Source organism: Myotis myotis, unplaced genomic scaffold, assembly GCF_014108235.1.
Source record: "Myotis myotis isolate mMyoMyo1 unplaced genomic scaffold, mMyoMyo1.p scaffold_m19_p_8, whole genome shotgun sequence".
In the NCBI taxonomy this organism is placed as follows: Eukaryota; Metazoa; Chordata; class Mammalia; order Chiroptera; family Vespertilionidae; genus Myotis; species Myotis myotis.
The window spans coordinates 55,946,081-56,018,169 of NW_023416390.1; the positions used below are offsets into that span (position 1 = coordinate 55,946,081).

Sequence of the window (72,089 nt, forward strand, 5' to 3'; positions counted from 1 at the left end):
TTTGTTGCAGAAGATATTCAGAAAAGAATTGTTGAGGAAATGGGCAGCTTTGTGTTTAATTTTCTTTATAAAGTAATGAAGATATTATTAAAGAATTGTCATTTAATTATTTAAAAAATTGAAATCATATATTTATTTCACTAATAACTTTTTTTGATAGTTCCAACTGTCAAACTGTGGTACTAAAATGGTCATTCTTTTGGTGCTTATGCTCTATTTTTTCTGATTATTTGCTGCCTTTTTCTTCTTGGTGGGAGAAGAGATATGAAGAAGGAAAGAGGAAAAACAGTGATAACCCCAACAGGAAAAAAAATGAACTTTTCTGCAAGAAGACTTTAGGATGATAAGTTTAAAGATATAATGTAGTTTATTACTGTTAAGAGATTTTTCTAGTCCTAATATTTATTGACTTTTAATTTTTAAATCTTTAAATACATTATACATTTAAACAGATTTTCAGAGCATAAAATTTATATTTCAGATAAAATAGTTTGCTTTTAAAATACTTAAAGTGTAAAATTGATGATTAGAATATATAATTTGCTGAGTTAAATCCCATTAAAAGACTTACTATACAATATAAATACATTTTAAACACTTATCATACACTGTTGAGTGATTCCAGGATTATAGTTTCCTGAAATCGTAAGTTTATAGATCATACATTACTGAGACTAAAGTTAAGATTTATATTGAGGTAATATGCTTTCTCCGCTCTTCTATATAACAGCCACATAGTTTCTTAAAAAGAAAATCATTACCTTAGCCTGTGATAAAATTTTTAAGAAATACATTTACTCATAACATATTTGTGTCAATGAAGATAGTCTCAAGTTAAATTGTGTGAAATTGAGTTATATAGTAAATGAAAAAATTTTTAAAGAAATCTGAATGCTTAGCTTACTTTTAGTATCCCATAATTTAAGTAGGAATTTTTCTTCATTGGGTTTCTTAAAGGAGGGCAGTTCTAATCACAAGAGTCAAAAAAAGCTTAAAACTTTAATTTATAAGTATTTTAATTTATATTAACTTTGACATTTTGGGCAATAAATATATTTAATTAATTTACAGTTACATATGGAGTTATAAAATATTGACATCTTTGCTGAAAGAAAAATAAAATGAATTTTCATGACTTTTAAATCAATTTTGAATGCTATATGATTTGTGACAAATCAATATAGTTTGAGTTATAAAATATTTAATAGTCCTTATATTTGTAAGTTAAACATTGAGTTTTCAAAATGAATAGGCTTTTTAAAGAATCTGAGACATATTTCAAAAATTACTGTACAAGATAGGGAGTTTTCAACTTGTTTTTTAAAATAGTTATGTGTAGACCTAGCAGGTTTTCCTCAGTGGTTAGAGTATTGGCCCAAGGACTGAAAGCTCCCGGGTTCGGTTCCCATCAAGGGAAGTACTTCCATTATAGCAGCGGTTCTCAACTCTTTGGGGGTCGAACGACCCTTTCACAGGGGGTCGCCTAAGACCATCGGAAAACACATATATAATTACATATTGTTTTTGTGATTAATCACTATGCTTTAATTATGTTCAGTTTGTAACAATGAAATTGGAGGTCACCACAACATGAGGAACTGTATTAAAGGGACGCGGAATTAGGAAGGTTGAGATCCACTGCGTTACAGGCTTCGATCCATGCCCTAGTTGTGCTAGTGCAGGATGTCTCTCTCTCCCGCTCTCCCTCCCTCCCATCCTCTGAAAAATCAATGGAAAAAAAAAATCCTTGGGTGAGGTTTAACAGTAGTTATTTTTATAATATATGAAATTTGACCTGTACTTAGCTTTTGAATGCTTTTCATTCAAAATGAAAATTGTGTTAGAAATGATACTAATAATGAAGGTGATATATAGATAAGAACCCTTACTAATTTGGTTTGTTCACATGTATGCATGTGTACATAAGGAAAAAGGAGCATTTGTTTGGAAGGTGGTGGTTGTATTGGCACTTAAGCTATATGTGGACATAATTGTGTGTTTTTCCTCTGTTTTCTCCTCTTAACACTTTTCCACAAGCATGCACTCATTAATCAAAGACGGTGCACTCCTGCTGAGGGCAGAGAGGTTCATCAAATTGGCAGTCAGTTTGGTGTAAAGAACGGTGTACTGAAGCTCTTAACTCACTGGGACATAAATAAATCTAAGGTCTTTGTATGCAAACCCTGGAGGTTAATACTGTATAATTCAATGTCCTGTCTTTGTTTTTATGATTGATGTTTTTGAATGTTTCAAGCTTGATGCAAGTCTTCTAGTAGGTCAGGTTTGACAATCTGATTGGCTGAAGTAAGAAAGCATTAGGTTGTCAGGACTTTGAGTATGCTGCAGAGATTTTGATTTTTTTTCCTCCTACAAGATCATTGTCATATTGCCTCAGCTGTTATAGGAATGTCCCAATGATTGACATCCCCTGCTGTGATAATGGACCCAGTGCATGAAATGCCAATAGTTTGGTCCTATTTGTTCCGAAGCTTACTGCTATTTGTATCCTTAACAGAGCTAACATGTAGAACAAGCAAAACTACTGGGATTTCTCTGTAGAAATAGGGCAGGGATTTGGCTTTAACATGAAATGGTTGCATATTCATAATTTAAGAACAGCTGGTTACAGCAAGCACATAGTCATTTGCAAGCTATTATAAACCATTCCACTCACACATGGAGCCTGTGCTTGGTGGATTTTTTTTTTTATTGATCTACCTGCATTTAAAATCTGGTCACTGCTGCCACAGAAGCTCTTCATTTTAGCTGTGTTTGCAACATAGAACAGCTTCAATTTAAAATATTTAATTTAAACTAAATGCTGAATAAAATGAAGAAGCTTTGAAGGAACCAAGTGTAAAAGGTCATTAATATATTACCCATCATGTATCTGATCTTGGCTCAAACCAAACAAATCTAGATTATACAACCATTATAATTTTTGGAAAATTATGTTTTATGACTTTGATCACAGATAAATAATTGAATTATCTTTGATTTGAAAATATTATATTTTATAGTTATGTGTAGTTTTAGGAAACTGTAATTGATTAGCCTATAAAACAGTTTCATCCAATATGCAGAAAATTGACTACTTTTAGTTTATGAATACTGTAAGGCAAAATGGGAAGGAAAATCAAGACATTATAATTGGATTAGGATAATGCTAAACATAAAACTAGAAAGATAACTCTCATTTTTTAGAAGGAATCTAATGAGGTCTCTTCTGCTTTCTGGGTCATATCTGGAATATTAAGCACAACTGTGGTCTTACAGTATTTAAATGATAATGTGTAAACTAGTTGTGTTATGATAGTTTCCTGCATGTTGTGGGAGAGGAAAATACCTTCCATATTTCAAGCTTTCAGTGAGAAGAGCAGAGGGGGGGAAAAAAGTTAAATGTGATTCAGATATCCTTGAAGGAATCACAGGGAGCTCTAGCTCTGCCTTGATTTGTGTATGTTAAAAGGAATGGATACCTCAGTGATTTACAATGACGGTGATTATGCTGAGCTTTCCACACAACATAGTGTTAGGTTCACATGTGCATGCATGTGTTTGTCTCCACACCAGATGATAAAGTAGCTTTCAGCACTTCAAGGTTGAGTACCAGTCCTAAGAGTACATTTTACTCTTTCTTGGCTTCACAAATGGCTGGATATGTTAGTAATATAACAGAATATATGGCCAAATTTAATCTAGCTGATGGTAGGCTGTACTTTTTTTCTAAATAATAAATTCAAAGGTTATTAAAGGACGACATGGTACATTTTAGTTTTGAGTTGTGTAGGGTAATAACTATATATATAGTTAACTTGCCATTATTTGAGGTTAAATTAGTCATTTTGTGAATTATTCTATGCCCTTTTTTTCTCTCCCTTTGACTATTGTCCCTTCAGCTATTTCCCTGCTCTTTAGCATCTAATCACAGAATAAGCTATGGAAATAAAAGGGAGTAAAATTCAAATAAATCTAATTTCCCTCCCTTTCCCACTTGATAAATCAGATGGACAGAAGACCTTATATTTTCACCAAAATGAAGGTTTTGGGGATCAGCAGAGCCACGAGGCCTCCCACCCCCAGGATCAGCTGAGCCGCAAGGCCTCACAGCCCCGGGATCAGCGGAGCCCGGAGGCCTGATGGCTGTGGGGGGGGTTGGTGGTGGTGGTGGTGGTGGTGGTGGTGGTGGTGGTGGTGGTAGCGGTAGCGGCTCTGGCCAGAGCCCAGCCAGAGCGAAGGCCTGGGTCCTGGGTGCCAGAGGAAAACTGGTGCCAGCAGCCAAGGGAAGGAAAGGCCTATTGCACGAATCTCTTCGTGCAACAGGCCTCTAGTATTTATATAAAAAAGAAATATGAGGTAATGGATTCAATTTTAAAAATACTAGTAATCCAATAAAACAGTAGACAATTTAGCCATTACTTAAGAAATGAATCGACGAACTAAAGACAACCACAGGAGAATCACAGGTATTTGGTATACTCATTGTTTTAGTATAATAAAAGGGGAAAAGGGGGTGGGGGCAGCTACCTTCATTCGTCATGTTAAAACAATGCTGTCTTCAAACATAATCTTGGAGAGCTGTGGATTAAAATTTGTGAAAGCTCAGAATAGGGCAGAGATAACTACTGGTTGGGATCATTAGAAAGGCTCTTTGGTTTAAGTAGCATTGAATTATACCAAGAAGAATGAGTAAACTGAATATTCAGAGATCCAAAAAAGGACACCATGAGTCTCCTATATGACAAATAAAGCACTGGGCACTGGGAGTGTTTGTGGTTCTGCAACCTTTTTAAGGTCACCCTGTTCCACACTTCTCCTATAAAGAAAAGAAAATGTTATGGGAACTTCTTTTTTCTCCATAGCTTTCACAATTGATTGCGTAGCTTTCTCTAGAGAAGGTGGGTTAATCAGTTTCAATGATAGATGTTGTTTGTAAAGGCAGGTTAAAATAGACAAAACTGCCCTTTTTGGTCAAAGTTACTCAAAATATTGTGTTTCACATGGCATTAACCAGAACTATTTCCTACTTCGTTCTTTTTCTGTGCTTTTATAAATGGTTTTTCTTGAACCTGTGGTCATATCTGCTAACAACATTGAGCAGGGAGAATATCACCTTGCTTTCCTCTTTTCTCAATTTCCAAGGGGATTTGATAACTGACTCAAAAAATTCTTCTACTCTTTTTTAGTTCCTTTGGATGAATGGACAATAACTTGTAATTACATTAGTCCTGAATTTCACTAATACTAGAAATCACACTAAAAATAGTGAGTATGACAAGGAAAGATAAAAAAAATTCAAACATAAATGTACAAGGTCTTATTTTCAGTGGTTAGTCTTTACCTAACTTTATTATTGCTGTACTAAGATAATGAAATTGGTTTTACTTTCCTTATTTGCAATATTGTGATGAACATTTACTTGCAAGAAATGTTCAGAAGAAAACCTTAAAACTTTTACATAATCATTTTTTGTTATCTTGTATGATGATGAGTTTGAGGTAAGTAAAAGGTGGAAATAGAAGGCTATTTTGTGTCTGAGTTTAGAGAGAGGCCATACTTACATCTTTTCTGGTTTCTATGATGACACTAGAGGCCCGGTGCATGAAATTCATGTACTCAGGGGGGGTCCCTCAGCCTGGCCTGCGCCCTTTCGCAGTCTGGGAGCCTTCAGGGGATGTCCAACTGATGGCTTAGGCTGGCTCCCGTCAGACATCTGGCAGTTGGACATCCTTAGCACTGCCATGGAGGCAGGAGAGGCTCGCGCCACTGTGACTGCTTGCCAGCCATGAGCCCGGCTCAGGGCCTCTGGCCGAGAGGAGCACACTGACCACCAGGGGGCAGCTCCTGCATTGAGCGTCTGCCCCATAGTGGTCAGTGCGCATCATAGCGATCAGTTGTTCCATCGTTTGGTTGATCTGCATATTGGCCTTTAATTATATAGGATGGTTGAAACATACTTTGGAACTTCTTGTAAGAAAGATTATTAACATAAACCATTATGGTGACAAAAAAAAAAGCAGGGAAGCTCATTTTGAGGATCTGAAATCAGGGAGCAGTCTGTAAGTCTCAGGATGATGTGTTTCTTTTTTTTTTTTTTAGAGGTCTGAAGTGATTTTACTTTTATTTCCTTCACTTTAAGCCAATGATGAAATTTCACAGTGATTCTGGGTTAGGGGCAGAATGAACACAATGTTAAGAATCCTCAGGGCTGTGGCCACGGGGCGGAGCAGGTGCGGGCAGGGCAGGCCTCACTGGGGGAGGCGGCAGGTAGGTGATGTTCTGAGAGCGGGAGAGCTGGTAGGCGATGTCCTCCGCGGCTTCCAGCTTGCGCAGCTCGATCAGGCCATCGCCCGCAGTAGCAAGCGGGTTTGCGATCAGTGCAGCGGCTTTGGCATCGCCCTCAGCAGAGATGATGGCTGCCTTCTTCTGCTGCTCGGCCTTTTCTACTACAAATCTGGCCCTCTCCGCTTCCTGCTGGGCCACCTGTTTGGCTTCTACTGCTTCTGTGAACTCCTTCCCGAAGGTCAGATGCGTCAAGGACACGTCATCCAGGAGGAGCCCGAAGGTCGCGGCTCGCTCCGTCAGGTTGTCGCTCACCTGTGTGGAGACCAGCTCTCTCTGGGTGATGAGTTCTTCAGCGTCAAAGCGAGCCACCACTGACTGGAGGATCTCTGTGGTGATGGAGGGCAGCACGCTCTCGGCATAGCCCTCTCCGATGCTGGTGAAGATGCAGGGAAGCTGGCTAGCGACCGGACGGAAAAGGATACGCAGGGTGATGTTGACATTCTGTAAATCTTTGCTACCAGTGATGACTGGCACGTTGCGGGGTTGAGAGCGGCAGTCAAAGATAATCGGTGTCTGTACCCAAGGGATGAGAAAGTGAGTCCCTTCCCCCACCACGATGTCCTGCACTCCACGGAACCGGTCAAAGATGACAGCTCTGTGCCCAGCATCCACGTTATACACGACCGAGCTCGCCACGCCTCCCGCAATGGCTTAGGCCAGGCCAAACTTGCCAATGGATGCAAACACTTTGGCAGCCATGTCTCCTTCTGCCGGACCCACTCACACCTGCTTCTACTCTGACCTCCACAAGGCTTCCCCCAGTTTCTCCTTTTATGGCTTGTTAGTGTAGCATAGTGAAAGCAATAGGTCTGTGAGGCAACAGTAACTGACAGGTTGTGGGTCAGATCTCTATTTTAAAAGAGGGGCTACTTCAGAGCTAATGGAAGTGTTGTTAGGAGGTGGGTAGGAACAACAAAAAGGATAAACCGTTTCAAGGAAGGCTTTTAAATGAGGTTAAGTGGAGTGGAGCATTGTTATGTAATTGAGTATCAAGATATTCTCCATTGCCCTGGCAAGCATGACTCAGTTGGTTGGAACAGTGTCCACAGCGTCCAGTGCACTGGAAGGTCACTGGAAGGTCGAGGGTTTCATTCCTGGACAGGGCAGGTACCTATGTTGGGGGTTTGATGCCCAGTGGGGGCATGTAGCAGAGGCAATTGATCGACGTACCTCTCACATCCATATTTCTCTCTCTAAAATCAGTAAGAATTAAAAAAAAAAAAAGATTTCCTTCATTGTGGTCTAAGTGTCATAACATTGAATTCCTGTGCATTGCCATTAATATTTTCTGCAAGCTTGTTGAAAAAATAACTTATCTATAATCAGACCTTGGGGATTTGAAGTCGGCAGTTAAAGGGTTAGGGAAGGGCTGTGTAAACAGTAAACAGTTGGTCCAGGAAGAGAACATGTAGTAACTTTGGCAGGTTAGGTAAAAGCTCTCCTTCCCCTTCCCTCTCCAGAAAGTCTGTTCATAGTTGTACTTGCCAAAACTCATAAAAGAAAAGAATTTGTTTAAAGAATGTGTAAGTGCTTTTGTACTATGTGTGAAATGGGAGGGTAGGAGGAAGCCAGGCTCAGGAAGAAGAAAAAAAAAGCCAACTAGAAAGTGACTAGAGTTTACTGGGTTTTGTTTGTTTTTTAATGAAGTGTGCTATGACATATAGTACCTTGAATTTGACCTTTTTCATCTTAATGTGAGATACCTTTTGAACTAGGTCATTTTTTGCGACTCATTGCAAATATTTTATTCTAAGTAGGTAGCATTTGATATGTTGCAGCTGAAGTCCAGAGGTACCAACTAAATTAATTACATGTATCTGGCATGTTTGCTTCTGTATTTGTAATCTCAGCTCGTCACAAGTGAGCTAAAAATAATCCTGTAGTTACCCAGAGAAACAAATAAAAAATGCTTATTAGTTTCTCATGTTTAGGACTATTGTGATGTGCTAATAATCTTATATTAGGCAGTGGTGATTAGTTAAATAAATTGATCACTAAATTGAGAAACAAGAATCAGGTCAGCATCTATCTTAATAACTGGAAACAGTTCAGGGTGTCCAGAATAAAATGTATGGCCTGTAATATGCTCAAGGAGTTCGTAATTTATTTAGAGAGAAAGTCTGTACACAGAGTCAAGTCTTGTCTTTTGTGAGTTTAACTTACGGAAATTCAATTATTTATGTTAGGAAAATAACTGGGGGTGGGGAAGGAAAGACAATTTTAATGGCCATCATTTACTCAGTGAACTTCTGGTCTAAGTGGGATACATGAATCAGGTGCTTTCTGTTCCTCAATAGCTCTTGCAGTGTGAGTGTGTTACAGTAAATGTGGCTTTTAGGTCTTAATATAAATATTTTTTGTGTATCATAGCTCCTAATGGCAGGCCAGCTATGAGTATCTGGAGCTCAGTAAATGATACTCGTTTTAATGCTAGTGGTCAGATTGGTTGTGTTGGACTTATCTGGACTTATTGAGAAACAGTATATTCATCTCTAGTGTGGTCCATGTCAAAGTTAATATTTACTATATTTTAATACAACCTACCTACTAGATATTACCCACACTTCCCTACCCCCAGTAATATGAGTTTATACTGTATGTGAAGGTAGCATGGTTCAGGATAGTTCATATGCTTAAGTATTGCTATTGATATCTCTAAATGTAAAGGGGAAAAATGGTTGGAATTAAAGGGGTTCAATTTCAGTTGGGCTTTAAAGGAGGTTGTAGATACTTTATCTTAGAATGGCAATCTGAACAAAGAAATGGATGGAAGGAAACCTACCTAAAATTTGTTTGAAAATAATGAGAAAGTTAGAAAGGGAAATTTGGGTTAGCTAATAGATATTTAAGCAGAGTTGTGACATGATTAAAAAGTTGTTTTAGAAAGATAGAATTGGAAGAAATCTGTTAAATGGAAAGAAAGACCAGTGTTTATTGTAGAAATTGGTGTCAGTTGGTAATGACTAGACTAGTAGCAATGTGTATGGGCAGAGGGATAAATATCAGGTACATAATAATTTAAAGGAATGAGGTTGAGCTAGTTTGTGGAGGTAGGAGATTGTATTACCTTATGTTCAAATCTATTTCACATGACTATAACAATAATTTGATGTAGTTGAACACTTATTTTCTCCTTTTAAGATGATGTAAGTGAGAACTAGAGAGATGGGCTGTGGCTTACCACTTGTCAGTAGTTAGAGGTTTTTTCTAATACATCATACAACCTCATGATGAGTTTAGCTTAAGACAAACTCCCATCTGTTTTTTAAAAGCCTTTTACATGCCTCCTGGTATAAAAAATTATACATAGATGAATAATCACATCCAGCTAGCCTAATATTTTATATTTGTGTTTATTGTTCTGTGTGTGTTTGTACCACTGGAAAACATCAGTTTCTGAAAACCATTGGGAGATAGGAAGCAGCATGTTCTAAACATATTACAGATATGCCATACTTGAATATAGAATTTCATGATGCCATGATTTTGCACCCGATGTACTCTGTATGCAATTCATATTTTCCTTCTTTTTTCTTGGTAAAATCTGCTTATTTTTGAATACTATTGTGAAGAGTTACTTTTGTGAAATCCTTCCAACCCTCTTCCTCACCACACGGTTATTTGCCTCTTCTCTGTGTCCCAATATAATGCTAATAGTGCAACATGTGCATATTGATAGATAGATTCTCTCCTTCCTACTTTTATAAATAATGTTTCTATGAACATTTTTATGCATAATGCTTTTATTTGTTGTTGTTTGCATTATTTCATGGGATAAATTCCCAGAAATACAATTACTAGGTCAAGGGCTTGGGATAATTTAAGGTTCTTAATATATGTAGTATGAACTTGGCTTTTGAAAGAATTATATGAGTTTATATCTCTCTAGCAATATATAACTGCACCTATTTTACCATACCTTCATTGCATTGGGTATATGCGTCATTTTTAGTTCTTGCTAATTCCATTGTGAAAAGTTGTACCTTATTTAATCTGCATTTATGTGACTAGAGTGAGCATTTTTGTCAGTATCTTAACCTGTTGTATTTCTCTTTGACATTTGCTTGTTATTGCACTGAAATCTTAGTGTATATATATGATATTTACAAATTCTTTTAAGTATTAATGATATACTTGTATTACATTTACTATAATTATTTTGCATTTTTTAAAGACCGTTTTAAATATATATACATATGTATATTTTACTTCAGAGAGGAAGGGAGAGGAAAAGAGAGATAGAAACATCAGTGATGAGAGAGAATCATAGATCAACTGCCTCCTGCATACTCCCTGCATACTGCCCTGACTGGGAATCAAACCATGACCTCTTGGTTCATAGTTCGATACTCAACCACTGAGCTACACTGGTCAGGCTATTTTGTATTTTAATACTTCTTTATTTACAGACATGTGAAAATTAACTTGCCCAGTTATTTAGATTTTATATTTTACTAGAGGCTGGGTGCATGAAATTCATGCACGGGTAGGGTCCCTAGGCTTGGTCAGCAATCAGTTCTGATCTGTGGGGCAACTGGTGGGACGATCAGGGGGGCTCTGCTGGTTCCTGCCTTGGCCAGCCTAACACCACCTGGTCACTGGGCCTGGCCCCCGCCGCCACCGCTGGTTGCCTGCCTCTGCGGGGTGACCAGTGGGGTCATCTGGTCCGGGGGGCCCACTGGCACCCGCATTGGCTGGCCTGGGACCTGCGGGCTGGGGGAAGCTCCTGCATTGAACGTCTGCCCCCTATGTCAGTGCACGTCATAGCAACCAGTCATTCCACCAGTTGTTCCGCCATTTGGTCGATTTGCATATTAGGCTTTTATTATATAGGATTATTATTAAATCTTTATTGGTGAAAGTATTACGTATGTTCCCCTTTTTTCCCTTCTACCTGCCCCAGCCCCCCACCCAGGCCTTTACCAACCTATTGTCTGTGTCCATGGGTGTTATTTAGATTTTAAAAAACATTTTCCATTTTTGTTTGACGTGATTTTTTCCTTTTTTTTTGCTAGTAAAATTGTTCTTTAATGCACATGTTAAGGCCCAATTTCCCATCAACATTTGTTATCTATATCACATTTCCATTTGTATACTCTGCTAGTAAAATCTCTATTATAAGGAATGTTGAAGTAGATAACTGGTGGCCAACTTTTTAAACTATTGTCAATTTTTTGTTGTTTTGCTTCTGCTTCTTGTAGCAAAATACTTAGATGTTGCTGGTTTTTAATATTTGAGGCAAACAACATGGTGAACTGGGCAACATACATAGAGATCGAAAATGTTTTCTCCTAAAACTTTTTCTCTGAATCTCTTGAGGTCTGTCTTATGAGTATACCTGTGATTTTATGTTTGAAGATCAGCCTTTGATGTAGGCAGTTCCCATGTTTCACGGAGAGCTTGGCATACTGGCAGATGTGTGTGTGTGTGTTGGGGGGGGGGGAGGGGTTGGGAAATGGCCACCCTGTAATACTGTGGATTATGAGTTTTGTATGGTGAGTCAGTGCTTACTTATGTCTGCTTAGTCAAATTTGATCATCACCTGCAAAGCTGGCTCCTTTTCAACCCTAATAATAGGTTGAGGGAAATTAAAAAAATGAGGCTAAAGGTAGCCCTTGATGTTTTTTGCTATGTGAACAGGGGTCCCAAGCTTTGTGATCCCCACTTCTCTTATAAGCCTTCCATGTTCCTAAACTTTAATTCTGCAGGTTATGGGATGGGACGTTACATAATATTCTCATTTATTTCCTAAAATCTGTACCTTTTAGTACCTTGGGGTATATGTTTGTGGAATCAGTCTTGTTATAATAATTGTTCTTTTCCCTGGCTTCTTTTTTGATGATGGCATTCCAACCACTGGTTTTGGCTCTTTTTGGTGGTTTTTTTTTGAGTTTGATAATGCAGATGGATGCTCTCTTATTCAGATATTAAGGTTTTCTTCATATAACCAGAAAAGCTTTTCAGAAGGAATTGTACCATTTAATACTTCTGCCACTGGACTCTAAAAATGTTTGTTTTTCAAATTGTCTTCTTAATGGGAATAACTTCATTTTAATTTGTATATTTTAACTAATTTTATTTTTTACTGCTTTATGGATTTTAGAGAGGTAAGAGAAAAACATCAACTCATTGTTCCATTTATTTATGCATTTATTGGTTGTTTCTTTTTTAAAAAAATTAAATCTTTATTGTTCAGATTATTACAGTTGTTCCTCTTTTTTCCCTCTATAGTTCCCCGCCACCCGGTTCCCACCACACCCTCTGCCCTTACCCCCCAACCCCCACCACTGTCCTCATCCATAGGTGTACGATTTTTGTCCAGTCTCTTCCCACACCCCCCACACTCCTTCCTGCCCCCTGAGAATAGTCAGTCCATTCCCTTTCTATGCCCTTGATTCTATTATATTCACCAGTTTATTCTGTTCATCAGATTATTTATTCACTTGATTTTTAGATTCACTTGTTGATAGATGTGTATTTGTTGTTCATAATTTGTATCTTTAACTTTATCTTCTTCTTCCTCTTCTTAAAGGATACCTTTCAGCATTTCATATAATACTGGTTTGGTGGTGATGAACTCCTTTAGCTTTTTCTTATCTGTGAAGCTCTCTATCTGACCTTCAATTCTGAATGATAGCTTTGCTGGATAAAGTAATCTTGGTTGTAGGTTCTTGGTATTCATCACTTTGAATATTTCTTGCCACTCCCTTCTGGCCTGCATAGCTTCTGTTGAGAAATCAGCTGTCGTATGGGTACTCCCTTGTAGGTAACTGACTTTTTTTCTCTTGCTGCTTTTAAGATTCTCTCTTTGTCTTTTGCTCTTGGCATTATAATTATGATGTGTCTTGGTGTGGTCCTCTTTGGATTCCTTTTGTTTGGGGTTCTCTGCGCTTCCTTGACTTGTAAGTCTATTTCTTTCACCAGGTAGGGGAAGTTTTCTGTCATTATTTCTTCAAATAGGTTTTCAATATCTTGCTCTCTCTCTTCTTCTGGCACCCCCATAATTTGGATATTGGTCCGCTTGAAGTTGTCCCAGAGGCTTCTTACACTATCTTCATATTTTTGGATTCTTTTTTCTTTTTTCTTTTTTTTTCCAGTTGGGTGTTTTTTACTTCTTCGTATTTCAAATCTTTGACTTTATTCTTGTGATCCTCTAGTCTGCTGTTGGAACTCTGTATAATATTCTTTTTTTTTTTTTTTTAAAAGAAATAATAAACTCAGTTTTATTTCAAGAGTTTACATAGGTAGAGAATGCAAGCCACATTTTATATTTTATAAATGCACACTGTTATACAATAAATACAAAATAAAAAGACAGTAAGAACTATTATAAAGGGTGATCTGCACTGATGTACTCTGAGGATTCTCTATAATTACATTTACAGAATCTCTGTAGTCAAGTTTATCATTCACTTTCATGCCCCCACATGGGAAGTGGTAGGTGAATATCTGTAGGAATACAACTTATTGTCTGCTCCTCCACTCAGAAGTAACCCTGTGTCTGTCCAGTCCACACTCAGAACTTTGTCTTCATGAGCAGCCAAGTCATAGAGAGGAGCCTTACAACTCCTTGTATCCCACAGCTTGACAATGTTATCTAAAGAACCTGAAATCAGCTGCTGCTCATGGGTAGGAGACCACTTTACCGCTGTCACCCAGCCGGTATGTGAGGTTAGGGACAGCGACACCAAAGAACCATCTTTAGTCCGGGGATCCCACAGTCTGATATGCCTATCTGTACTTCCAGATGCTAAACGTTTACAAAGTGGAGAGTAGGAGATACAATTAAATACTTTATTTCCTGTCAAGGTTGACTTAAGACTGCCAGACTCAACATCCCATACTCTAATTGTGTGGTCCCAGGATGCACTGCAGATTTCTTCAGCATCTGACCACAGAACCGAGGAAATTGCTTCTTTATGACCAGACAGAGTCACGATGGGCGTCCTTGTTAGTCCCAATTGCTCTGTTTTCTGTTTCTTTCTTGGTCGATTTGTGGATTCCTCCATTTCATCTTCTTCATCTGTAGGGACTGTAGACCAGATCTTTAGCATCTTATCCCAGGAGCCACTGCAAAATTTAGTCCCCGAGCCATCGACAGCTATGGAGTCCACACTCCCAGCGTGGCCTCTGCAGCAGTGCAGGGCTTTCACCTTGTTTCTCTCCACGTTCCACTCCCACAGGAGGACCGTCTGGTCCATAGAGGCACTCAGCAGTAGGCAAGACAGGTTGTCTTTTTTCACCCAGGCCACATCTTTTACAACGTCTGTATGTCCCACAATTGTCATTATCGACTTTCCTCCCAAGGACCAGATCCGAGAAGTCTTATCGTAAGAACCAGTCAAGATCCATTCCTCTGCCCCTTGGATTGAGCTGATCCAGTCGTCATGGAACAAGCATTGTTCTGGCTGAGGTGCAGTGTACTTCTCCACGTATTCTAGCTCCACAACCTCTTCCGATGAGATGTTTTCCAGTTCCATATGTTTGACCAAGGGCATTCGTAGAAACTGGCCCTTGATAAGGAAATCAAACTCCACATGTTTGTGGACCTCATTTTTAGCCTGCAGCAATTTATTAATGATGTTACTAAGGTCAGCAACTTCAGAAGCTGCAGGGATTGAGAAGGGAACATCATCTACTGCATATTTCTTGTCAGTGAAGAAGCGGGTCTGGAGCTGGGCCATCGCGGGGATGCACAGCAAACTGGCCCACAGAGACGCGGGGGGTAACGGTCCGACAAGCCCCTCTTCCGACCGCCGGTCCAAGCAGAGTCACTCTGCCGAGACTATTCGTGGGCTCTCGCCTCTAGCTTCAAGTTTTAAATCCAGATGAGAGAAAGGAACTCGGTGGCGACCGTCGGACCCGCCTCGGGGCCTTTCCAGGGCCCTCCGTGGCGAGGCCTTCCGCCCCCTGCCCGGGGGGAGGCTCGCGGGTCCCGAGGAGGCCGCTCAATATTCTTTATTTCAGTCAGTGTATGCTTAATTTCTAGTTGGTCCTTTTTCATATCCTCGAGGGCCTCACTAGATTTCTTGAGGGTCTCACTAAATTTACAGCGGTTTCTAGAAAATTCTTGAAAAACCTTATAAGTGTGGTTTTGAACTCTAGATCCTGTAGTTTGCTTTCCTCCATTTCTGTCATTTGTGACCTGTTTCTTTGTCTCGCATTTTTTATGCTTCCCTGTGTTGGTAGAGTGACTTTGTGTGCTAGGTGTCCTATAGGGCCCAGTGGCTCCGCCTACCCAATTACCTGAGGTGGACACTCTTGGTGCACCCCTTTGTGGGCTTTGTGTACAGTCTTGTTGTAGTTAAGCCTTGATTTTTGTAGGTATCACTGGGAGGAATTGACCTCCAGGCCAATTGGCTGTGAGAATCAGCTGTGTCTGCAGTGGGAGAACTTCTGTGCTGAAGACACCCTTCTGGGGCAAGACTTGCTTCAGTGGGGCTTTGGTGCTCACTGAGTCTGCCCCCTGAGTGTGTCCCTTATGGATCTGAGGAGTTGTAATCTGGATGGTCCCACTCTGACCACTGGGTACACTGGCTCTTGGATCTCTAAGGAGGTGCTAATTTAGCCTCTACCTGAGGCTACCCAGCAGCAGCTACGGAGAGATCTGCAGATTCCTCTTCTTTGTTTGGGATTTGGAGGTGCCCAGATGAGGCCCAGCTGTGAAGCAATGCAAGCTGCTGTGGGGCTTTGGGCCTTCTTTTGGAAGTTCTGGGTCTCTCTGACTCAGCTGCAGTTTGTTAGGTAATTTTCAGATTGCAAAGGGCCAAGCCTTTCACATGCAAATGCCTCTGCACACAGCTTGGGTGGGGCAGGGTCTCAGGGGATCAGCAGAGCAGAGCAAACAGCTATGGCTGATCCTCAGCCCTACCCTAAGAGGCCCTGTGTCTCAGTGTCCTGGTAATCGCTGCAAGCACCTCTGAGAGAAAGCCAACCTTGAGTTCCGACCCATGCCAGACAGTCCAGTTTCTCCCTGTATGAGTCTGGGTCCCCAGAGACTCACCTGGAACTGGATTTCAGGGCCGTTGGGAGCTTGAGACTCCCTCCCAATTGAAAAAGACAACTGAGTCCTCAGTTGCCAGCCTTTTCCACATGCGCCTCCGTACTTCTGCACCTCCTCTGAGTCTCAGTGTGTTTTTCTCTTTCCTTCTAGTTGTAGAATTTCCACTCAGCCAGCCTTCCTGTGGTTCTGGATGATGTCCGTTTTGTCTTTTAGTTGTATTTTTGAAGTGGTTGTGCGAGGCAGCAATTTCCGGTGCCACCATCTTCTATTGGTTGTTTCTGGTACGTACCCTGACAGGGAATGGAACCTGCAACTTTGGCATATCAGCACTATTTTGACCAACTGAGCTACCTGGCCAGGGCCTTAATTTTATATTTTTAACTATTATAGATAATCACATGTTCCTAAGTTTATTGGGGAATTATATTTGTGTTTGAATTGTTTAGAAGAAATGGTTTTGGAAAGATTTTTGGAGGGTTGTGATCGTAATAATCTTAAAGATTTTTCTTGATCCCCACAAAAAACTGGTCTCATTATGACGTATGGCTGATTATTTTCATAGATGCAGCAAGAATATTAATCTCATAGAGCTCCTTGAGTTTGTTTTTGCATATCTGTAAGCTATATACAATTGTATAACTACTGAGCCTACAAAATTAACTGTGACTGTAACTTTTCATAAGGAATCTCAGCTAGGACACTTAAAAGCCACTGTTAATTTGTTTTTCTCAGCTACCCTGAGAAAGCAAGCCCAGGACACTGTCAGATTTTATGTACACTAGTATCCTTAAATATCCCTCAAATTTTCAAGGTTCCTGCCCTGCTGTGAAGTGATCTTCCTTATCACCTGTAAGGCTGAGCCCTTATAAGCCAGGGCCCTGGCCAGTTTTCCTGGTAGGGCTTTGTAGGAATTGAATCTATAAGTAAAGTTAACCTTGTTATACCTGTTTAAATGAGCATTGTTCTCAAATGTGACACTCCAGGTAAAACATTTGTTGCTTAATACGTTTGTCCAATTATGTCCTGATGAAAAGGAGGACGGATTATTATTGAATCTATGCAAATATTTCTATTGCTATGAAAAGGAGATTCTTGCCATGGCCTGTGTAGCTCAGTTGGTGGGTGTGGTCCAGTGCACCAAAAGGTTGCTGGCGCTATCATCTGGGTTTCGGGCTTGATCCGCAGTAGGGGGAGTTCAGGAGGCGGCTGATTAATGTTTTGATCTCACATTGATGTTTCTTTCTCCCTCTCCATCTGCCACCCCGCCCTCCTCTCTAAAAAAATCAATAAAATATTTTAAAAAGAAAAGGAGATTCTCTAAAGAGTTTCTGAAATCTGAGAGTTAGTGGGAGTATTTTAAATGTCTCATTTTGGTTTATAGAAGCAAAGTTTACTGGTAGTTTGGTTATAGAAAGCTTTAGAAGAAAGAAAATAAAACATTAAAATAGTATCAACAATATTCCAATCAAATACACTTTCTATCATTAGTTCATTCAGTACTATGTAATTTTTGTTACTTCTTTTGTGTTAGCTGAGATTGGGTTAGCTGTCTACTGTTATGAAGGTGTTTGCTGGTAGATTAAAAAGGGTCCTGGAAATCTTCACTCAAAGATGGTACAAGAGTTGTTTGAGAGATATCACCCGAAGAGCCTGTACTCATATTCTGACCTTTGGGGTTAATAGTTTGAAGTACCTGGTACATTCCTTTTCTCAGACTCTGAACCTCTCTTTTGTTGAAGACACAAACTCTGGCCTACAGCTTGTGGCAGAGCTTTTAAAGAAATATCAGAGTAAAATAACAGTTATCAGTGGAAAACAGAGACTCAATGGCTGTGGTGAATTTGTTACTGAAATTAATAATAGAATGGGGAAATGTAATATTCTCTACTGGAGTACAGTACAGTAGGTCCTCGGGTTACGTTGGAAATCCGTTCCTACGGCGCGATGTAATGTGATTTTCGCTGTAAGTCAGAACCCACCTACATAAGCACCTACATCACTCACATGGAGCACACACACATCTGCAATAATGAAGTGAAACAGTAAAAAAAATTTAAAAGAAAGATAACAATTCCTGACCTTTACTTGTGGTAAATAAATAATAAAAAAACATAAAGCACATATGTAAATACATTGAAATGACAGAACTTTTTTTTTTTTTTAATAAATAAATGGGAGATGGCTACATAACCACAAAACAACGTATGTCGAGTCTGATGTAACCCGAGGACTGTCTGTATCTAACTATTTCATGAAAATAATTATTTTCCCTGAGGGTAAAAATATAAAGGACAGTGAGAACATTGACACATCTCTAGGGACTTTCTCACAAAACAAAATTTTTGAAATATTTATTAATAACACTTTACAAACTTAATCTAAGAAAGATACCTGTTTTTCTTGGTTTGACAGCTTTTTCAATGCGCTCTTACAAATAGTAACTTATCAAATAAACCTAATTCTTTCTAGCAGCAATAATCTGGTAGAAGTAACAAATCTTTTTTGTTTTCTTGGGGCACACTGAGAAATTACAAAGATAATTTTAGTGTAAAATATTGTAAAAAGTTTTATATTTTTATATTTAGGATATTAGGATAATGCAAAATTGAGAGTTGTTAGAAGATATGTGGCTTGATTAAAGTAGAATCATGGGAAAGGATGATAAATGGTTATGGAAAGAGACTAGACTTGGGGTGGTGAACACACAATACAATATAGAATTATACACTTGAAACTTATATATAATTTTATTAATCAACTAGAGGCCTGGTGCATGAATTTGTGCACAGGTGGGGTCCGGCCAGCCCACCCTGATCGGGGTGGGAGGTCCGATTGGGGCCGGGCCAGCCAGCGGGAGGGACCATGGGCAGTTGGCCAGTGGGGAGGGGGCTGCGGGAGGTTGGCTGGCCAGCCCCGCCCCTGGTCCAGGTGTCAGGGGGCGGGCTATTGGGGCCACAGTGTGCATCAAAGCAACCGGTCATTCTGATCGTGATGCCACCTCAGTAAATTAAATAAAAACTTTAAAAGTTCAAATAAAAAAATAATGTATAATCATGGGTGCCTGAGAGACAATACTTGCTTACCTATTTAGTCAAAGAAACAATAAAAATAAACATAGAAGATAATATTTTTTCCTGTGTTAAAGAACAAAAATTTGGTCAGTGTGAAATCTAATTGGCTTTATTGAGTAATTCATGAATCAGGCAGCATCCCATCTAGCAATTAGAGAGGAACTCTAAGAAGCTATACAAATTAAAGGCTTTTATAGGCAGAAACTGGACAGGATATGAAAGTGTTCAGCACAAGTAAAAAGATGGTTTCAGGGAAGAAGGTTATCTTCCTTAGGACAAGGTGGGGTCTTATCTTGCAGAAACCTCAGCTTCCTCTGGGGAGGCTGTAGAGGGCCCATGTGACAGATTACCTCATTGGTTCTCACCAGAAAATTCCAGACTGATTAAGATGACATTCTTGGGGAATTCCTGGGCAATTAGGTCAGTTATGAAATGTAGGCTCAGTATTCTGGGTGTTTAGCACAAGTGACTCCATTTTGGGCTTTCGGTTTTCTCGTGAACATCTGGTTCATAAGTGAGAGAAATCTTTATTCCTTTATCCTGATATTCTTCTTTTTGTAGTTAATAGTTTGAAGTACCTGGCACATTTCTTTTCTCGGGCTCTGACGTGTTTCTACTATTTAGGCACATTTACATAGGAGAAGAATAGCCTTTCATATTGAAGATGAAGGTATTAATCAGTATCTCAAGGAAGCAAGCCTATCAACACTGAGTGAAATTGCTAAGATTTAAAACGTTTCATAGCTTATTTTTAGAATTGGCTCTTATAAATCAAGGTATATAAAATTCACTTTCCAATTTAATCCTTCACTATCAGTCTCTTAGACTCGAGAACAAATGGATACTTTACTTCAGGTCATTGATTACCTCTGGGGGATCTATGAGGTCAAAAGTATTTTCATAGCAATAGTAAGATGTTATTTATGTTAATTGCGATGCATTCATTATTGCTGTCTTCAAATGTATTAATAAATGTTTAAAATAATATCTAAATTTGAATTTTCAATGTAATAAATATCAATAGCTATAATCCCTAGTGTCCCAGCTTTAGGACAAAACCCTTTTAAAGAAACGCATATACCCAGTTGTATTTCTCTGTCACTGTTGCTCCTAATGTAGTCTCAGCTACTCATATTGATTATAACTTTTAGCTAAACTAATTTCAGAGAGAAATGCTTGGGGTTAATAATTGAGAATTATCTGCCATACACCAGCATTTTAGCAGCCTAGCAGAGTTCCTGAGCATTCATAACACAACTTTTTATAGCCACACATATGCCTTTTGTACCTTAAAGTGGCAAAAATAAACACTTTGATTAACATGACCCAGAACTTTAGCTCCTTAATACTAAAATAAGAAGCAAAGGTATATAAGCTTAAAACTGCTTCATAATCAATGTTTCAGTATTTTCTCTTACTTAGAGATTATGTATCTAATCATTATTTAATTAACTCATTTTAATATCAGTCCAAGGTATAAATTACCTAAAGATCTTGAAAATTACCTTCAAGCTGTCTGCTACAAAACATAGTTAATGTTGAAATAAAAACTTGCCAGAGTAATGATTCAGTTTAGTTGAACATAGGAATTTATATTTTTTAAAACTGTAAACATTGTATGGGATTAATGTTAGCTTGTTTGGTTAAAGCCATAACTTAAAAAAACAAATGTAGTAAATTAGTCTAATTTACCAAAGATTTGCCTAAATTATGGAAACTTGAGTTCATAAAAGGTCCTGACTTTGTTTTTGTAAATTTTACAAGTTTAATTTATTTTCTGGGAATTTTAGTTAAAAGGCAATGAAAGGCCTGAAAAATGGATGATGATGATGGTTGTGTAACACTGTTAATGTACTTAATACCACTGAAATGAAAGGGGCCCAGCTGGTTTGGTTCAGTGTTTGAGCATTGATCCTTGAACCAATAGGTCACCGGTTCTAATCTATGTTTCTATCTCTCTCTAAAAATCAGTAAAAACATTTATAAAAAATAAACATAAAAGTGAAAGGCACAGGCCAGTTTGGTAAGATGTGATAGATAAGACATTAGTAATTTTTTTTTTTAAGATTTTAATTGATTTTTTTAGAGAGAGTGAGGAAGGAAGAGGGAGAGAGAGAGAAACATTGATGTGCGAATCAAATATTGACCTGCTGCCTCTTGCATGTCCCCTACCAGGGGTATCAAACCTGCAACCCTGCCCTGTCCAGGAATCAAACCAGCATCCTTTCAGTGCACAGGACAGGGCCCAACCAACTGAGCCACACCAACCAGAGCAGTAATGTATTTTTGCCTTTGCGAAATTCCTCCACAATTTTTCCTCTTACCTTCTTATAAAGAAGGGTAAGATTTGGATGCATGGAATTAAATACTGATAGAGGTATACATTCTGGATTGTCTGTAGATAGAGATAGGATGCAAAAATTTGGCCAAAGTTTTTTATGTTTACTTGAGGAAAATTGTGGTAGAGGGAATTGAAATGTAGATCTTGAACATATTTTTTGTTTTTCGATGTTTATAAGTTAGCACATCATATGTTTTATAAATGAACACTTATTTTTATTATTTCAGTTGTCACACGGAGGTAGGAGCTCAAATTTTTCTCTTTCCCTTAGCAGTAGAGTAAGTTTGGTATGAGTTTTGTCCAAATTTCATTAGATTTTAATGCTTTACTTTGTCATTAAGTATTTGCTTTAGGCAAGGAACTCTTAAGAGTTGGGGTGGGAGGAAATAAAAAGGTTAATAAGATACTTTATCTCGATTACTAATTCTGTTTAGCAGAATACACTAAATTTTAGCAGTTTAGAACAACAAATAGTTGTTATTTCAGTTTTTATAGGTCTGAGATTGACTTAGGTGTTTTAGGTCACTTTTGATGAGGTGTCTATCAAACTTTCAGTTAGGACAGCAATCACATCAAGTCTCAATAGGACTGGAGGGTCTGCTGCCAAGTTCACAGCTCCTTAGTTTCTTGCTGGATGTTGGCAGGAGGCCTCAGATCTTAGTCACTTACATAGTGCTGCTTCTGACATGGTGCCTGCTGCCCCAGGAGTGAGTGATGAGAGAGACAGAGACAGTGACATAAACTTGTTGGAGTGACAGTGCTGTGATAGAGGAAGAAGAAAACTTTGAACATAAAGCAACATGGAAAATAATAAAGTCATGATTTTGTATACTCGTAAATTTAAGATGACTCCAGAAATACTTAAAAAATTTACTGAAGAAATTTCCATTCCAGATGTGTTATATGACATATATATCCACATATATCAAAGGCTCATATCCTATTAACAAAAGGTTTATATTTAATTTTAAATGTAGCTGCTTTGCTGGACTTAACAGGTCATATTAGAATCAACTATTTCAAAGAAAATAAAAGTCTAAATGAAGTCCTAATTAGCAACAAAATATGCTATCACAGTTAAAGGCCTTAATTCTAGTTTTGTGAATTTTGCATTAGAAAGTGAATCTGATGATTTTAGGTTTTTGTTTTGTTTTGGGTTTTGGCCACCCATAGTGGGGGTGGAATGAAATTTTTAGAAAGGTTATAAGTAAAATGTACATACTTCTTCATGAAAACAGTCAAGGAAAAAAATACAGTTTTAGTATGCTTCTCTCTGAGTATTTTTAAGATTGTATGAATTGTGAGTCCCTTCTTTTTACATTTTAGATTATTTTCTTAAACTACTGCATCCCTAGCCTGGCAGCTCAGTTGGTTAGAACGTCATCTCAATAAATCAAGGTTGCAGGTTCAAAACCCAATCAGGGCACATATATGAGTCAACCAATCAATGCATAAATAAGTGGAATAGCAAATCGATGTCTCACTCTCTCCCTTCCTCTCTCTCTAAAATCAGTAAATAAAAGAAATTAAATTACATGCCATTCAGTAGTTAACTCTCCCTGCTTAACTGTTACCTTAAAGAATTTTTTTTGTTTCCTGATTCTACCTTTTTTTTAACCATAGAAATAGAAGTAGACCAAAGAACTGGCAAGACAGCCAGCTACGGAAATTAATGAGCATTCCGATTCTTTACTTGTAGCTAGTGTTGTCTCCCATTACAACTCCTGTTTTATTTATTTATTTATTTATTTTTCTATGCCAACTCTCTTAATTTTATTTTTATTAATTAAAACTTTATTGTTCAGATTATTACAGTTGTTCCTCTTTTTTCCCCCTATAACTCCCCTCCACCCAGTTCCCACCACACCCTCCTCCCTCACTCCCCACCCACTGTCCTCATCCATAGGTGCACGATTTTTGTCCAGTCTCTTCCCGCATCCCCCTCACCCCTTTCCCCCCCAAGAATAGTCAGTCCACTCCCTTTCTATGACTCTGATTCTATTATAATCAACAGTTCATTCTGTTCATCAGATTATTCACTTGATTTTCAGATTCACTTGTTGATAGATGTGTATTTGTTGTTCATAATTTGTATCTTTACCTTTATCTTCTTCTTCCTCTTCTTAAAGGATACCTTTCAGCATTTCATATAATACTGGTTTGGTGGTGATGAACTCCTTTAGCTTTTTCTTATCTGTGAAGCTCTCTATCTGACCTTCACTTCTGAATGATAGGTTTGCTGGATAAAGTAATCTTGGTTGTAGGTTCTTGGCATTCATCACTTTGAATATTTCTTGCCACTTCCTTCTGGTCTGCATAGTTTCTGTTGAGAAATCAGCTGACAGTCGTATGGGTAATCCCTTGTAGGTAACTGACTTTCTTTCTCTTGCTGCTTTTAAGACTCTCTTTGTCTTTTGCTCTTGGCATTTTAATTATGATGTGTCTTGGTGTAGTCCTCTTTGGATTCCTTTTGTTTGGGGTTCTCTGCGCTTCCTTGACTTGTAAGTCTATTTCTTTCACCAGGTAGGAGAAGTTTTCTGTCATTATTTCTTCAAATAGGTTTTCAATATCTTGCTCTCTCTCTTCTTCTGGCACCCCTATAATTCGGATGTTGGTATGCTTGAAGTTGTCCCAGAGGCTCCTTACACTATCTTCGTATTTTTGGATTCCTTTTTCATTTTGCTTTTCCAGTTGGGTGTTTTTTGCTTGTTCGTATTTCAAATCATTGACTTGATTCTTGCGATCCTCTAGTCTGCTGTTGGTATTCTGTATAATATTCTTTATTTCAGTCAGTGTATGCTTAATTTTTAGTTGGTCCTTTATTACAACCTCGAGGGTCTCATTAGATTTCTTGTAGATCTCATTAAGTTTATCGTCAGTTTCTAGAAAATTCTTGAAAAACCTTAAAAGTGTGGTTTTCAACTCTATATCCTGTAGTTTGCTTTCCTCCATTTCTGTCATTTGTGTAGTTTTTCTTTGTCTCCGCATTTTTTATGCTTCCCTGTGTTGATAAAGTGGTTTTCTGTGCTGAGTGTCCTCTAGGGCCCAGTGGTTCAGCCTCCCCAATTACCTGAGGAGGACACTCTTGATGCACCCCCTTGTGGTCTTTGTGCACAGTCTTGTTGTAGTTAAGCCTTGATTGTTGTAGGTATCACTGGGAGGAATTGACCTCCAGGCCAATTGGCTGTGAGAATCAGCTGTGTCTGCAGTGGGAGAACTGTGCTGGAGACACCCTTCTGGGGCAAGACTTGCTTCAGTGGGGCTTTGGTGCTCACTGAGTCTGCCCCCTGAGTGTGTCCTTTATGGTTCCAGGGAGCTGCAAACTCGATGGTCCCACTCTGACCTCTTGGTACACTGGCTCCTGGATCTCTAGGGAGGTGCTAATCTAGCCTCTGCCTTAGGTTATCCAGCAAAAGCCTCCTTGCAGGGCTTGGGTGGGGTGGGTCCCACGGGATCAACAGGGCGGGCCTAGCAATTATGGCTGCTCTCAGAGGCTCCGCTTCTCAGTGTCTCAGCAATGGCTGCTAGCCCTTCCGAGAGAAAGCTGCCCTCGAGTTCCAACCGATGCCAGACAGTCCCGCTTCTCTCGTATGAGTCTGGGTCCCCAGAGACTCGCCCGGAACTGGAGCTCAGAGCCTGAGACTCCCTCCTGATTGAAAACGACAGCCGCGCCCTCAGCCGCCAGCCCGCTCCGTGTGCGCCTCTGTACCTTAGTATTTTACTTCCGCACTGTGCCTCATCTGAGTCTCGGTATGCTTTTCTCTTTCCTTCTAGTTGTAGAATTTCCACTCAGCCAGCCTTCCTGTGGTTCTGGATGATGTCCATTCCGTCTTTTAGTTGTATTTTTAAAAAAATATATTTTATTGATTTTTTACAGAGAGGAAGGGAGAGAGATAGAGTTAGAAACATCGATGAGAGAGAAACATCGATCAGCTGCCTCCTGCACATCTCCTACTGGGGATGTGCCCTCAACCCAGGTACATGCCCTTGACCGGAATCGAACCTGGAACCTTTCAGTCCGCAAGCTGACGCTCTATCCACTGAGCCAAACCGGTTTCGGCTAGTTGTATTTTTGAAGTGGTTGTTTGAGGCAGCAAACTCGGGTGTTTACCTATGCCTCCATCTTGGTTTCTCCCCTACATCTCCTGTTTTAATAGAAACAAGAAAGTAACTTAAGGCCTGTTGGCTAGGGGGAGTAACCCTGGAACTTAACTCTCATTTGCTTCAGACTTGTTCATTTGCTTAGAAAGCTATTAGGAAAGAGGTGTTCTAATAGGTTGAAAAAGTTTTACATTCTTGTGAATGGTTAGACTACTATGCATTTCATTCTGTTATATAGCTTTAAATTATTATAGTGTGCTTTTCATTCATAGGAATAAAATAATACATATTTTCTGGGCAGTGAGATTTGATATTATGTGATGTAGGTCTAATGTGGTCAAAATATTTTCACATTAAATGAACCCTGAAAAATAGATACAGATCTTAAACTCTGAGAAGAAAAAATTAAACATATTATTAAATGTAACTAGACTGTTCCTTGTTGATCATGTTAAGAACTAATGTTTTAAATAATTAAATTTTAAAATGTAAACTGTTATTTTTATAAAATGCTTCTTTGCATTTTTTATTTTCCTCTTGAGATGTAGATAAATCTGGTCATGTTCTTGGCCTTAAACGAATAGAGAGCCAGATGTTTCTCCCCCAAATTGGGTTTACCTGGGAATTACAAGGAATTGCAATTACGGATATGTGGTGTAATGGTGAACCAGACACATGTACAGAGAACAAAGGAGAGGAAGTTTTTTTATGGACTAGGAAGGGGCTGTTGTAAAGGAAGAGTTTAAGGGAGGAAACTGAAAGTCCCACATATAGTGACTTCTCTTTAGCTAGTTATAGCAGTCTCCTATTGGCTCAGCTGTTACTGGGCAAGGAGGAATCTTTTCTTCCTCCTGCTGAGAGTCATGTAGTATCACTTCCTGTTAGAGATGCAAGGTACTTCTTTTCCTGTTGGAGGCAGTAGTATGCAGTGAGTGACCACACATATTAGAGTTCTCTCTTCTAGTCTCCCAACTCCATTGTAAGCGAGATTTCTGTTTATTAATTTTTACTTTATGAATACATGAACTATTAGAGATTGCTAGAAGTTTGCTTTCTTTGAATTTTTTCCTTTTCGCCTTTAAAATGTTTAATTCCTATGTTACCTCTATTTCCAAAGAGGCATTATATTTGTTTTTTTGAAGAACTTTCACTTGGTTTTTCTTTGAGTGGGTGATTAACAATTGTTGCTTCTTTTGATGGGTGTCTTCTTTTAATATTGTCTTTAAATCTGGTTCACTTTAAGGTCTGGGAAATTCTTTTTACACTACATAATATTTAGGCTCCATCTTCTATAATAATGGTCTTTAAATTATTTTGATTCTGCTTCCCTATTGGTAAAAATGTTTTGAGGCATAGATCATATATATGTTTATGAACAATATGAATTTACTTATATTCTAGTATATTATGTAGGATCTACAATACACCAATAAATATAAATGAAAATAAGATGAGATAAAGATGATATAGTTACCTTAAAATATTTTGCTAGTGATGAAGAGAGGAAGGGAGATGGAGAGAGAGATAGAAACATCAATGATGAGAGAGAATCATTGTTTGGGTGCCTCCTGCATGCCCCCTACTGGGGATCGAGCCCACAACCCAGGCATGTGCCCTGACTCGGAATTGAACCATGACCTCCTGGTTTATATTAGCTACTTTCTTAAAGTACATTGGCTTAAGGTAATGGTTGTTAATAGTTTATATCTATATTCCAAATAATTTATTATTAAATATATAATTATTTTTGGCTGAGATCATACTTGTTTTCTCCTCATAAAGTGGTTGATAAGTTGTAGCAGAAGTGTCAGCTTTGACATTTCGTGTTGTTTTTTGTGATTCTGTCATTAGTATTATACTCTTAGTGTGTTTGGGCTGATATAACAGAATACCATAGATTGGGTGGTATTTAAAGAGCAGAAATTTGTTTTTCAGATTTCTGGAGGATGGGAGGGAAGTCCATGATAAAGGTGCTTGCAGATTCTGAGTCTGGTGAGAACCTGCTTCCTGGCTCATAGAACATAGCCAGTCTTCCTCACATGGTGGAAGAAGCCAGGGAGCTCTCTGGGGTCTTTTATAAGGGCACTGAGCCCATTCATGAGGGCTCTACCCTCATTATCTAATCATCTCCCCAAAGCCCTCCCTCCTTATACTGTCACATTAGGGGTTAGGATTTCACCATACATTTTGGGAGGACATAAATGTTCAGATCCCAACAAATTCAATCCATGATTTCCTTGGAGTAATCTTTCAAAGTCATTCTTATTTTTTGAAAGTTGATTTAAAATAGTTGATATAATTTGTAAATCCAGTTTACCATAGACCTGTACAGTATGATTCTAGACAATATGCTGACTAAATGAGTAAGGATACCACTGCTTCCTGTTCTACAATGTGGAATTAACTCTTCCCACAGGATAGCTGGAGACCATATAGGATGAATAACTGTCTAACATCCAATCTCATGAGTGCTGCCAGTTTTAACCTTATGTTAAATATTATTAGTAGTAGTTAGCAAACTTTTCTTATTTTCTCCCCAATAAAAATAGAACTGTTATTTCTTTCTACAGTTAAATAGATTGTTTAGTCTCTTTTGCTTATGTATGTCTCCTTAAGGTAAAGAGTCTAAATATAGTAAACCTGTACCTCATATTTGAAGAAATGATTTAATAATAAATTTTTAATTATATGTATAGTAGAGGCCCAGTGCACTAATTTGTGCACTGGTAGGGCCCCTTGGCCTGCCCTGCACCCTCTCACAATCTGGGACCCCTTAGGAGGTGTTGGACAGCCCGTTTCAGCCCAATCCCCACAGGCCCCTTCCAGACAGGAGGGAGCCCGATCCCTGCAGGCCTGATCCTCAAAGGCCCAATCCAGACAGGAGGGAGCCCGATCCTGTGTGTTGAGTGTCTGTCCTCTGATGGTCAGTGTGTGTCATAGCGACCGGTCGACCAGTCATTTGGTCACTTAGGCTTTTATATATATAGATTAGTTTTTAGTTTTAGAGATGCACAAGAACTATTCTCTATGGAGTAGATTACTTATTTGCAAATAAAGTTGAGCAGAATAACAAAGGTAAACAGGAGTTCTCATCTCTGGAGAAATATTCACCTAGAGGGCATTTTTAAATATGTAGGATGCTTTGATTTGTCACACTGTCAGGGAGCTACTGATATTGAGCATGAAGGGCCAGCAATACTAACCATTTGCAAGGTTTGGAGCAGCCTTATCCAGTGAAGAATTGTCCCATCTAAGATATTAGTAGCATTGTGAAACACTGGGCTAAAGCCATATGTTGTAGGTATTGTTTTCTAAGATGACTCACAATTAATGCCTAAATATAGCTAATATTTATTATGCTATAGATTAAAATTAAATCTAATTTAAATATGTTTGTAAAATAACAAAGTGTGGCTGTAAAAGACACTTTCCTTTCACTGGCAATCTTTTTTCTCTCATATTATACTAATACAATTCATTGAGCACTGAGCAACTATTGGTAATTCATTTGGCTAGGTGCTGCCACTATAGAGATGAAAAACAGTTACTTGTCTCCCTGTTCACAGGATAGTGAGGAAACAGTCATATAACTAATCACAATAGAGTGTGATAAGAACATCAGAAGAATTAGATTTAATGTAAAGAGATAACTCTGTGAGGGGTAAGATTTCAGGGAGAAAGTCACCATATTGTCAAACTTTTTGAGGGCAAGGACTGCATCTTTCCATTTAGAAGTTGTATAACATATAGGCCTAGACCTTAAACTTAGTAATATAGTCATAGTCAATAAATATTAATGTTTAAACAAATTGATATCTTAGCAAATTTTTAAAGAATGAATTGAAGTGTGTGCAAGTGGGAGAAGCAGGAAAGGACAGGCAGACTTAAAGTACTCAGGTATTGCAGGAAGTGCTGCTAACAAATGTTGGAAGATGAAGCTTAGAGAAGCAATAAAGAGACTTGCACATGATAGGACATCATCAAGTTGTGGTTTCTTTTTAAGTTTTTAGAAAGAGGGAGAGACATAGATTTAGGTTTTAGAACAGGTATTTCTATTAGTATTGTGGAAGATATAGTTGAGGGAGAAGAGATGTTCTTTTTTCTTAGCAGTGAACTTCACACATGGAAGACCTGGTAAGATCAAAATGTTAACTGAAAAACCAAATTCTAGCTTTTATACATTATATTATTTTAGCTTTAGTGTTTATATTATGCCAGTTTAAGTATATCTTATATTGAATAATTTTAATTTTTAATACATTTTTAGTTATTCTTTATGTTAAGTTTTTTGGTGATCAAAATGACCATCATTTTGGCCTTCATTATACCAGTGTTGGTTGGATACAGAAAAGGGAGAATAATTAGTAAATCTTGCTTAAATTTTTTTCTTAGTAAGAAATTTATGAGCCTAAAGTTGCTAAATTTGCTCAACTGAAGATTAGTTAACACTTTTAATGTAAGTATATAAAGTTTAGTAGTAACTTGCAAGAAAAATTCTGACTTTTATATAGAATTAGGTGATTTGATTACTTCTGCTCAGCAGATTTATATATATAGCCTTCACCTTCCACAAAAAAAAGAAAACAAACAAAACTATTTGGGTCTCAAAATGAAAGGTTACTACATTTGAGAATTAATAATAACTTTTAGTCTTGAGATCCTCTCATCCTCTTTCACTGTCCCACTTGTACACTTCTAATCCTATCTAATAAAAGAGAAACATGGTAATTAGCATATGTCCGCTACCCTTCCCATTGGCTAATCAGTGAGATATGCAAATTAACTGCCCACCAAGAGTGTGGCTAATTTGCATACTGCAGGCAGGGAGGGCCAGCTCGAGCTGGGGTCTGGCCCATGTGGCGCCTAAGCCCCAACGCCAGCCTGCCAGCCAGGACCCCAGTGTGCGGCCCTGAGTGGCAGGGGGCTTGGAGGCTGGAACAGCAGCCTAAACCATGCCCCCAGCCACCCTGTGTGCGCCCTGGGTGGCGGGGGTGGGGTAGGGGTGGGGGTGGAGGGAGGTTTGGCGGTGCAAACAAGTTGCCTAAACCACGCCCCCAACCGGGACCCCTGTGTGCGCCCTGGGCGGCGGGGGGCCTGCCCTGGGCTCTGCTCAAGGAGGGGCTGGGGGCCTGGGGTTTACTAAACTTTACTGGAGCTGCTCCCCACACCCCAGCCCCTGCCCCAGAACCACACTGCCCGCAGCAAGGCTCCTGGCAGCTTCCTGACAGGTGGGCGGCAAGAGAGCTGAGTAGAGCGGGGCTGCAGGGAGCCATGGAAGGGCTGGGCCAGGGGAGCCAAGCTCCCGGGTGTCTGAGGAGAGAGCCTGAAGGTAGAGGAACCTTTGGCAAAGCAGCTGCCAGGAGCTGAGGCCATGGGGTCTGCAGGCGCGCAGGCAGGCCTCCGCCTGATGGGCGATCCTGGGCAAGCACCATGGCTTCGGGGAAGCGGCTGGCCAGGAGGCAGGCGGCCCAAGGGGCGCAGAGCGGCACAAAGGTGGGGTGCACTGGAGGGGGCTCAGGCCTGGGCAGGGTGCTGGCGGGTGGGGCTCTGCCTTGCCTGGGGAGAGTGAGGTTCTGTATTGGTCCCAATAGGCGGGAAACAAGAGGCGATGACTTTAGGTGTAGAAGGACGCCCGGGCAGAGGGGCGCAGACTCTCAGCCCTGAGGTGGGGGTGGAGGGGTGGCGCCACCTCAGTGGAGGAGCGCCCCACTGCTGGGTACCCCACTGCGGTGGTTTGGTGAAGCTCCCGGCACTGACCTGGCCTCGCCGCGGCCTGCACACTTGAGAGGCCAGGACTCCTGCTCCTGCGTTGGCCTAAAAACAAGTCTGCGCCCGCCCCGCCCCCAGTTCTCGCCCACCCCATGGGGGTGCACACCTGCACAGTGAGTCCAAGCCTACCACCTGCTCCCCAGAAGCGGGGGGCAATAAAGAATGGGGTGGGGCGGGGAGAGGAAAGAAAGTGGAGCATCCATGATGAAGAGGTGCTGGAGAATGAGGCTTGGAAGCCTCACGGGGAGGTTTGTTCTGTTTGCCCTGCGGCTGTCCCTTAGGAAAGGTGGAGAGCCGGCTGTGAGGGCTCCCTGAGCGAGGAGTCCAGTTCCATAGCCAACTGGAATTGGCCTCAGTTTCCTGCTCTGTAAAATGTGTTAAGCATGTCCCAGTGCCTTCACTGAGCTTTGCGGGCCAATTGAGATACTATATAAAGAAAATGAGGGAAGAAGTGAGAAAGAAAAGGGAGGGCAAGCAACACAAAAGAAAGATTGGAAGGAACCTGTAAACCTATTGTCACTTAAATAGGGAATAGCGTCAACAGTGCTGTAATGACGGTATGAAGCCACGTGGGTGCTGGAAATATCAGGGAACACTTTGTAAAGTATGTGGTTGCCTAACCACTATTCTGTAACTAATAAACCTGGAACTAATACAAAATAATATTGAATGTAAAGAAATGAAAATAGAAGTGACATTTTTCTAAATTTCAAAGTTTAAATAAAGGCTGTAAAGGAAGGAAGGGGGAGAATAAAAATAGTGTTTTTCATTTTACCACTTTATTGTCTTTTCAGTATATGAAAAAGACAGTTGTCTTTATATAGTGCTTTTATGCTTTTCTAAGTCATTATCTCATTTGATGTTCAGGGCAATTTAAAGACAAGATAATTATTCCCTCCACTATTCAAAGAAAGGAAATCTTGGTGCCTGGCCCCAATGATTCAATCGTCAATCCCTTATTGTAAAGCAGGGTTAGTGAAATTTTCTGTGAAGGGTCATATCTATACTAATAAAAGCCTTGGGGGTGATCTGGCCAGTAGGGGAGGGCAGTTGGGGATGATCAGGCCGTCAGGGGAGCTGTTAGGGGGCGATCAAGCTGGCAGGCTGAAGCAGTTAGGGGCAATCAGGCAGGCACGCAGGTGAGTGGTTAGGAGACAGCGGTCCAGGATTGTGAAAGGGATGTCCAACTGCCGGTTTAGGCCCGATCCCGGCAGTCGGACATTCTGGGATCAGGCTTAAACCAGCAGTCGACATCCCCCAAGGGTCCGAGATTGGAGAGGGTGCAGGTTGGGCTGAGGGACACCTCCTCCTGTGCACGAATTTCGTGCACCGGGCCACTAGTCCTATATAATAAAAGCCTAATATGCTAAGTGTCCGGTCGTCTGGTTGCCCATTCAACCAATCAAAGTGTAATATGCTAATGATATGCTAAGGCTGCTCAACCGCTTGCTGTGAAGTGCACTGACCACCAGGGGGCAGATGCTTCGACCAGTAGGTTAGCTTGCTGCTGGGGTCTGGCTGATTGGGACTGAGTGAGACTGGCCGGACACGCCCCGGAGCCCTCCTGTGGTCCCTCCTGCACTGGCCAACCTCCTGCGTCCTTCCCTGGCCCTGATCATGCAATCCGGGACCCCTTGGGATGTCGGAGAGTCAGTTTTGGCCTGATCCTGCAGGCCAGGCTGAGGGACCCCACTGGTGCACGAATTCGGGCCTCTAATCATGATATAATCACCACAAACTCTAGATCTTCAATAAAGTAACAATTAAATTGCAGTCAGTTTTCAGTTGTATTGAGATATTTTAAGGTTAAGGCTGAAATTGTGAAATAATTATATTAGTGTCAAAACAATAATCTGCATCTTTACCACACAAAATGACTTATTAATATATTTAAATTCTAAGTATTAAATCACCAAAGAACTTGTATACATATATGCATGACCCATGGACACAGACAACAGTGTGGTGAAGGCCTGGCCGGGGGGAGGGGGCGGTTACAGGCTAGAGAGGGTAAATGAGAAAAAAAAGGGGGCATCTGTCATATTTTCAACAATAAAAATAAAAAATAAAAATAAATATACCTTACTCATACTTAAAATTAAGCAATGTCAAGTGACTTCTGATAAAAGTATGGAATTAGTGGGCATGTGAAGAAAAAAAATCATTTATGCCAGTAAATGTTGAAAAGTTATTTTTACTTAAGCATTCAAGCTGCAAACAGGTCACAGCTGAAAAACCTGGTGATAAGATAGAGAACTTGAAAGCACTCGGGCTGATGCTTTCAAGTCCTAGTTAGCATGGGGACAAAGTCCTAGTTATTTAATGAGGGCATCACTATATTAAAGCTGCAAAACTAACACATTGCAAATATCTATTTGATTATCTAGTTAGATAATTCTGAGTATCAGAAAAAAAGACTCTTATTTAAGGAGGAAGAGAATTTTAAAAAAATAGCTTGTAACCATTATTTGTGGAACTTACAGAGACAAAAGTTTCTTAGCCAATGCAATTGGAGCTTATAGTTATTAATTTAATCAAAAGGTCAAAATGGGGTACCATAAAAAATATACACATGTATGAACATGTAATAACTTATAACCTTCGCATTCATTTGTGATTATTTTTTAAAAAGCTCTTTATGGGGAGGGCCAACCAGTCCTTTTACGTAGAGGATGGATTTCCTAATTAGAAATTACAGTGTTTTTCTTTTTTATTTATTGATTTTAGAGAAAGAAAGGGAGGGAGAGAGAGAAACATCGATTTGTTGTTCTGCTTATTTATTCATTCACTAGAGGCCTGGTGCATGAAATTCATGCACAAGTAGGGTCCCTAAGCCTGGCCAGTGATCAGGGCTGATCAGAGCCTTCCAGCTACTGGCTGGGGCCTTCCTTCCTTGGCTGCCAGCTGGGGCCTTCATTCTGTGCTGCCCCCTGGTGATCAGTACACATCATAGCGAGCAGTCGAACTCCTGAGGGGACAATTTGCTTATTAGCCTTTTATTATATAGGATTGGCTGATTCTTGTATGTGCCTGGATCCAGGAATTGAACTTACAACTTTGGTATATTAGGACAATGCTATAACCCAGCGGTCGCCAACCTTTCGGACTTCACAGACCACCAGTGGTCCGCGGACCACCAGTTGGCGACCACTGCTCTAACCAACTGAGCTACCCGACTGGGGCTCAACCTGGGGTTTTATTAGATGGATAATCACTCCTTCTGTTTTTGTATAGTGCCTTCATATTAGTCAAATATCTCCCTCCTGCATCATCATTTTCCATTCTTTACTATTACCATCAACATACTTAGGGGAAAAACTCCTCTCCTGACCTTTTAATTCCTCTTATTATTATCCTTATTCTCTGCTTTTCATTTAGTAGAATTGTATTTGCTACCTATGATGCTCTCATACCATTCTTTCTTTATCTGGCTTCATATAAACTCTGCTGAACCTATACTTACCAGTGGCCCTGGTGACCCCTGAATTTAATCAGTTCTCATCTTTCTTGACACATGTATAGTTTTTGACACACTTTATTACTCTATTCTCCTTGAAACATTTTTTTTTTTTTTGCCTTTCAGAATTTCATTTTTTTTACCTCCTAGTTTCTTTTTTTTTAAAAGTCAGAATACCTGGTTTCTTTCTTTTTTTTTTTTTTAAAAAAATATATCTTTATTGATTTCAGAGGGGCAGGGAGAAGGGAGACAGAGATAGAAACATCCATGAGAGAAAATCATTGATTGGCTGCCTCCTACATGTCCCCTACTGGGGATCAAGCCCACAATCTGGGCATGTGCCCTTGACTGGAATTGAACCTGGGACCCTTCAGTCCGCAGGTTGAAGCTCCATCCACTGAGCCAAACCAGCTAGGACCCTCCTAGTTTTCTATTTTCCCTTTTTCCCCCGTGGTTCCTGTTCATGTCTCCACACATGCCCCAGGCCTCAGTCCTTACACAATTCTACCAGTATTCTTTCACTATAATTACTCTCTTGGTGAAATAATCCAATTCCCTGGATTTAGATAGCATCTAAATGGTAATGACCCACAAATTTGCTTATTCTTTTTAAGGGGATTTAAAAAATTTGAGATATAATTCACATATAGCATTATATTAGTTTGAAGTATACAGCATAATGATTTGATATTTGTGAAAAGATCACTTCAATAAATGTGGTTAGTGTCTCTTAACTATACGTAGTTATAATTTCTTTCTTATGATGAGAATTTTTAAAAGACTACTCGCTTAACAATTTTCAAATATACAATACGAGATTATTAACTACTAGAGGCCCGGTGCATGAAATTCGTGCTGGCGGGGTGGGGAGGGTCCCCTCAGCCCAGCCTACATTCTCTCCAATCCAGGACCCCTCAGGGGACATCCCTCTCACAATCCTGGACCGCTGGCTCCTAATTGATCACCTGCCTGCCTGCCTGGTCGCCCCTAAATGCCACTCCCCCACCCCCCACCCGCCTTATCGCCCCTCACTTTCTCTGCATGCCAGCCTGATCGCCCCTAACTAACCCCCCTGCCAGCCTGCTCGCCCCTCACCCCCACTACTGGCCAGGTCACCCCCAATTGCCCCCACCCTGCCGTCCTGGTCACTCCGAACAGCCCCTATCCCCTGCCGACCTGGTTACCCCCAACTGCCCCCCCGCCAGCCTGTTCTTCCCCAGCTGTGCCCCCCCTGCTGGCCTGGTCACCCCTCATGGACCCCCCCCCCCACCGGCCTGTTTGCCCCCACGTAGCCTGCTGTTCAGTCATTTGGTCATCCCTCACTAACCCCCCTGCCGGCCTAGTCATAGGTAGCCATCTTGTGAGGGCATGAGGGTTAATTTGCATATTACCACTTAATTATATAGGATAGTCACCATGCTGTACATTACATTCATTCCAAAACAAAGATGGATGCTTTTGAAATCATTTCTTTATTGGTTAGTTTGTCACTAATATGAGAAAAAGTGTGTTATACAAAGTAAAACACTTTCTTTTATGCAGTATAGTGCATTATGATTCTCCAAAGAGGGTAGGTAAATGGTGTACAGAGTTTCCTGAACTTACTTCAGCAATATAACTTCTTTTTTCCAGAGCATGCAATTTTTTCAAAAAGCATGTCATATTTTTGATGCTTTATTAAATGTATTTGGAGCTCTTGTCAGTCTTATTTTACTTATTAGGGAATTGAGGCTTAATAAATTAAAAATTGGAACCATACTCTCAGGTTTTTAACTCTTGTTTCATGTTGCCCTTGTTGCTTTGAACTTACTCTTTGTATAGTATTTTTTTCCTGATTTCAAATAGGAAAGTTAAGCACTAGAATTTTTTTATAAGGGAAAAAAGGTTTCATGTGTTGGTATTAGGAAATGTTAATATTTGTATGTTTTCAGGTTTTTCTTATATCAGCATATGATAAGGAAAGACAATTTAGGTTTCAGTCAACTTTCCTGATATCACTTAAGTCCTCTAGTTCCTTTGTCATGTTAAATAATTCTTTCAATTACTTTGAGTCACTTGAGAAAGGGACTCTTGGACACACAGAACTGGTGGCTGCTAGAGGGGATGGGGGGTTTGGGGACTGGGTGAAAGGTGAAGGGACTAGGAAGCACAAATTAGTAGTTATAAAATAATCATGGGGAAGTATGTAAAGTATAGGAAATATGGTCAATAATATTGTGATCTGTATGGTGCCAGTTGGGATACTAGAAATATTGAGGGGCATACTATGTGAAGTATATGATAGTCTAACCAGCCGCGGGCAAACTACGGCCCGCGGGCCAGATCCAGCCCGTTTGAAATGAATAAAACTAAAAAAAAAAAAAGACCGTACCCTTTTATGTAATGATGTTTACTTTGAATTCATATTAGTTCACACAAACACTCCATCCATGCTTTTGTTCCGGCCCTCTGGTCCAGTTTAAGAACCCATTGTGGCCCTCGAGTCAAAAAGTTTGCCCACCCCTGGCACTCTAACCACTAAGTTGTACACCTGAAACCAATACACAATAGAATTGAAAGGGGGAAGAAAGTCATTGGAAAAGTGATATTAAGAATGCGCTTTCTTAGCTCCTTCTTTTGTCTTTCTCTTCCTCATTCAGGTTCCTATTTTTATTTCTTGTAGTGTATAGGAGAACTCTAGTCAATCTAGATTAATTCTAGATATGTTTTACAATAGAGATACTGTTGAAACTTGTCACCATAATTGGTCTTACTCTTGCTTTTTCCTAAGCTGTCAGGTTCATCTATTCTTAGGGTACATTCAAAAGTATGTTTTCCCTCCCTCACACAATGTTTGCTTGGATTGATACTTTTATGCAGTGAAAATAATGATTGGAGGAGGAACGGGTATTCCTCTTTAGTACTATAATTATTTTATTTAAATGAAAGCACATTTTTTTTATTATAAAGAAAATCTGTCATATAGAAAGTTTAAGTAATACAGAAAGAGTTATGTAAAAAAGTTAAATCGCTCAAATCCTACTATCTGGAGGTAACCACTTAAACGTTGTATCATTGAATTTTCTCTTCTTTGTAAATATACACATTTATAAATACATGGGTGTACTGTTTTTTAATTTGCCTTTTTACTCAATGTATGTTTAGAGCACTTTTTTCATGATTGTAGAGAATAACAATCACTTTTTTTTTAATCTTTATTGTTCAGATTATTACAGTTGTTCCTCTTTTTTCCCCCCATAGCTCCCCTCCACCCGGTTCCCACCCCACCCTCTGCCCTTACCGCCCCCCCTCCACTGTGCTCATCCATAGGTGTACGATTTTTGTCTAGTCTCTTCCTGCACCCCCACACCCCTTTTCCCCCTGAGAATTGTCAGTCTACTCCCATTCTATGCCCATGATTCTATTATATTCACCAGTTCATTCTGTTCATCAGATTTTTTATTCACTTGATTTTTAGATTCACTTGTTGATAGATATGTATTTGTTGTTCATAATTTGTATCTTTACCTTTTTCTTCTTCTTCCTCGTCTTAAAGGATATCTTTCAGCATTTCATATAATACTGGTTTGGTGGTGATGAACTCCTTTAGCTTTTCCTTATCTGTGAAGCTCTTTATCTGACATTCAATTCTGAATGGTAGCTTTGCTGGGTAAAGTAATCTTGGTTGTAGGTTCTTGGTATTCATCACTTTGAATATTTCTTGCCACTCCCTTCTGGCCTGCAAAGTTTCTGTTGAGAAATCAGCTGACAATCGTATGGGTACTCGCTTGTAGGTAACTAACTGTTTTTCTCTTGCTGCTTTTAAGATTCTCTCTTTGTGTTTTGCTCTTGGCATTTTAATTAAGATGTATGTGTCTTGGTGTGGCCCTCTTTGGATTCCTTTTGTTTAAGGTTCTCTGTACTTCCTGAACTTGTAAGTTTATTTCTTTCACCAGGTAGGGGAAGTTTTCTGTTATTATTTCTTCAAATAGGTTTTCAATATCTTGCTCTCTCTCTTCTTCTGGCACCCCCATAATTTGGATATTGGTACGCTTGAAGCTGTCCCAGAGGCTCCTTACACTGTCTTCATATTTTTGGATTCTTTTTTCTTTTTTTTCTTTTTTTTCCCAGTTGGGTGTTTTTTACTTCTTCGTATTTCAAATCTTTGACTTGATTCTTGTGATCCTCTAGTCTGCTGTTGGAACTCTGTATAATATTCTTTATTTCAGTCAGTGTATGCTTAATTTCTAGTTGGTCCTTTTTCATATCCTCGAGGGTCTGACTAGATTTATCGAGGCTCTCACTAAATTTATTGGCGGTTTCTAGAAAATTCTTGAAAAACCTTATAACTGTGGTTGTGAACTCTATATCCCTTAAATGTGGATCTATTTTGGAACTTTTTAAGTCAAGTTATGTTAAAATTTTTATCTTTTGGAAGTTTGATAAGTTTGATAAGTACTTTAAGTACACACTTTGAGGGTTTCATAATCATATTAAAATGCACTTTTTGTGGATTTGGCAGAACAATTCCAATTTCTGGTCTGTCAACATGGAATTTTAGAAGTGAAGGATTTAGATAAGGGGTCCTCAAACTACGGCCCGCGGGCCACATGCAAATACATATATTGTATTTGTTCCCGTTTTGTTTTTTTACTTCAAAATAAGATCTGTGCAGTGTGCATAGGAATTTGTTCATAGTTTTTTTTTAAACTATAGTCCAGCCCTCCAACGGTCTGAGGGACAGTGAACTTACCCCCTGTTTAAAAAGTTTGAGGAGAAACCAAGATGGCGGCATAGGTTAACGCCGGAGATTGCTGCCTCGAACAACCACTTCAGAAAACAACTAAAAGACGGAACGGACATCATCCAGAACCACAGGAAGGCTGGCTGAGTGGAAATTCTACAACTAGGAGGAAAGAGAATATCATACCCAGACTCAGAGGAGGCGCAGTGCTGAAGTGAAATACTAAGGTGCAGATTGCACGCGGAGCGGGCTGGAGGCGGAGGGCGCGGTTGTTGTTTTCAATCGGGAGGGAGTTTCAGACTCTGAGCTCCAGATCCAGGAGAGTCTCTAGGGACCCAGACTCAAACGGGAGAAGCGGGACTGTCTGGCTTCGGTCGGAACTCGAAGGCAGCTTTCTCTCTGAGGTTTGCAGCGGTTGCTGGGACTCTGTGAGGCAGAGCCCCTAGGGACGGAACTGAGAGCAGCCATAACTGCTCGCTCGGGCCCGCCCTGTAGATCCCCGGGGGACCTGCCCCGCCATTTGCCGGATAGCCTCAGGCAAACGCTAGATTAGCACTGCCCTAGAGATCCAGCACAGAAGCTCTCCCACTGCAGACACAGCAGACTCTCATAGCCAGTTAGCCTGGAGGTCAAATCACCCCCGCTATTGCCGACAACAATCAAGGCTTAACTACAACAAGGCTGCGCAGAAAGACCACTAGGGGGTGCACCAAGAAAGCATAAAAAAATGCGGAGACAAAGAAACAGGACAAAACTGTCAATGGAGGATATTGAGTTCAGAACCACACTTTTAAGGTCTCTTAAGAACTGTCTAGAAGCCGCCGATAAATGTAGTGAGATCCTCAAGAAATCTAATGAGACCCTCGATGTTATGATAAAGAACCAACTAGAAATTAAGCATACACGGACTGAAATAACGAATACTATACAGACTCCCAACAGCAGACCAGAGGACCTCAAGAATCAAGGCAAAGATTTGAAATGCGAAGAAGCAAAAAACACCCAACCAGAAAAGCAAAATGAAAAAAGAATCCGAAAATACGAAGATAGTGTAAGGAGCCTCTGGGACAGCTTCAAGCGTACCAACATCCGAATTATAGGGGTGCCAGAAGAAGAGAGAGAGCAAGATATTGAAAACCTATTTGAAGAAATAATGACAGAAAACTTCCCCCACCCAGTGAAAGAAATAGACTTACAGGTCCAGGAAGCGCAGAGAACCCCAAACAAAAGGAATCCAAAGAGGTCCACACCAAGACACATCATAATTAAAATGCCAAGAGCAAAAGACAAAGAGAGAATCTTAAAAGCAGCAAGAGAAAGAAAGTCAGTTACCTACAAGGGAGTACCCATTTGACTGTCAGCTAATTTCTCAACAGAAACTTTGCAGGCCAGAAGGGAATGGCAAGAAATATTCAAAGTGATGAATACCAAGAACCTACAACCAAGATTATTTTATCCAGCAAAGCTATCATTCAGAAGTGAAGGTCAGATAAAGAGCTTCACAGATAAGAAAAAGCTAAAGGAGTTCATCAACACCAAACCAGTATTATATGTAATGCTGAAAGGTATCCTTTAAGAAGAGGAAGAAGAAAAAGGTAAAGATACAAATTATGAACAACAAACATGCATCTATCAACAAGTGAATCTAAGAATCAAGTGAATAAATAATCTGGTGACCATAATAGAATCAGGGACATAGAAAGGGAATGGACTGACTATTCTTGGGGGGGAAAGGGGTGTGGGAGATGCGGGAAGAGACTGGACAAAAATCGTGCACCTATGGATGAGGACAGTGGGTGGGGAGTGAGGGTGGAGGGTGGGGCGGGAACTGGGAAGAGTTATGGGGGGAAAAAAGAGGAACAACTGTAATAATCTGAACAATAAAGATTTAATTAAAAAAAAAAAGTTTGAGGACCCCTGATTTAGATTCTGCATACCTCATTATATAGGTTAGGAACTTTAGACATAGAGAGGTTCAGTAATTAATGGCAGATGCTGTGATTTAATCCTAAATGACAGTTTTATTTAATGCATAACTTTGTGCTTAAAATATGGAAAGTACTTGGTAAATGCCCGTTGAACTGAATTTTCTTGTATTTTCTATTTTCATTTTATTCTCTCTTGAACATTTAAAATGTGTTTTCTGCCACATTTTCTTTATTTATTTTATTTTATTTCATTTTTATTTTTTATTTTTTTATATATTTTATTGATTCTTTACAGAGAGGAAGGGAGAGAGATAGAGAGTTAGAAACATCGATGAGAGAGAAACATCGATCAGCCGTCTCCTGCACATCTCCCACAGGGGATGTGCTCGCAACCCAGGTACATGCCCTTGACCGGAATCGAACCCGGGACCTTTCAGTCCGCAGGCTGATGCTCTATCCACTGAGCCAAACCGGTTTCGGCTGCTACATTTTCTTTAGGTTGTATGGTGATCAGTCCTTTCATTTTACAGTGAATCAGTCATTGTTTTGTGAACAAGAACATAGGTATTCTTCCGGAGTCCAATGGCCTTCTGAAATTTGATGCTGAATTATTAAATGCAGGTGATAATGAAATAGTATTGCATCAAATCTTAAACAAATATTTTTAGTATCTGAACTTAGATGCTATTTAGTTGAAAGCTCTCATAACAGCACAGTTTAGAAATGATATAATGGTGGAAATGTGGTCAAATTTGTTAAGATTAGTTTGGCAAGAACGATAATAGCTTTATAGCTGAATAAAACTGAGATTCTATTGATTTAGGTGGACTTTAAGAAGGAAAATGTTTTAGAATTTCTGGAAATATGCCTGTTCAGAACATTTTCATAAAGATTAATGCTTCTAGTTCAGGTATTTTATACAATCATAGTCTAGAGTAAAACATATTAAAATCAAGTCATATGACTTTCTGCAATTTACTTATTCTCAAGTATCAAAAATAGAGTTGTGAAAAAGTCTCTAAACCACATTCCATTGATCATTCACTCATAGTTAGTTTTGTAAATTCATTGCCGAGTCATGTATACTATTAATTGAATTGTGAAATGCTCATAGCCCATGATGGAAGTTGATTATCCATGTGCAGATTATCTTGAAATAAAAAGTAATAGCCATAGGAAAACCCAGTCATCCCTTGCTTAGTCCTTTCATATTCACTCTCTGAACTTTTTCTTTAATTTTGTTTTAGGAGAGGTTCAGATTAACAGTGATTTAGAATATGTGTAACTAAATTCAAAATTGTTCTCCCATGCACCAATAGGTTGCGAGGTTCCATTCCCAGTTATTGGCACATGCCCAGGTTTCTGCTTGATCCCCAGTTGGGGGCATATAGGGAGGCAGCCAATTGATGATTCTCTGTCATCATTGATGTTTCTATCTCTCTCTCCCCCTCTCCCTCTCTGAAATCAGTTAAAACATATTTTAAAAAAGAGCAAGCCTGAGTAGTTTACATTTTTTCTTTCGTAAGGAAAGGAAACATCTTTGAGGTGTTCCAGGGGCCCTTCTGGAGTACACTAAAGCTATTCCTAGTAGTTTTAATTATATATTGTTGAGATTTTATTCCTAAAACCCTCTTTTTCTAATGAAAACCAGGGAGTCAACTTTATTAATACATTTATAACCTCTAGAAACATGTTTCATAGACATCAAATTCAGTTATTGGACTTTCTTTTAAAAAGCTTTTATTTTTTTTGGTTCACTTAGCATAAAAAGAAAGTCAGTTTAAAAAGCTTTTATTTTACAAAATAATTTTTACAAATATTTTCAATAAAATGTAAGATAAATTTGTAATCATTTCCCTGGTGGGAAAAACTAATGTATGTGTTTTTGCTTCATTCATTTACAATTTAATCACCAAACAGTGTTTTTAAATGATCTTTTAAAAAAGTTTTTAAATTAAAATTTAGTTTTTCCATCATAATTTATCCCCTATACTCTCTTTCACTACCCATCACCACCTCCATCATCACCCAATCCCTAATCCCTGAAAACATCACACTGTTGTCCATGTCAATGAGTTACTTTTCTCTCTTTCTCTCTTTTTTTTAAATCTCTAAATCCCTCTACCCCCATGCCTCCCTGACAGTTGTCAGCCTGCTCTCTATAAGTCTGTCTCTATTTTGCTTGTTAGGTTAGTTTGTTCATGAGATTCCACATTCTATGACTGGCTTATTTCACTTAGCATAATGTTCTCTAGGTCCATCCATGCTGTTGCAAAGGGTAAAAATTCCTTCTTTTTTGTATGACTGAAGTAGTATTCCACTGTGTATTGGTAAATGTACCATAGCTATTTTATCTACTCATCTATTGATGGACACTTGGACTGCTTCCAGTTTTGACTATTGTAAATAATGCTACAATGAACATAGGGGTGCCTATATTCTTTCAAATCAGTGTTTTGGGTTTCTTCAGGTAAATTTCCAGAAGTGGAATCATTGGGTCATAAGGCAGTTCCATTTTTAATTTTTAGAGGTAACTCCATACTGCTTTCCATAGTAGCTGCACCAATCTACATTCCCTCCAATAGTGCGTGAGGGTTCCCTTTTCTCCACATCCTCACCAATACTTGCTGTTTGTTGATTTATTGATGATAGCTATTTTGACAAGTGTGAGGTGATAACTCATTGTTTTAATTTGCATTTTTCTGATGATTAGTGACATTGAACATCTTTTCATGTGTCTTATTGGCCATCTGTATGTCCTCTCTGGTGAAGTGTCTATACAGGTCCTTTGGCCATTTCTTTCTTTTTTAATCTTCACTCGAGGACATGTTTTTATTGATTTTAGAGAGAGAGGAAAAGAGAGAAAGAGAAACACTGATCGGTTGCCTTCCATACACACCCTAACCAGGGATGGAACCCACAACCTAGGTATGGGCCCTGACCAGGAATCAAACCTGAAACCGTTTTGTGTGCGGATGATGCTCCAACCAACTGAGCCAGGGCTGCCCATTTTTAAATTGGATCATTTATTTTTTCGCTGTTGAGTTTTATAAGTTCTTTATAAATTTTGGATAGTAAGCCCTTATCAGATGTATCGGTGAATATGTTCTGCTAGTGAGCTGTCTTTTCATTTTGTTGTGGTTTCCTTTGCTGTGCAAAACTTTTTAATTTGATATAGTCCCATTTGTTTATTTTTTCTCTTGCTTGAGGAGATGCATCAGAAAAATTATTGCTACAAGAAATATCAGAGATTTTACTGCCTATGTTTTCTTCTAGGATTTTTATGGTTTTAAGTCTAACATTTAAGTCTTTAATTCACCTTGAGTTTATTCTTGTGTGTGTGGTAAAAGAAGGTGATCTAGTTTCATTATTTTGCAAATATCTGTCCAATTTTCCCATCACCATATATTGAGTAGTCTATTTTTAGCCCATTGGATGTTTTTGCCTCCTTTGTCAACTATTAATTGACTGTAAAGGCATGGGTTTATTTCTGGGTTTTCTATTCTGTTCCATTGATCTATATGTTTGTTTTTTGCCAGTACCATGCTGTTTGGTTAACTGTGGCCTTGTTGTATAGTTTGATATTAGGTAACATGATTCCTTCAACTTTATTCTTCTTTCTCAAAATTGCTGTTGCTATTTGGGGTCTTTTATGGTTCCATATAAATTTTTGGAATATTTTTTCTAGTTCTGTGAAATATGCCATTCATATCTTGGTAGGAATTGTGTTGAATTTATAGATTGCTTTGGGTAGTAAGGACATTTTAATGATATTTTTTTTTATCCATGAACATAGTATATGCTTCCACCTATTTGTATGTTCTTCAATTTCTTTCTTCAATGTCTTATAATTTTCTAATTACAGGTAATTTACATTTGTGGTTAAATTTATTCCTAGGGATTTTATTCTTTTTGAAGCAATTGTGAATGGGATTGTTTTCTTAGTTTCCCTTTTCTGATAATTCTTCATTGGTGTATAAAAGTGCAACTGATTTTTGGATATTTATCTTGTATCCTGCTACTATACTTAACTCATTTATCAGTTCTAATAACTTGAACTTATTTTTGTTAATCCTGGGTGAAATATAAATGTTATATGTTATATCAATAACTCGAAAGACATGTCTGCTGTACTTAAATCAACAAGCTTAAAGTAGATTTTATTTGCTAAGGATTATCTTAGATCATGTGACTGTGAAAAGCATTTGAGTTAGTTTTTGTATATCTGAGAATTTTAGAATAACCAATCCTTATAAGTGCTTGCCTTCATATCAGTTAATTTTAATTTCTAAAATTAATTTTTAACAGTGCCATCCAGAAGTAGAAAGTTATCTCACATGTACATACACGGAGACAGACACAGAGATATTTTAGCCATGAGAAAAATTCATTAGTTTATAAAAGAACAGTGTGATCCAAATTTTGTTTTGGCAGTTTGGTTAAGAAGACACACTTATATCTGTTACTAAATTATATTTTTCTATCACCACACTGGCTGAATCAACAGAAAACCAATCATTTTGACCTATGAAATGTTAACGAGAATTGAATTCAATGATGCAAAAAAACATTTCAGCATTTATAAAATTATAAACAAGCATTGCAAGAGATAATTTCCCACAGTCCTGAATCTTTATCAAAGTTACTGACCAAGATACAGAATGTCCTGATGTATCTGACACCAATATTTATCCAAGTTTCATGAAAGGCATATCTGACATTGTTCACAATTTAGGTATGTTAAGCTGGGAGTGCTTTGAAGTTACCTGTGCTTCTTATATTTTCATTTAAATTAATTTTAAAGAGCTATATACTAACAATTTCTTATATTCTTTAGTGTTGTAAATTACAATTCCATATGTAGCTTCTATCTAATTAGGTACAATTTTTTTTATATATATATATTTTATTGATTTTTCACAGAGAGGAAGGGAGAGAGATAGAGAGTTAGAAACACCGATGAGAGAGAAACATCGATCAGCTGCCTCCTGCACATCTCCCACTGGGGATGTGCCCGCAACCCAGGTACATGCCCTTGACCGGAATCGAACCTGGGACCTTTCAGTCCTCAGGCCGACGCTCTATCCACTGAGCCAAATCGGTTTTGGCTAATTAGGTACAATTTTAAACTATTCATATGTAATTTCAAACTGCAGGAAAGTTGCAAGAATGGCCTTTATCCTTTTTTCCAAATTTACCTGTTTTTTTGTTTTTGCTGTTCTAAACCATTTAAGAGTAATGGCCCCTAGATGTTTCAGTGTATATGAAGAATAAGGGCACAGTATCCTCAGAAAAATGTAAAGCTTTACAAAACTCTAATCTCCTGTGAATATTTCAGTTTTTATTAGTTGTCTAAATATTGTCCTTTGTGTTTTTTCTTTCATTCAATATAGAATAATCTAGGATTAAGTTTTGCAATTAATTATCAGTTCTCTTTGTTTCCTTTCATCTGTAACTTCTACAGCTTTTATCATTTTTAACATCAATGTTTTGAATCAAATATCCCCCATAGTTTCTTTTTAACGGAATGTGTCTAATTTGGGGTTTTCTGATGCTTCTTCTTGATTAGGTTCAGGTTTCACATTCCAGGCAAGAATACTACAGAATACTTGCATTGTAAGTGACCTTTATCTTCCATTCATTGCAGTTAACTCATTGAACTTTCTTTCTGTTTTGCCCTTTTATTCATTAGTTGCACTGAACAAAATTAGGATGTTATTTAAGTGCTCTTAAAAGAACATATGGTGTTATTGGGATGGATGGTGGTGATAGTTGCACAATGTGAATGTATTTAATACCATTGAACTGTATGCTTAAAAATGGCTAAGACAGTAAAATTTATGTTTATTTTTTTTATTGATTGATTTTTTAGAGAGAGAAACATGATCTTTTTTTAACTAATTACTTTTTTTTTTTTTTTTTTTTTTACTAATGACATTTTAAAAACTGTGTGGTTTTTAAAATTTTATTTTAGAAAGACAGGAAGGAAGAAAGGGACGGGGAGAGAGAAACATCAATTGGCTGCCTCCTTCACGCCCCCTGCTGGGGATTGAGCCCTCAGTCCGGACCTATGTCCTGACCAGGAATTGAACCAATGACCTCTCAGTACATGGGACAATCAATGCTCAACAAACTGAGCCCACCAGCCAGGGCTGTTGTTCACTTATTGATGCATTCATTGGTTGCCTTTTTAATGTGCTCTGACCTGAGATTGAACCCACAACCTTGGTTTATTGGGACAATGCTCTAACCTACTGAGCTACCCGGCCTGGCTATTATCTATATTTTAAACAAGAAAAAAAAAAAAAAAAGGAAAAGAACATATGGTAGACCTAGGTTTTATATTTCTTGTGAATTTAATGAGTGACCAGTTGCCTAGAATTTAGTACTACACAGATAATATATTCTTAAAAAATACTTACTATTTAGCATTATTATTTTAATTAATAAATAATATAGCATAGGAAAAAGTTTTATTGTGTATATGTCTCCCTTTTCCTATAATGGTATACTATCAACTTTTGTTTACTTCTTACCTACCAACTTAAATCTTGCAATTTGGAGTTTTGGTCCTCTGCATTCTTAGAATATTTTCATGTTTCCTCCTGTTTCAGAACAAAAATTAGAAGAGTGAAAGGTATTTGTTTAATAAATTGCTGTACTTTAAAAGGAAGTTTTTCTGCTCTTAATGTTCCTGTTTTATCAAAATGTATATCCTATATAATAAAAGGCTAATATGCAAATTGTCCCCTCGAGCAGTCCTTTGACCGAGAGTTCCACCAGGAGTTAGACCGCTTGCTATGATGTGTGCTGACCACCAGGGGGGTGGCACAGAACAGGGTGGGCGTCGGTGATGCGGCGCTGGCAGCGGGTGGCAGTGAAGGCGCTGCCAGCTCCAATGGGCCCTGACGACAGCAGGACCGTGGTGGGAGTAGGTGAGTGGGCAGCACCAGGCCAAGGCAGGTGCGAGCGGGGGCCTGATTGCCCCGCCAATTGCCCCGCAGACAGCAGCCAGTGGTGGCGGTGGGGGGTGGGGCCGCTGCCCAGCTCCTTCAGTGCCTGGGAGCCGGGTGGCGGCCCTGCTCCCCGCCGTAATTATTTTCCTTTCAGTGTGCATGAATCCGTTCACTGGGCCACTAGTAAAATATAATAATCTCAGATAGTTGATAACTTACCTTTCACCTTGACTGATAAAGATATGTAGAATTTTCTTTCCTAAGATTGCTTCTTATTATAGATTAACACAATAGGATTTGTCGCATAGTCTATAAATATAAGAAATCTAGATTATTGTTATCATATTTATAAAAGGTGATTTGCCTCTGTTACCACTACTCTACTGAAATAGTTCTTTTGTTCATAATGAGTTATATCCTATTTTTTATATGGTGTGTTTTTTTTATTGATTCTTTTTAGGGAGAGAGGAGAGAGAGAGAGAGAGAGAGAGTGAGAGAGAGAGAGAGAGAGAGAGAGAGAGAAACATCGATGTGAGAGAGAACCATTGATCAGTTGCCTCCCATACCCACCCCAACTGGTAAATGTTCAACCAACTAAGCCACATTGTTAAGGGCTATATTCTCTTTTTAAAATCTAGTGAACTTATCTCAGTCCTTATCATTACGTATATTAATAATGAGTCTTGGCTTTTTGAATCATAATTTGTCTATTTTGTATGTAATTTCCATGTACATACACATATATGTAAAACACTTCTTATTACATTTTAAAAAGCTGTCTGTTGGTCTGCCTTGAAGGGAATTTTAGATACAAATGGTTTGCTTACTGCCTGAGATATTAAGGGAGTAGGAATAAGAGTAGAGCTCCTGAGGCTAGATAACCTCTATAAATAGATCCTCTCTAAATAATTACCTGAATCCCAAGCTAAAAGATACAGTGTGTTTGTCCCACAATGATTGCTTTGGCTCTATCATCCATTGCAGAGATCTTGAGACTTTGTCTGTTCCAGGAGCTAGATCCATTTCATTCAGTGAACAAAAAAATTACTTATTGATCGCCTATTACAGGTTAGGCATTGGGAAGAGAAAGATGCATGAAACACATTCCCTACCCTCATAGATTAAGCAGTGGTCGGCAAACTCATTAGTCAACAGAGCCAAAACAGTACAATGATTGAAATTTCTTTTGAGAGCCAAATTTTTTAAACTTAAACTATATAGGTAGGTACATTGTTATTAACTTAATTAGGGTACTCCTAAGGCTTAGGAAGAGCCACACTCAAGGGGCCAAAGAGCCACATGTGGCTCGCGAGCCACAGTTTGCCGACCACGGGAAGGGATGATTAACACTCATTTGAAAGAATAGGTAATTGCTATACAGCTTAGACTCCAAAGATCAGATAGATGAAATATAGATTCTAGTTCTGTTATTTAAGTGTAGGTCCATTACAAAAAGTACATTTTTGTTTTTTAATAAATTCTAACTATTTTCAATGAAGCCTGAAGTTTTCTAATACTTTTGAAGTTTAGAAACTGGAAGGCTTAAGAGAGTTTAAATAGATCCCCTTTAAATTGTCAGTTAATAAAATCAAAGCATTTTCCATTGAAATATTGATATTCAGAATTCATTGCATTTTAATTACTATATCCTCCAAAAGAGATATGTCTTCTAGAATACAGGTAACTTCAAATGTTGCTACAACAAATAAAATATTTTTTGTGTAAATTTATATTATTGTTTCAGAGATTTGTCTTTGATTATTACATAACTGTCTAAATCTTAATTTTCTATAGCAGAAAAATTCAAATAGTATGTTTTTGTATCTATACATTATTAAATGTATTAAGGGAGCATCTGTCTAAAAAGTGGCACCGTTTCAAATCTTTCCATAAATTGCTTTCATGCTATATTCAATTACTGTATTTTCACTGGTAATTATATCACTTATTTTAATATATTGAATTTTGTGTCTTCTCCACAATCAAGATTTCAAATCCTTTTCACTTTTCTTAATCCCCCAACCTTCCAAGCCCCTTGCAATTTTTTTATCACACATGTTTATATTTCTTAAAATTTAAAATGTTTTAAAACATTGCAAACAGACTATAACATAATACAATGAAAATGCATGTGTGGTACCTGCTATGTTACTTTCATAAACATTAACCTTTGCCACATGCTTCAACTTATTTTCTTATTGATTTCAGAGAGAGGGAAGGGAGAGGGAGGGGGCGGGGGAGAGAGAGAGAGGTCAATGTAAAACATCAACCAGTTGCCTCCTGTAAATGCCCCATCTGGGGATCAAACTGGAAACCTAGGTATGTGCCTGGACTGTAAATCGAACCCACCACCTTTTGGTGTATGGTATGACGCTCCAACCAACTGAGCCACACTGGCCAGGGCTCAACTTATTATTTTAAATGAAAACAGGTAATAGAAATAAAATACTCTTTTGTGTCAATTTATATTACGGTTTCAGAGATTCACCTTTGTTATACAGTAGTCTAAATTTAAATCTTAAATTTAAGAAACCTCATATATAACCTACCCAACGCCATTTTCTCTCCTTCCTTTCTTCACTGAAGAGGGATTTATGTTGATTACTCCTATGAAAGTGTACATTTTTGTATCACATGTTTATATGTATTTTTGTTTAGCATGTTTTAAAACCTTATAAAGCACTATACTGTATGTATCATTTTCCAACCTACTTTTTTTCACTAATCTTTGTTTTTCACATTTATCCATGTTTATTCATGTAATATAAATCAGTCAGTCTAATTACTGAATAGTATTTCATTTTATGAGTATAATACAATTAATGTATCTGTTCTAATAATAGAAATATAGGGTGTTCATAACTTTTCACGATTAGTGTCACAAGGAACATTCTTGTACTTGTTTTCTTATACCTAGCTGTGGGAGTTACAGAAGGGTATGCTTCTACAACTGAACTGGCACCTTGAAATGATTAGCATCGACCAGTGCTCTCTGTGGATTGTACAATTAACCTTTCACAGGTCATAGGTCTGTGTTGTGACTTGTGACAGCTCTCACCTCATGGCTGTCAGCAGACTACACCTGCCCGACCTTCAGCCTGTCCCCTCCACTCCTCTCAAGTGAACCCCAACCTCCTGCCATCCACACCCCCAGTGGGGTGGGGGTCGGGGCTACTGCCACCTGCTGTAAATCCCTGGTGTTTCTGAATCATATGATCTTGCAAGGAGTAGATGCAAGTTTCCATTTCTTTTGATTCTGAATGAATTTGATATTATCAGACTTAAAATTTTTACCAATCTAACTGGTTATTAAGTGATAGTTGATTGTTATTTTTATTTCTCGAGTGGTTGGAATCTTAGTCATCTAAATTTCTTTTGTAAATTGTCTGTTCATATTCTTGGCCTGTTTTTCAAAATTAGGTTGTTTATTTTTTATTGTACATATATGCTACACAGTTATATGTATTGGAGATGTCTTCTCAGTGACTTTTCTTTTCACTTTGTTGAAAATGTGTTTGTTGTGTAGAAGTTTAAAAATTGTTAATTTAGTTTTTTACTTTGTGATTATGCTTTAAAAAATATTTGCCTACTGTTTTATTGTTACAGTGAATACTTCAAAACTTGTAGGCTTATAACAACAACAATAATTTTATTTCTTCTTATGGTGTCAGGAATTTAAATAGTGAAGCAGTGTGGCCTTTGCTCTGCTCTGCTCTGCTCTGCTTGCCGTAGATGAAGCGAATGGGGGTCGGGTTGGCTCGAAAGCTCTGTGCTGGGATAATCTGGAGCTGTCTTTGCTCAGCCTTCAGGTTGATGCTGGCTGCTAACTGGTACCAGCTTGGCTGCCAGCCTGAAATCCTACACACTTATTCAGTGTTAAATACAAGTAGTAACAACAAACATTTATTTTTTTCTTGACTCTGTTGGGAATGTTTCTTTATTTTAATTATTATTTGTGACTGTTAATATGTTGTCATGTCAGAGAACTTTTCTACTCTTCCACTAAGTTGGATAAGAGTTTTTATTACAAGTTAGAGTTAAGTTTGCATGCTATTTTGCATTTTTAGAAGATATTATATAATTCATTGATAATTATAACTAGCATTAATAGCTTTTCAGAAATAGACCCGTTCTTGCATTCTCTGTATAAAACCTGCTTAATCATGATTTGTTAATATATTTTAATATTACCAGTTTAAGATTTCACAACTAAAATTGGTTTGGTTTTGCTTTCAAAATTAAACTATCTTCATAAAATGTCTTTTTGTCTTTATCTGTCTTCTTTTTCAAGATAAATAAATAATAAATACCTAATCCAAAAGAGGGCAAGAAGAGAAGACAAAGGGACAAGAAGCATAGGACTAGTGGAAAACAACTAGCAAGATGGGAGATTTAAATCCAGTGATGTTAATTATATTAAATGTAAATTATCTAAATATACCAATTAAGAGGCAAAATTGACAAATTGGATAAAATTCCAAGACCATACTATATGCTGTTGAACAGAAACTCATTTTAAATATAAAGACACTACAGGCCCGGTGCACAAAATACATGCATCAGTGGGTCCCTCAGCCTGGCCTGTGCCCTCTCGCAATCCAGGACCCCTCTGGGGATGTAGCAGTGCTAGAAGTGGCAGACCGCTGGGGAGGAGCCTAAGCCGGGGCCAGGCGCCACGCCACTCCCGCTCATCCCAGCCCCACTGCTCCTGCTGCGGCTGTGCTTGCCAGCTGTGAGCCCGGCTTCTGGCTGAGTGGCTCTCCCGCTGTGGGAGCGCACTGACCACCAGGGGGCTGCTCCTGCATTGAGCTTCTGCCCCTGGTGGTCAGTGCCCATCATAGTGACCAGTTGACCAGTCATTCAGTCGACTGGTTGTAATGGTCACTTAGGCTTTTATATATATAGATAGCCCTGGTTGGTGTGACTTGATTGGAGTGTCCTCCCATATACACTAAGGTTGTACGTTTGATTCTCTGTTGGGGCACATACTCAGGTTGTGGGTTCAATCTCCTGTCGCTTACTGGAGGCAACCAATCAATGTCCTCTCTCACATCATTTCTTTTTCCTTCTCCCTTTCTTGTTTCCCCTTCCCCTCTCTTAAAAAAAAAAAATCAATAAAAAATGTATCCTCAGGTGAGGATTAAACAAAATAAACATAAAGACATAGGTAAGTTAAATATAAAATGGTATAAATGATATACTCTACAAATACTAATCAAAAGAATATTGGATTGTTTATATTAATTTCAAACAAAGTAAATATCAAAGCAAGGAATTTTATCTGGGATGAGAGAAATTAATGATAAAGGGTTGCTTTCATCAAGAATTGTCAAGACAAAATTCTTTAAATTGCATCCACCTAAAAAGTAATATAATAAAGTGAACAACTATATCTCTTTAAAATTGAAATCATATTAAGTGTGAAATTTCCTGGAGAAACATACAGTAGCAAATTGTTTCAGGATTTTTAAAAGTCTGAATAAATGAATAGTCAGTAAATAGTATCAGTATTAAAATTAACATCCCAAAATAAGAAAAACCTAAACCAATTTTTAAGGAACAGATGATCATATTTTATATAAAATTTCTCACTTTGAAATTATTACTTTATTGTGTTTTTGGTTTCTATTGTTGCTGAGGAATTGTCTGTCATTATTTCTTATGAGGCAATCTGTCTTTTTCTCTGACATCTATTGTGACTTCTTATTTTTCCACAATTTTATCTTGATGTATCTAGATGTGGATATATTTTTATTATCTTTCTTGGAACACAAAATACACTTTCAATCTGAGAAACTGATTTTCTTCCTTAATTCTAAAAAACACTGGTTAACGCTTCAAATATTGCTTCTTTATCACATTCTCTATTCTTTTCTTATGCTCTTCTTATTAGTTATATGTTGGAGCCTCTCAATATCTACTAAGTGTCTCTTAACTGTTTTTTTTTAACAGGTTTATTGAGATATGTCACATACCACAAAATTTACTTTTTTATTTATTTTTTTAAAAATATATTTTTATTTATTTTTTTTAGAGAAGGAGGTAGGAGAAGGAGAAAGAGATAGAAATATCAATGAGAGAGAAACATCGATGGATCAGCTGCCTCTTGCACACCCCTTACTGGGGGTCGAGCCCACAACCCAGGCATATACCCTAACCAGGATTTGAGCTGGTGACCTCTTGGTGCATGGGAAGACGTTCAACCAACTGAGCCACACCAGCTGGACAAATTCACCCTTTTAAAGAAGTATACAATTTGGTGATTTTAAATTTATTCACAGAGTTGTGTAATCACTACTATGTAATTTTTAGAACATTTTCATCATGCCATGAAAAATTCTCATATAAACCAGAAGTCACTTCCTATTTCTAGTAATTTACTTTCTTTATGAATTTTCCTATTGTGGACATTTCATATAAAAGGAGTTTTTCAAGATGTGGTCTTTGTGACTGGCTTCATTTATGTCATAGCATGTATCAGTACTTCGATTTTGTTACCAAATAATCTTTTATTATAGGGATATACCACAATTCATTTATGCATTTATCAGTGATGGACATTTAAATACTTGTCAAATGTATAGAACAACTATGGATAATGCTGCCATGAATATTCATGTACAAAAACTACACACATGTAGATTTTGTGTGAACATGTTTTCAGTTTTCTTGCTTATTTACCTAGGAATGGAATTGCTGGGTGATACGGTAACGCTGTTTAATTTATTGAGAAACTGAAATATTTACCAAAGTGGCTGCAACATTTTATAATCCCACCAGCAATCTTTGAAGGTTCTTCGCATTTTTGATTTTGATAATACAGTTGTAAGTTTTGGTAAACTTAAAACTAATACTAAGTTTCAAAGGAAGCATTATCTATATAGAAAAATTTAATATAAAAGAATAGCAAGGAAGGAAAATCAAATGCTAAAAAGTGATAAAAGAATGACTATACATGGTAATAAGTAAAATTGTTTACTTTTTAGAAGTTTACTTTTCACACATTAATTTTTCCTAAATAAGTGTACTTATTAGTATTTTTTTTCTTTCAAAAACAACAATTTTCTCAATTCTGCAACACCAACTGTGTCTCCATCTACTTAATTCAACTCCGACACTAATTATTCAGACCTAAGCTGATCTGACAGGATAAGGACTCTGTCCCACAAGACTGTCCTCACTTTGATGCCATCTGCAAATGGGGTCCCCAGGCTACCCATATTTCTTTCCTGCCTGGCCAACTACTAATCAGATGTTCCTATGACACCCCCTTCAGAACTTAGTAGAACTCAGGAAAGGGTTATACTTACTATTATAATTTATTATAAAGGATGCAGATGAACAGCCTGATGAAGAGGTACATAGGGTTAGGTCCAGAGTGTCCTGAGCGTAGGAGCCTTTGTCTCCAGAGTCAGTGTACACTATCCTCATGGCATGTGCATCTGTCATTGACTAATTCAGAGGCTCCCTGACCCTATTGCTTGGGGTTTTTATGGAGGTTTCATTACATAGGCATGACTGATTAAATCATTGTCCATTGGTGCTTGAACTCAATCTCAATCCCTTCTCTCTCTCGAGTTAAGGGAGTGGGCAGAATTGAAAGTTAACCCTCTAATTGAGTAGTTGGTTTTTCTGGTCACCAGCCCCTATTCTGAAGGTGTCTACACACCCCTACCCCTTGAGTCATCTCACCAGCATACAAAGACAGTAAAATTAAATTCTAGAGCTTTCTGAAATTCTGTGCCAGGAATCAGGGACAAAGACCAAATATTTATTTTTTTATTATGCCATAAGCATCTATTATATCTTAGACATAACCGTTGCTTTTATGGAACTTGGAATCTAGTGTGAAAAGGGACAAACTAATAAAAAATATCCTAACAATATGAGATAAGTTATTTAGAAATAGAGATATTCACAGCTCTCGTATCCAGACTGCAGTGAGTGCTGAGTTGGAATTGGGGTTAGAGGGCAGGTGACAGATTAGAAAGTTTGCTTTTTGTCTGAAAAAAGGGAAGAAGATAAAGGGTCAGCAATGTCCTGACGCTATAAATGACCGGAAAAGGCGAGGTCACTCTCACTTCAGGGTGATATACAGAGAGATTTTTATATCCAGTATAGACAATGATTTGACTTAATGATTTTATTTATTTTTTTACTTTTTACAATGGTGTGAGAGTTAAACACATTCAGTACAAACTGTACTTCAAATTTTGAATTTTTTTTTTACTGTCCTAACAATATGGCAAACAGTACTCTTGGTGCTGAGCATTTGCAGGGAGCCTCAGCTTCCAGTCATCCACAGGATCACGGGGATAAACAGATAAGATACACAACTTAGTTTGACAGATGTATACTAAAAGCCTACTGTGTCAGAAACTATACAGGCTTATTATTTTACCATGAAACATTTTCTGTACCTTAATGCAGTGACCTAGCTTCTTTGGATTAAATTAGATTACAACAGAAAAAAATACTTGACAATGTGTTCATTGCATTAGACAATTTTGTCTAACTGTAGGCTAAAGCAAGTGTACTGAATTCATTTAGGGTACGCTAGGCTAAGTAAGCTATGATGTTTGCTAAGTGAGATGCATTAAATGCATTTTTGACTTAGGATATTTTCTATTTTAATGGGTTTATTAGGACATACTCCCATGATAAGTCGAGGAACATCTGTATTATTCTACTTTTTAAAAAATTTTTTATCTATTGCCCTTTTCTATACAATGAAATTCCATTAAAAATTCTAGAATGAGCCCTGGCTGGTTTGGCTCACTGGATAGAGCGTCAGCCTGGGGACTGAAGGGTCCCAGGTTTGATTCCAGTCAAGGGCATATACCTTGGTTGCAGGCACATCCCCAGTAGGGGGTGTGCAGGAGGCAGCTGATGGATGCTTCTCTCTCATTGATGTTTCTAACTCTCTATCCCTCTCCCTTCCTCTCTGTAAAAAATCAATAAAATATATTTTAAAAAATACTAGAATGAAATTATCTTTCTATAGTCAAATTGATTTCTAAGTAAGAACATTTTAAGTTTGAAAATTTAAACCGAAGATCAGAATCTTTATTTTCCACCTATTAGTATTGCATCTAAGGGGAAGGTAAGGTACAGAAAAGATATATAAGTTAGTTTAACAGATGTGTATTGAAAACCTACTATGTACTGTGTATCAGAAACTACACAAGGCTTATTATTTTACCATGAAACATTTCTATATCCTAGACCAGTGATAGCGAACCTTTAGAGCTCGGCGTGTCAGCATTTTGATAAACCCTAACTTAACTCTGGGCCATGTCACATATAGAAATTTTTTGATATTTGCAGCCATAGTAAAACAAAGACATATTTTTGCTATTTATTTTATATATTTAAGTGCCATTTAACAAAGAAAAATCAACCAAAAAAATGAGTTCGCGTGTCACCTCTGACACGCGTGTCAGAGGTTCACCATCACTGTCCTAGACTTAGCTTTTTTGGATTAAGGTAGACTATAACAACAATAACAAAACTGTCTCCCAGAATTAATTGATGAAAATGATGAAATTTTTATTTATATAGATATTCTAATATTATGACAATAAAGCAATTAAAAAAGTAAAATATTTAAAAATTTTGAATTACAAATTTTTATGAGAAATTTAAATATCTTTTATTTTTTATTTTTGTTTTTAATAATTCTTAATATACCAACTTTTAAATATAGCAAACATTATATTCACATTATATTATACTATTTCTGCTTAATATTATAAAACTTGAAGTGAATAATTACTGAAGTACAGCATTAAATCTATATCTGTATTTTTATTGAAGCTTACTTTGTACTAGACTAGAGGCAAAGTGCACAAATTCGTGCATGGGTGGGGACCCTCAGCCTGGTCGCCGATCGGGCCTGCCTTGCCCAGTCCAGGAGGAGTGGGGGGGACTGTGGGAGGTTGGCCGGCTGCGGGAGGTTGGCTGTGGGAGCGTATTGACCACCAGGGTGCAGCTCCTGCATTGGTTGTCTGCCCCCTGGTGGTTAGTGAGCATCATAGCAACCGGTCGACCAGTCATTCGGTTGACTGGTCATATTGGTCGCTGAGGCTTTTATATATATTGATATGAGAAGAACACAGTCTGCACATTTTGCAGTATGTTGGTTATTCTTTGGCTTGCTCCAAAAACAAGCATTGTTTCATTCTGAATCGCTCACTTCACAATATTTTTAGAACTGAAGGCAGCTATTTTGAAATATTACAGTTTTTATGCTTGTTTAATTCACTAGCAGTTTGAGAACAAGAATCTATTTAAATCATTTTTGTTTTGAGAATAAGGCTGGGTGGCATTAATATGTAATGCTATGTATCATTGATACTGTCACAAATATATTTTGAAATTATAAGTCAAGACATAATTAGTTAAGGAACAGATGGCTTATATTGTTATTGGTAAATGCTGCCTGTACATCACCAGGTAGAACAGAGAACATGCCAAGTATGCTATGGGGTAGGTCATGGAACCCCTCAGATAAGGAAAAAACTAGTCAATTATAAAGTTCATTTATTATAACAATAATAAATTAAAATTATGTCTAATACGATTTAGATATTTAAGTGATTAAGCTTAGCAACTTTTCATGATCTTTCTCCTCCCAGCAAATTCAGTATCATCTTTGTTTCAAATTCCAGCTCTTAAGAATCACAATCAGGAAACTGAGAAGTGTTCTTTTCACATCATTTTTACCATGAATTTCAGTTGCTGATTGAATCTGATTAACTATCTTAATGATCAGTATCTTCTATTCAAGAACTTTAAAGAAAAATGCTGCCTGTCCAGACCAGAGTAATCCAGCCACTGGCCTATCTTTGGCCTCTATTGAAAGAATCAAACTAGGGTTGCCTATAAAGCTCCGAATAGGAGAGCTTTTAATTTTTTTAAAGCTGTTTAGTCCATATGAAGAACTCAGGGAGCATGCATATATTCTGTACTTTTATTTTCTTAAGCTTTAATCCATTTATTTTGTTAGTTTCTTTTGCAGTACTGCAAACTGTTTTTAATATCTACCTCTTTTTACAAAACAAAAGAAAAAAAGAAAAATCTACCTCTTTTTCTTATTACTTGACAATTGCCAGTTTTTGCTGAATGTTAAAGCAATATGCCCCTTTATAGATATCAGTTGTTCTTTTACTGGGCAATATATGGTGAGGAATAAGAGAATTTATAGGCAGTGCAAGGATTTCATATTGCTAATAGTATTATACAACAGAATGGAGATGTATTTTCTGCCTCAAAGTAATTTTGATCTGCCATCATCATTCGCACAAATTATAATCTATTATATTTTGTCACTTTTAATCAGAAAACTGCTAATAGATGACAGTATTTAAAAATTCACTGTGAACAAAACTTCACAACAAAACAATAAATAATCCAATTTAAGAATGGGCAAAGATTTGAATATTTCTCGAAAGCAGATATACAAATGGCAATATACAAAATAAACTAATGAAGAATATAGATCCAGAGACATAGAAACAGAATAGACTGTGAAATCTCAGAGGGAAGACTGGAGGGAGGGAGTGGAGGAGAGAAACTAACCAAAGAACGTATATGCATACTAGAGCCCCGGTGCACGGATTCATGCACTGGTGGGTTCCCTTGGTGTGGCCTTCGGGGATCGGGCTGAAACCACATCCAACATCCCCCGAGGGATGGAATAGTGAGCGAAGTGGCAGGTGGCTGGGGAGAAGCCACTCCCGCTTATCCCAGTCAGCTGAGCAGTGTTCCCGCTGTGGGAGCGCACTGACCACTCCTGCGTTGAGTATCTGCCCCCTGGTGGTCAGTGCGCATCATAGCGACTGGTCTAATGGTCGACCGGTCTCTTAGGCTTTCATATATGTGTGTGTGTGTGTGTGTGTGTGTGTGTGTGTGTGTGTGTGTGTGTATAATCCATGGACAATAGTGTGGTGAAGGCCTGGTGTGTGTGTGTGTGTGTGTGTGTGTGTGTGTGTGTGTGTATAATCCATGGACAATAGTGTGGTGAAGGCCTGGGGGTGGGAGCAGGGGCAGGGTGGAGGGGGCCAATAAGAGGGAAAAGGGGACGTCTGTAATACCTTTACTTTCAACAATAGAGATAAACTTTAAGAAAATAAAAAATAAAATGGTGAATTTTATGGGAGTTTATCTCAATTTAAAACATTTATAATGATTTAAAAAATTAGAATAGTTTAGGGAGGAATACCTGAAACACATAGAATATTGCTTTGAATATTTCATATCTTCTCCTTGAATTAAAGTGATGAGTGAAATACTCTAACCATGTTGTTTTAGCAACTGAAATGCTCTTAAGTACTATGCCATTGACCACTTTCTGAGGGATGTTAAATAAGTATTTCTTCCAAACTTATTATTCTGTTTATTGCTGGAATATTTTTGACAATTCAATAGGATGAATTTCCTCAGGTCTCATTAACAAATAGAGCATTGTTTCCTTTAAGAAAATGATTTATCATCACTGTATGAATACTGTGAATAATATAAACAAACAAAATCTGCAAACAACAGTCATTTCTTCTTTGCTGTGGTTATCAGGAAACTCAAAGCTATATATTTGGTCCCCCAGTGACAAAGAGTACAGGGCCTTATGGCATGCATTTTTGAAACTATCCTTCTTGGCCTGATATTATTTTCATCACTCTTGATTTCTTATTTTTTTGTATATTATGTAGCGTAGTATATTACCTTTATATCTTATTTTAGAATAGGACAGGGTATAAAGATATATATGGGATAAAGGATCTTATAATTAAAATGCAAATGTGCTTGAATAACATAAATTAATTTACACTAATATGCAATTAATCAGTTGTCTTTATGACTTTCAAATTCTTTTTTAACTATCTAACTTTTACCCTTTTGATGTTGTTGTTAATCCTTACCTGAGGATATTTTTCCATTGATTTTTAGAGAGAGTGGAAGGGAAAGGGGGAGACACAGAGAGAATAACATGGATGTGACAGAGACACATCTATTGGTTGCCTCCAGCACATGCTTTGACCAGGGCTGAGGGTCGTGCCTATAATTGAGTTAGTGCCCTTGAAAGGAGTCACACCCTTTCAGTCTGCAGGGCTGATGCTCTACCCACCGAGCCAAACCGGCTAGGGCTAACTTAGCTTTTTTAAGGAGACAAGAGAACATGGTGGAAAGTAGTAAGCAGAGAGAAGGGAACTCTTGAAATCATGAAGATTTGTGTAAATGATTGGTATGTGAGTTGCTGTCTGTTTTGAGTAGAGTGATGAGTTACAGAAGAGTGGGGGTTCTGGAAATCCAAATGTGAAAATAGAGGGAAATGGGGAAGTTCATTGGAGATGTTTTTTAAAATTGCTGGCTTTACTCTTTTTCTAATGTTGATCCTATTTAAGCCCCACTGTGCATAATGAAGTAAAAGCTGTTTATGGCATTATTTTTACATTGTGCAGCTGCATGTGTGCAGCTTAGAAGGACATTGACATCACATCATAAAATATGTCCACAATGCTTTGCATAATATTTTAACATGGCAGCCTCTATTATAAAATAATATTGTTTCTAAATGGTTTTTAATTTAATTATCTACATGTGGCACTTTCCCCTATGATTTTCAATATAGTTTAATATAATCCTTAAATTACTTACATGTCTTATATTTGTTATCTTTGCATTTCTAGCAGCAAGGTCAGATTTATGCATTTATTAGATGCTTAGTAATAATTGATTTTGCTTCTGTACTTTTCCCTATAACTTGTTGCCTTCTCCAGATCATCTCATCAGCATATAAAATGCTGTACAATTCCCCCATTTTAATACAAAAACCTTGCAAGACCCCACATTCCCCTCCAGCTACTGTACCATTTCTTTTCAATCCTTTATAGCAAAACTCCTTCAAAGAGTTGTTCATATATACGGCTTCTATGTCTTCATCACAATTCCTTTGGTTTCTTATCCTATTCATGCTTTTGTCTTTATCACTCCACTAACAACATTTTTGTCTGGGGCACCAGTGAAATTCGATAAGTCCAATGGTCATTTCTCAGCCCTAAGGTTAAGTGTTTTCCAAGCAGCAATTGTCATAGTTGATCATGTCATCTTCCCTGAAACTCTTCAATTGGGTACTTAACTTTGCCAAAACCAAATTCTTAATTGCTTAATACAGTCACTACCAGAGCCACCAAACCTATTCCTACCACAGTGTGTCCATCTCAGTCCTTAGCAGCATTATTCATCCAATTGATTGGTCCAAAATCTTGGAGTTATCCTTGACAATGATGCTTTTTTCTTTTATTTAGTCCACTAGAGGCCCAGTGCACAAAAATTCGTGCACTCGGGGTGGGGTCCCTCAGCCCGACCTGTGCCTCTTGCAGTCTGGGACCCCTCAGGGCATGTCCACCTGCCGGCTTAGGCCCGCTCCCCTGGGGATCGGGCCTAAGCTGGCAGTCAGACATCCCTCTGGGAGCCCAGAAGTCCTCGGGGGATGTCCAGTTGCCAGTGGGGAGCAGGCCTAAGCTGAGTCGACATCCTTAGTGCTGCTGAGGACGAGGGAGAGGCTCCTGCCACCACCGCTGTGCTGGCAGCCATCAGCCTGGCTTGTGGCTGAGCAGAGCTCCCCCTGTGGGAGCACACTGACAACCAGGCGGCATCTTCTGCATTGAGTGTCTGCCCCCTGGTGATCAGTGTGTGTCATAGTGACCAGTCATTCCCAGTTGTTCTGCTGTTAGGGTCAATTTGCATATTACCCTTTTATTATATAGGATAGAGGTCTGGTGCATGGGTGGGGGCTGGCTGGTTTGCCTTGAAGCGTGTCCCAGATCTGGGTGGGGGGCCCCACTGGGGTACCTGGCCAGCCTGGGTGAGGGGCTGAGGGCCGTTTTCAGACTGGCCACACCCCCTTTAGTGTGGAGGTCCCTGCTGGAGTGCCTGGCTAGCCTGGGTGAGAGGCTGAGGGCTGTTTTCAGGCTGGCCACAACCCCTTCAGGGAGGGGGGTCCTGCTGGGGTGTCTGGCCAGCCTGGATGAGTGGCTGATAGCTGTTTGCTGGCTGGCCACCGCCCCTTCTGGGTGGGGGACCCCGCTAGGGTGCCTGGCCATCCTGGGTGAGGGGCTGATGGCTGTTTACAGGCTGGCCAAGCCCCCCCAGTGGGGACCCTCACCCCATGAGGGTGTGGCCAGCCTGGGTGAGGGGCTGATGGCTGTTTGCAGGCTGGCCACAGCCCCTTCAGGGTGGGGGTCCCCACTGGGGTGCCTGGCCAGCCTGGGTGAGGGGATGAGGGCCATTTGCAGGCTGGCCACACCCCATTCAGGGTGGAGGGTCCTGCTGGGGTGCCTGGCCAATCTGGGTGAGGGGCTGATAGCTGTTCGCAGGCTGGCCAAGCCCCCCCCCCACCATGGGATCCTCACCCCATGAGGGTGTGGCCATCCTGGGTGAGGGGCTGATGGCTGTTTGCAGGCTTGCCACGGACCCCAGCCACCCAAGCTCCCAGTGGAGGCTGGCTGGAAGCAGGTATCTGGGATTTAATTACCTTCTATAATTGAAACTTTGTTGCCTTGAGCGGAGGCCACAGCTGGCCAGGGTAGGCTGGAAGCTTGGCTTCCTCCATTGCCGGGTCAACGAGGCCTCCTGCTTGCTCCAGCTCCGTGGCTGCCGGCTGCCATCTTGGTTGGGTTAATTTGCGTATAATCGCTCTGATTGGCTGGTGGGCATGGCTTGGGGCATAGCGGAGGTGTGGTCAATGTGCATGTTTCTCTTTTATTAGATTAGATCAGCAACCAAATATCCAACCATTTTTATCACCAGCATGGCTACCATGAAAGTTATCTCTCATTTCCATTTGAGTTACTATAGTTGTTTTCTAAACTGGTTTCTGTATTTAGTTTCTTTTCCTCCTTACATATTCCAAGATTTTTCTGTATATAGTGACTAGAGTGTCCTTTTTAATCAGATCATGTCACCCCCTTAGTGAAAGCATCCCATATGGATTTCAACACAGTTGGAATAACATCCAAACTATTACTATTACTTTCCAGGCCCTCCCTAACCTGTTTCTATCTAGCTCTTCTACCACTGTTTTCTAACTTATTGTGCAACAGCTTTGTGCATTCCTGACATTTTTTTGAAAACACTAAGCCTTTCCACGTCAGGGCACTGGCACTTGCTTTTACTCTCAGTGCCTGAAGTGTTCCTTCTTCCTTCTTGGTCTCAGGACAATAATCTCTGAGAAGCCTTTGTTGCTATCATTTCATCTCCTTTCCCTTCTTTGTAGTACTTAACACTACGAGAAAGGATAAGATTTTTGCATTTTTTTATTGTTTTGTAGGCCTCTATTATTTCTGTGAAGACAGAGACTGCCCTTCTTAGTGCCGTATTTTCAGATCTAGCATGGTGCCTGCCACAAAGAAGATACTTCATAGTTATGGAATGAATGAACAAATAGACTGCTTGATTTATTAATATTTTATGCGTGAATTAGTGAATGAGAAAAATCTAATGTTGATTTGTGATTTATATTCTGATTTTTATGCTTGTTAAATTTTTTTTATTGTGGTAAAATATACATAACATTAAAATTAATATTTTAACCATTTTAAATATACAGTTGAGTGGCATTAAGTATATTCACATTGTTATGCAACCATCACTATGAACATATTCATCTTCCAAAACTGAAACTCAGTACCCATAAAATAACTATTCTCCCCCGACCCCCAGTCCCTGGCAATCACTATTCTACTTTCTGTAATTAATTTGACTACTTGAGATACCTCATATAAGTACCTCATATCGCAATATAGAATCATATTGTATTTGCCCTCTTGTGACTGACTGTTAGTTCATTCAGGCTGCTGTAACAAAGTATCACAGACTGGGTGGCTATAAACAACAGAACTTTATTTCTTACAGTTCTGGAGGCTGGGAAGTCCAAGATCAAGGAGTTTACAGATTTGGTGTGTTGTTAGGGCCCACTTTCTGGGTCATGGATGGCCGTCTTTTCGCTATAACCTCACATGGTGGAAGGGACAAGCAGCTCTCTGGGATCTCTTTTCTAACGGTACTTATCCCATTCAAGAGGGCTCTGCCCTCATGACCTAATCACTCCCAAAGACCCTCCCTCCAAATATCATCACATTGGGGATTAGATTTCAACATGAATTATGGGCAGAGGACACACACATTCAGTCTATAGCACATATTTATTTCACTTAGCACAGTGTCTTTAAGATTCATCCATGTTGCTTTAAATATTTTTAAATGGCATTTTTTTCATCAGATACATAGCAATTAATTGTATTTATGTCTTGCATCTCTCTTTCATCTCTGCACCTCAAAAATTTTTATAAGCATAGTTAATTAAACTTCACAACATCCCTGTGAAATAGATAATTATGGTATGGCAAACTGAAGTACTAAGAGATTGCCTAAGGTACATAATGAATATATGCCAATATTCTGAATGAGGACCAGGGTTATATAGTCCCTCGTGGAAAGTTTTAGACTGGATTATTTATTTATAATGAAATCATTCTCTAAGAGTTCTAAGAAAAACAAAATAGCAGTAATAATATTTAATACCCCTAAATATTCATACTAAAGTCCTTTTAATAGAAAAGAGTAAAATATATATTATTTGAAACTTAGTATTTGTTAAATTAGTGATGGCAACTTTAGTTATTGGATCTAACAATATTTTTTTCACTGTGTATTGTTAGATTGCTTAATTGCCTCACCAGTCTCCATAGCCATAGTCTGAATTGGATCTTTGAAGGTTTGGATTGAAATAGTTTCATTTCAGGCTTTTAGCTACTGCACATGAGACCTTTATAAAATTATGAGCTTATGTTTGTCTTGATTGCTGGCTTGTTCAAGTGAGGTGGTTTTTAAAAAAAGCAATTTCATAAGTGGTAAACTATTGATTGATGTGACATTTGGTGACAGAACTAAGATGAACTCTAATTTTGATAAAAACTAAAATTTCCTCATAATTTACATTCAGATGTATTTTAACTTAGTTAATAGTAATTTCTAAAAGCTTTACTTCTCTGTGTTGCTGCAATTTGAGTTGAATTCTCTAAAGAACTTATTGTTGAAGAAATTATATGCAACTAAGATAGCATAAAACTTTTCTCAAATGGAGCTCTTTATTATATTACTTTCCCTCAAAAGATTAGTTCATTTTTAGATATTGTGTATACATTAACCCCAGGAATGTTTCAACACGTGTTGATTGTGCTACCACCTTCTTCCTCTTCTGGGTGCACATTTATAGATCTAACGCAGAATCCTATGAGCTTAGTAAAGATTTTGAGAAGTGCTAATTCTCACGGGTACGGTCCCTACGCCTGGCCTGTGATTAGGGCCATCTTCCCCAGTTCCCTGCAGCTGGCCCCACATCCCCACTGCCACCCACCCCCGGTTCCCTGTTCGCCATCGAGTGATAGGAGCCTGATGGCCCGGAGAAGGGACCAAGAGGTCGGCTGTTCCCACCTGCTGTGCGGCCCCGCCCCTGCCTCTGGCCCCGCTGTGGGTTGCCCTCTGTGTGTGGGCGACTGGTGGGGCCGGGGTCTTGGCCTGGCACCACGCACATCCCGTCCACCCATCCCCAGTTCCCGTTTGCCATCAGGCGATTGGAGCCTGCCCGCTGGGGAGAGGGACTGAGAGGTGGTCAGTGTGCCTCATAGTGACTGGTTGAGCGGACGTTTTGGTCATTCTGCCATTAGGGTCAATTTGAATATTACCCTTTTATTATCTAGGATAGAGGCCCCGTGCACGGCTAGGTGCCAGCCAGCCTGCCCTGATGGGGGCCCCAGATCAGGGTGGGGGTCGCTGTTGGGGGGCGGGGCCAGACAGGGCAAGGGGCCACGATTGTTCTGGTCTCTGGTCGTTCTGGTCTCTGGTTGTTCTGGTTGTTCTGCCCTTTCGGTTGCTAAGCTTTTATTATATAGGATTATTAAAATAATTCAAGTTTAATAGCCATTTGTACTTTGTTTGCATGGTTTTTATTATCAACAAAATATAAAGTTAACCACTGAACTCTAGTTAAACTTCATGTTATAAGCCTTATGTTATTTGTCTAAAATTTTTGTGAGTTTACCTATGGGAATGATCTCTTCTAGAGAAGTTTCAGTCACACGGAACAATAAGGACGAGTGGTGCAAAGCAAGAATATGATATATTTTTAGGGAATGACGGTTTTTGCAGTAAGGATAGTGAAATTTTGTAAGAAATGTGAAATCATTTGTGAAATCATGTGCTTCTACAAAAGCACAATACAAGTGCTTTTTAAATGCCATCTACTTATATTTGGTTTTACCTGAAGTAGTACTACTGATAGTGAGTTTGTTTGGTTGAAGAGAGTAGTAGTGTGGAGAGGGTGACAAAAAGTTAGGATCCTGGTAAATCATCTCTTTAAGGTTTTAAAGGATTGTTCCTCTTTCCTTCCTTCCTCCCTCCCTCCCTGCTTCTCTTCCTTCTACTCTTCCTCTCTCCCCCCTCACTCTTTCTTTCTTTTTGCTTTTGGTTTTGGTTAGGGCTTAAGTCAAGCCCTCTTATGGGAAACCTCACTTTGTTTTAGTCTGTGATATGACAAATTAATGGTTTTAATATAAGAAAGTGTCGTTTGCTTTACTTCTAGACTTCTTTTGGGAGGCTGTTGAGTCATCACTTTCTAATTTACTGAGTATTTTTGGTGTAAGTAATGGGCTTCTGACTATTAATTCCAACAGCAGGTATTGAATTAATCAACAGCAGGGACTATTGAATTCCTTAACCTACCAGAAAGCCTGGTAAGGTCTCCAAGCCAAATAGTGCCAGTGTACAGAACCTTGGCATTGATGATCTTGCTTTTGTTGGTCAAAACATTACAGTCAGCAAAAAATTGATGGCTTTGAATTGGTGAATCTATAGAACTGTTTGCTTCTTCCAGTTCCATAAGTGCGTGAACACTTTATTTTAAAAGTCAGTTGTCCATTTTTAAGGGAAAGAGGCTCTATCCTTTTTATTAATTTCAGTGTATGTTAGCAGGGATTAATGTGGCAGGACTCATTGCAACTTCTGCCTTCACAGCCTCTGTGAGCATTAAGGAAAGAAGCACATCTCATATTTTACCACAAACTCTACTTAGATCTCCAATTGAATCTGAGGACAGGAAGCATTCATTGAGTATGATGCACCAAAAGTACTGCTTGGACTTGAAACCCATATCTTTTCAAGCTGCCTATTTTCCTTTTCTTTTTACCTTGGATATCTTCCTCCATGAAATGAGAAAACAGCTTTGAATCTGGATACAAACATAGTCAGTGTCATCACTGGAAAGCTTTGTTGCATGTAGATTATCTAAATTGATTGGTGCCTTTCTAACTTGGCAAAACTGGTTAAAAAAAACCCATATTAATCTTATATAATAAAAGGCTAATATGCAAATAGATTGAACGGCGGAACAACCGACCACCTGGCCGCTATGATGTGAACTGATCACCAGGGGGCACGTGCGGAACATGGCAGGCGTTGGCTGTGGCAGGATGGTGGAGCAGGTGAACGGGGGTGCCAGACCAAGGCCAGGCGCTGGTTGCTGTCATCAGGGTGAGCCTCTGGTGGTTACTGAAAATTCTTAGCTCTCGCACGCCATGGTCTCGCCTGGCGCTCGCACCTGCCGCTGGTGCCAGAGCTGCTGCTTGCACCTGCTGCTCACCCTGGCCCCAATCGCTCCACACCATCAGCAGGTGTGAGCAGGGCGGCGCTGTCAGCGCATGGGAATGGTGGCGGTGGGAATGGGGATGCAGGCAGACAGGGAAATGGGGGCTGCAGCGGGAGGGGGCAGGCAGGGACACAGAGGATGGGCCAAGACCCACCCCTGTGCCCACCGCAGCCTTGCAGCCCACAGTTCCTTTCAAGAGGCATAATTCGTGCACTGGGCCCCTAGTATTATATAATGACTTTTATTTGTATGCCCACTTTAGACTGTGAGGGCAGTCTTTTTTCATATATACTGTGTTACATGCTTAGTTGAAACTTGATGTTAAAGCTTGCTCATCTTTTTTCCTTACAACACAACAAGAAAAGAAAATAATTTGATAGCAAAAGCAGTTACCAAGGATCAAGACTGTTAAAATTGTTAATAAAATAAAATTTAAGTTAAAGTAATTAAAATTAATTAACATTTAAACATCAGTTCCTTAGTCACACTAATCATATTACAAGTGCTCAGTAGCCACATTTGGCTATGGACTGAGTACCGAACAGCACAAATATTGAACATTTATTTCTGTATTGCGGAACGTTTCATTGCACAGCACTGGATAGTGTATTCCATTAGTGGTAGATAGGTGCTCACCAGCTTTCCCAGGATATAGTTTCCTGTTATTTACAGGTGTGCTCCTTTCCTCCTGAAGAAGTATTGCTTATCAAAGCCTGTGCTTTCTTTTTCTACCATCTTTCCCCAACTAATAATAATAAAAAAATAATGGTCAGGATTTGAAATAACTCTATGATGAGAGAAACATGTTTAGATTTTTATAAAGCCTTAAAAGAGTGTGCCAAATGATGTGTAGTTTTGGTACTTAAAAAACAGTGATAGCCTGGCTGGTGTGGTTCAGTGGATTGAGTGTCATCTCACTCACTAAGAGGTCACCAGTTCAATTCCCCATCAGGGCACATGCCCAGATTGCCAGCTCTATTTCCAGTAGGGGGCATGCAGGAGGCAGCTGATCCATGTTCCTCTCACACCAATGTTTCTATCTCTCTCTCCCTCTCCCGTTCTCTCTCTCTCTAAAAAACTAAATAAATAAAGAGTGATAGACACTGACTTTCCATTGTACAATGTAAGAGTGCAACACTGAAACAGCCTGAGTAGCTTCTGATTTTTGAGATTATTTTTCATATGTAAAGTTTAGAAATACGTTTTATTATATAACCATAACTTGAAAAAAAATAGAACACTTGAAACTGATATATAAATAAGTGATTAATCTTTTTAGTGACTATTTAAATTAATTTAGAGTTAATCAGCATCTTTCTATGTTCAGATTGAGTGAGTTGAGAAAAAACAGGTTTATTTTTCTGTTCATTTGTGGGGTTTTTAAAAAATCCTTTCAATAAGCTAGATAGGGATAAATATCCTTACTTTGTATAGATTGAAATATAGGTAGTGTTGTCAAATAAAGGTTAAGATTTGTGTGCTAAAATTGATTACATAAGGAAAAGACTTTCTATGTTTTGTGGCAAACAAGGAAGAAACATAAAGATAGTTACATGCTAATTACTGGAAAAATACTCATATAATTGTATATCATGACTTAATATTTTCCCCCTACAGTTAAACATTGGTTGATGTTTTCTGAGACTAAGTACAGTTGAGATTTTCTCTGTGCATATTTATTAAAATGGTGACTTGTAGAGAGAAATAGCACTTTACCAATATATTAGTTGAATTATATTTTCATAAAATGTAGTATTACTTTTTATTTGTGTAATTGAAATATAGTCCCTAGGTTCAAGATGATTTTAAAGAATTACCTTTTCCTTGTAAAAGCCACTTAAAGATTTTTATGAGAAGACTTAAGATTTGTCTGCTTTTAACTTCTAGTGTGATTTTAATTTCATATATTTTTTTCTCCTGCATGTTCAAGTACCCAGTAACCATCTGCAAAAATTGCTGCCATGATGAAGGAATGCCTTTACCATTTTTTAATACTATAAGCTTCAGGGCTTTAAATAAAGTATGAATTTTAACTGTAGATTATCTTAATTATCTTGTATCCCCCCCCCTCAATAAAATATGAAATGGAACATTTACTTTTTTCTGTTTATTCAGTTACAGAAGCTGTTTTATTTTGTTACAAATGTTTAAATGTAACTATTTTTAAAAATGAATACCTATTTGAATTACAGAGTTTTGGAGAAAGTTTAATTGCTTCTTTCACAACACATTTTGTATTAACACCTTACCATTACAGACATTTTTGTGTTGATTAAAGTTGAGAGCATAATTTTAGGAAGTAGTTCCTTAAAGTCAGGTTTTTGGATATACAGAGTAATGTGTTTTATCTGTGTAGCCTTCTGATCTGATTGATACATTGGGGGCCTGGATAATTTAGAGAAAGCTTACAGTCTTATCTGACACCTCCATGCATCATTTAAAGCTAATACATTCTCCTCTGTACAAATCTTTCCTCTTTTGCCTTCAATTGGTATATTTTCTATTTCTCTATTCCTTGGACTTCAACAAAACACCATACACACTTCTCTTGTTTCCCATTAGCCTTATTTATAGCTATCCCCCCAATTTCTGCTGGTTAAGTATTACACCTCCCCCCCATTCATTCCCTTGTTGAACTCATTCATATTCTTAGCTTGAAGCAATTGTATTTTTAAAATGACAGATTTACAA

At 38.6% G+C, this 72,089-nt stretch overlaps 1 protein-coding gene and 1 pseudogene across 1 annotated transcript; both read right to left on the minus strand.

Annotated features, from left to right (window-relative positions):
- Positions 1–6,192: 6,192 nt before the first annotated feature.
- LOC118662049 lies at positions 6,193–7,098 on the minus strand (annotated as a pseudogene).
- A 6,454-nt stretch (positions 7,099–13,552) lies between these two features.
- Positions 13,553–15,044, minus strand: LOC118661069 (ribosome biogenesis protein WDR12-like). Its single transcript, XM_036318601.1, has one exon. The coding sequence runs from the start codon at positions 15,027–15,029 to the stop codon at positions 13,761–13,763; it is 1,269 nt and encodes a 422-aa protein (XP_036174494.1). The 5' UTR covers positions 15,030–15,044; the 3' UTR covers positions 13,553–13,760.
- Positions 15,045–72,089: the final 57,045 nt, after the last annotated feature.

What these genes read in the sequence shown, in the direction of transcription:
- LOC118661069 (XM_036318601.1), bottom strand. Translation starts at nt 15,029, where the DNA reads ATGGCCCAGCTCCAGACCCGCTTCTTCACTGACAAGAAATATGCAGTA.